Source organism: Gobio gobio (genome assembly GCF_949357685.1).
Source record: "Gobio gobio genome assembly, chromosome: 5".
NCBI lineage: Eukaryota > Metazoa > Chordata > Actinopteri > Cypriniformes > Gobionidae > Gobio > Gobio gobio.
In genome coordinates this window covers 8,184,001-8,249,609 of record NC_137101.1, presented here as the reverse complement: position 1 = coordinate 8,249,609, position 65,609 = coordinate 8,184,001, and the positions used below count along the sequence as shown (strand labels likewise).

At 38.3% G+C, this 65,609-nt stretch overlaps 4 protein-coding genes across 11 annotated transcripts in view; 1 reads left to right on the top strand and 3 right to left on the bottom strand.

The window, feature by feature from the left end:
- The window catches only part of chst11 (carbohydrate (chondroitin 4) sulfotransferase 11), a 68,844-nt gene extending 68,449 nt beyond the window's left edge, over window positions 1-395 (bottom strand). For 2 of the 4 annotated variants that reach the window (XR_013816520.1, XM_079817247.1), the window contains exon 1: window positions 144-395. Coding sequence is in view for 2 of the 4 variants with exons in the window: in XM_079817247.1 (XP_079673373.1) it covers window positions 144-261 (118 nt within the window). In the remaining 2 variants the exon portion in view is untranslated. The remainder of the gene's footprint in view (window positions 1-143) is intronic. The other 2 variants (XR_013816521.1, XM_079817248.1) reach the window with 1 other exon arrangement.
- A 2,970-nt stretch (window positions 396-3,365) lies between these two features.
- On the top strand, window positions 3,366-10,853 carry nfyba (nuclear transcription factor Y, beta a). 2 transcript variants are annotated; one of them, XM_079818009.1, is made up of 7 exons: window positions 3,366-3,390; window positions 4,175-4,268; window positions 4,379-4,512; window positions 5,933-6,130; window positions 9,932-10,010; window positions 10,192-10,271; window positions 10,359-10,853. In XM_079818009.1, the coding sequence occupies exons 2-7, from the start codon at window positions 4,175-4,177 to the stop codon at window positions 10,389-10,391; spliced, it is 618 nt and encodes a 205-aa protein (XP_079674135.1). In that variant the 5' UTR covers window positions 3,366-3,390; the 3' UTR covers window positions 10,392-10,853. The 2 variants fall into 2 exon arrangements, with proteins under 2 accessions (XP_079674135.1, XP_079674136.1); XM_079818010.1 differs by having other exon boundaries at window positions 3,371-3,548.
- A 67-nt stretch (window positions 10,854-10,920) lies between these two features.
- hcfc2 (host cell factor C2) lies at window positions 10,921-23,996 on the bottom strand. Of its 4 annotated transcripts, none has more exons than XM_079818005.1 (17): window positions 23,721-23,996; window positions 23,311-23,459; window positions 21,142-21,302; window positions 20,845-21,053; window positions 20,664-20,748; window positions 20,207-20,313; window positions 19,888-20,115; window positions 19,607-19,810; window positions 18,757-18,813; window positions 16,988-17,043; window positions 16,835-16,901; window positions 16,624-16,701; window positions 16,510-16,541; window positions 16,274-16,408; window positions 16,001-16,186; window positions 15,635-15,926; window positions 10,921-13,498 (listed from the first exon to the last, which is right to left on the bottom strand). In XM_079818005.1, exons 1-17 carry the CDS (start codon window positions 23,878-23,880, stop codon window positions 13,419-13,421), a joined length of 2,286 nt encoding a protein of 761 aa, XP_079674131.1. In that variant the 5' UTR covers window positions 23,881-23,996; the 3' UTR covers window positions 10,921-13,418. The 4 variants fall into 4 exon arrangements, with proteins under 4 accessions (XP_079674131.1, XP_079674130.1, XP_079674132.1 ...); XM_079818004.1 differs by having other exon boundaries at window positions 16,811-16,901; window positions 23,721-23,981; XM_079818006.1 differs by lacking the exon at window positions 18,757-18,813 and having other exon boundaries at window positions 16,811-16,901; window positions 23,721-23,993.
- Window positions 23,997-36,419: 12,423 nt separating this feature from the next.
- Window positions 36,420-43,003, bottom strand: avpr1ab (arginine vasopressin receptor 1Ab). Its single transcript, XM_079817305.1, has 2 exons — window positions 41,841-43,003; window positions 36,420-37,439 (listed from the first exon to the last, which is right to left on the bottom strand). The coding sequence occupies exons 1-2, from the start codon at window positions 42,706-42,708 to the stop codon at window positions 37,024-37,026; spliced, it is 1,284 nt and encodes a 427-aa protein (XP_079673431.1). The 5' UTR covers window positions 42,709-43,003; the 3' UTR covers window positions 36,420-37,023.
- Window positions 43,004-65,609: the final 22,606 nt, after the last annotated feature.

The following is a 65,609-nucleotide window of genomic DNA, read 5'->3' as shown; positions in this document are numbered from 1 at the left end:
CTGCTGCTGATCGATGCGCTCCTTTAAACTGCTCATTGATTATGAATGCCATTCTTTCACACTAAATCACCAAGTCGGGGGCTACAAAGGGGGAAAGGGAGCATCTTAAAAACCTTTAGAATGAAACCAACACGAAGTCCTACCTGGTTGGAACATACTTTGGAAATAGAAGATGACCAGAATAAAAGATCCCAAACAAGTGGCCAGCACCATCCGGCAGATCCTACTCATCCTCATGAGGTCCAGTAGCGTCTGTTTCATGGCTGGGCACGGAGAGACGGAGGGACGGAGGGAGGCTGCCGAGCCCCGTACAGCGGGTCTGTGTTTGATGCTGATGCTCTCGCTGCTGCCGCCTGCCTGCGTCCGTGTCTCAAAGACCTCCGCGCAGCTCCCTGAAGTGCGCTACCTTCCTCCGCACACTAGACTACAGTGGCGAAGCCCCGCCCCCTCTCGGCGCGCGCGGTTAATGAGCGCGCCCACGCTTTCATCTCTGTTTCCATTTGACTTCTCGCAATCACTCCTCGCTTTTTATGAGTTTTCACAGTTGAAACTTGATTTTAGTCATCAGCAATTAAATAAAGACTTCAAAGGATGTATATTGCTTTAAATATTTAGGCAGCATTGCAATTAAACTTAGCCTAAGGATTGTATCAAGTGGTTTGACATTTGTACAGTAGCCTATTACATATTTATATTCACTGTATAGGCCCTGTATATCTCCACAACTGAAGTCTGTCACAGAATGGCATGGTTATTAAATATGTGAATGAGTGAAAAAGTGCCTACTTGTGGTTGCAATAATATTTATTTATTTGTGTGTTTATTTTTGTTGTGAAGGTCATGGCATTTTCAGATATGGTAGCTTTTTTAAAGGTTTTATTATAATAATTATTAATAATAATAATAATATTATTACAAATAAGTAATTAATTGTACTTTGTATAGCTATAATACAAATGCTGGGCTGTTTCAACACAAATTTGGGTCAATAGGGACAAACCCAGCTGTTTAATTGTTAACCCAACAGTTGGGTTTGTCCATATTTGACCCAAATTTGGGTTAAAACAACCAGCATTTTTTTTTTAGAATGCATTATTATTATTAGAAGTCTAACAATATATCGTGTCACAATATATCACAAAACAAAAACTGCAATAATATGTATCGTGGATAGTGACAATCTGTATTGTGCATAGTTGTGTATAATTACTGTGTTGTGAGAGTTGAGTGTCAGTAATACATTAAACTACTATATATATATATATATATATATATATATATATATATATATATATATATATATATATATATATATATATATATATATATATATATATATATATATATATATATATATATATATATATATATATATATATATATAATGTATAATAATGCAATGGGGGAATATTTGTGGGTCCTGATAATGCCATATGTTGCAGTAAAAAGATTACCTGATTATTGTAAATATATCTAGTCCGTCAGTCTAGTATTCATCTACATTTTTATTTAAATATTTTCAGCTTCAGAATCATTAATATTTATATTCTGGTGTCACCATTGTCCTGTGCATTGTGTTTCCAGCACCAATGTAATAAATTTAGCATTTTAATCAACAGTTTAATCAACCTTTTAGTATCGCAATAATATTGTATCGTGAGTTCAGTATCGCGATATGTATCGAATCGTGACAGGAGGGTATTTTTACGCCCCTAATTATTATTATTAATAGCCTAAAAAAATGCTGTACATTGTATTTTAGATATAACTACATGTATATATATATATATAAAATTGTAATAAAATGACAAGAAATGAAAAATAAACAGAAAATTATAAAACATTGCTAAAGTTAAAACTCATCAGGTCAAAAGGCATAGTAATGAAGTGATTTTATAAATGTATAATTATAACTTGTATAAACAGTGGAGTTAGATTGATGTCACTGATATGAACTGCGGCTGTACATTAACCTACTGAACTCATTGTGCAGTCATCAGTGTGAGAGACGTATTTACAAGAGCAAGTTCATCAGAGCGGGGATCCCAATGACATTACGAGACTGTGGTCAAGTCGGTGGGATTTTTATCAGTATGTGCTGGTAAATAATGCAGAAGCTGGAAAGACCAGAGAAAAAACAAGTAGCCCAATACATATATGCCACCAGACACCATAAATCAACACACACTACATAGATAAATAAAATGGAAACCTACAAAAAACAGAAAACCCACAGAGCTAATTGAATTTTAACCTGCTACACACCAGTTGGATTACAGCCTCAGGCAAACAGTGCTCAGTCGATGCCCCCCTGTGCCGAAGCGTGGATACAACACAAAGCCAATCACAATGGCAGAAATGACTTTTGAGAGATTTAGAGAGGAAACTAATCAATGGTAAGAACTGGGAGCCTAATGCAATATTAATGATTTCATTAATGACATTATTTCATGCATAAATGTTCCCAAGTTTCTTGGGTGGGTGCAGAAGAGTTTGTGGCAAAGTCCAAATTGAAAATGAATTCATATAAACTGCCTCAACATTTCCTCCTCAGTAAGCAGTCGCTAATAGCATTATGCATTCACGGTCCACACTGCATTCAGTGCTGAGTGAAGCAGAAACGTTTAAAATTCATGAGTGATTTTGCATTCTGGACCTGCTGATTAGAGGCGGTTTCTGAGGTGTCCATTCCCAAGAGGGATTTAGGCCAGAATTACAAGGTCATATGCTGCTGATGTCCTCTGCACAGCTAAAAACTACAACACAAAACGTATGGAAACGCAGATATTTGTGGCCAGCCTGTGACTTTTTGTGTTTATTTATCTAACTTTTTCATTCGCTTCTCTGAGCATGGCACTTTTAAAGCTACCATTGGTGCATCATTCAGTTATGATGACAGAAGTAAACATATGAAGCAATTCAATGTAGAAAAAAGGAAAGTTTTCACAGTTGGTGATGATAAACAAAGACTGCGTTGGAATTTGAAATTCACCTCATTCGGTTCCTTTGTCAAATTGAGCTCTAGCTTTACCTGAGACCTGCAAAAGGGGACTGGGTGGGAAATTTGAGCATGTAGGAGGGAAGTAGCCTATGTAGGCTATACTATTTTTATCTGTTTACATACAATTCATTTAAATTATAACCCACCACATGTGCGAGTCTAATCATATCATCAAACCAAATGAAGAGAAAATAACGATTTTAAGATTAAGGCCATTTGAAAGCCATTTGCTCAAGAAAGAAATGCACTGGATTCTGTCGTTTTAATTCACATTCTCTCCTCAGCGCGCCCCCTGGTGAACGACATCCACGCGTGCACACGCGCGGGCACAAACTGTCTCGCGCAGCCCCATTTCCGTCCAATCAAGTTGCAGCGCGAGCGCGAGTCAGGTTTGTATTTGTGGCTCCGGTCAAATGATTCGCTTCAGCGATAATTCTCGTGTTTAACGGATAGAAAGGAATGTTACCGCCAGGCGTTTACAAATTTTACCGGGCCGAAGGAGCAGTTAAATGCAGGAAGTGTTGAAAGAATGAATGTTTGAGGATGGGTAAGGGATTATTTGAGTGGAGAGATGGAGGCTACATGCACGCGAGGGCCCGAAGCCGCATTTAAACCGCATTTAATCAACAGCAAGTTTGTTTATAAAAGAAGACTGTTAGTTTCTGGTTAAAGTATCCATATATTTGATTAATGTCTTCCTGTTAAATGCGTATAATTAGTTAGCTTGAGCTGCTGTGATGCTAACCTGCTAGCTGACTATCAAAACAAAGGGCTGCTGTTAGAGATACATACAAATAATTATATAACCATTTATTCACTGTATTAATAACATATCCAGAGCCACGTTGTACACATTTATTACGTATTTATTGTATTATGTTATATTGTGTGTGTGTGTATATATATATATATATATATATATATATATATATATATATATATATATATATATATATATATATATGTATGTGTTTGTAAATATTTAACATGCTATAAATCTTTAACCCTATGTGTGCTGTTCATTATTATTATTTTTTGAATAATAATAATTGTTCATTATACTCTGGAGCGTTATTTAGTTGTCTTTTCTTGGGCCATGTGTGTATTCTGGCACATTGTAAAGGTGTAATTGAAATAAATGCTTTAACACAACCTTCATATTTGTGTGTTCAGATGGACGGAGACGGCAGTACCACAGATACCACTCAGTTAGGAATAACTGGAGAGTATATGACCGGGGGGACGTATGTCTTACAGACCCAGGATGGTAAGGACATGACGTCAACCTTAAATAAACCATCTGTGTTAGAGCTAATTAAGACAATATTTATTATGAGATGAGAAGCAGCTTTTTTATTGGACGTTGTTTGTGTGCAGATGACGGGGATGAAAGTTTTAACGACCATGAGGATGGCAACGGAAGCAAAGACAATTTCCGAGAGCAAGACATTTACCTTCCCATCGCTAATGTCGCCCGTATCATGAAGAATGCCATCCCGCAGACTGGAAAGGTGATTCTGTAATTTGTGAATTTTGCATCTTACAATGTTCCCATGGTCTTGGGAAAACCTAGAAATATCAGGGAGTTTTAACTCCTGAATAAAACCTTAAAATTAGTGATCACGGATCATGATATTACATAGCCGATTCCGATAACGATTTTTATTTTTCAAGAAAACTGGCTGATTTCGATCAATAAAAGAATGAAAGTATACATGAACAAGATGTTTATTTGGTATTTAACAGGCTAATTTGGCTTTTGGCTAACGAAAACAAGTCCGCAATCTGAAATTAACGGGAAATTGAATTGGAAATTAAAAGGCTGAAAGGTGAAATTAAAAGCAACAACTTCTTATTCTGCAATCCAAGCAAAGATGTTACTTAAATCAGCATTTGTTTTCTACTTCAGTGTAAAGAAAAAAAGTCTTTACCAGTGAAATTAAATAAAACCAAAGTATTAAATTGTTCCAAAATGTTAAATCAAATAGTGTTTAGTGCAACGAAAAAAACTTGGATGCTACAGCAGGTGCTTTTTAAATCAAATTAAGTTAATGTTATTTTAAGGTAAAATAAAAAATGATCATCCTATAGGCTTCAGAACTGATCGTATTTAATTTCAAAAGTGCATGCATGTTCTTCTTTAGGCTACAAAAAGAAGTATTTCGGCTTTGTCACAAGTTGGTCTGTTTCGTTGTCATCCGATCCAACACGTGAGAAGCTGAGCTGAACAAACGCTCACTATCTACGCTTGTGCAGGGCGCGGAGAGGTAAGCTCGCGCAGGAAAGCGGCTCTTCATTCCCTTCAGCGTATCTCGTCTCTTCCCTCAGTTCTCCAGTTTCCGTTTGTTACACACAAGTTACATGTTCGCGAATGATTGCAATAAAGGCGTATGCTCATGTCACTTCCGGAAAAATCGGCAGAAAAATACAAAGAAACACTTTTTTTTTTTCTTCGATTTTTGGCTGGTCAACCGGTGCATCCCTACTTAAAATGTTATGGACTTGTTACGGCATGAAACGGAAGTTGCAATGTTTTTTTTTTCTTCCCTATCGTGACATATATTCAAGAGAAATGGCGTCTCGAACAAGAACAAAATGTAGGACAGGACTTGATTTTGCTCAGTGGGAATTGATTGGTTGGTTGTGGTTTGCTGTCGCTGTGATGTCATGTGAGCGACAGGTTGCCCTGTCCTCGTGGCACTAAAAACGTCATCAGAGAAGTCACTGCAAGAGGGAGGACTCGTAAATTAAAAAAACACAAATTATGCACAAATAAATAATTTATAATAAATACTGCCATATTCCATAAATAAGAATTTAGATTTCAACATTTTTTACTAGCTAGAAATTGTCTTTTTGAGTGCAAGCTCTTTGAAATCCTGAAGTTATTTACAAGTAAAGATCTTTTGTCGACTCTCTTTTTAATCGCAGATAGCGAAGGATGCAAAAGAGTGTGTGCAGGAGTGTGTGAGCGAGTTCATCAGCTTCATCACATCTGAGGCCAGTGAGAGATGCCATCAAGAGAAACGCAAGACCATAAACGGAGAGGACATCCTGTTTGCCATGTCCACTCTGGGCTTTGACATGTACGTGGAGCCGCTTAAACTCTACCTGCAGAAGTTCAGAGAGGTATTATTCACTCACTCACATACGCACACACCAGTTTAACCAGATCATGGTCTAAAAACTGGTCCATTGTCTCATTAGCCCCTTTCGCACATACAGTCTTTACTGGGAAATTACCGGTAACAGATCATGTGTGAACAGGACCAAAATATGGTTCCGGCAATTTACCAGTAAGGGAAGTTGTAACATTACCAGTAAAATACCGGTGATGTGCTCTGTGTGAACACGGAATTAATATTACCGGTATATTCACGCATGTCAAAACACACTGGCGTAAGGCGTCTGCTTTGGGCCAATCATAAGTTCTTAGGAGATGCCGTGATTACTCTGAGATGTTCACACAAAGCTTTTTTAATAGTGTTTCTATTTAAATATGCGCTAAATGATCAACTTAGACCGTTGCGTCATGTCTCGCAGCTTTTTCAACGTGTCACACTCGAGACCCAGCTTTCTTTTCCATTTATCAGCACTGCGGTTCTACAGTTGGAGACTATTATGCGTGTCTCTTGTATTTAAGAGCAAACACGCTTTCTGTTTGATCATCCGTTATGCCCATCACTCAGACATCAAAATATGTTGTCAAATTGAACATAGTGAAACCTAAAGCGCTTCTTCTCATGCGGGCGAATGAAGACAAGACTGTGGAAGATGACTGACATCACAGAATTTACTGGTATTTTGCTGCTGATGTGTGAACCGTCTCTTACCGGTAAAAAGCCAGAACGCCATTGCTTGTGTGAACAGCATATTTTTGTATTTACTAGGGGTGTAAGGGTACACAAAACTGACGGTTCTGTACGTACCTCGGTTTTGAAGTCACAGTTCGGTACAGCAGTTTTACAAAATTGCTTTTTATTTATTTTTATTAAACAGTGGTTTACTGAAAAAAATTGTCAGTCTTTCATTTTAACTAAAAGTTTATGCTGTAAACTATATAGGGAGCCCTTGCACATTCATATTAAAGGGATAGTTCACCCAAAAAAGAAAATGTGATGTTTTTCTGCTTACCCCTAAGGCATCCAAGATGTAGGTGTCTTCGTTTCTTCAGTAAAACACAAATGAAGTTTTTAACTCCTAACCGTTGCTGTGTGTCACTCATATAATGCTTGTCAATGGGGTCGAATTCTATTTGAGTAAAAAAAACATGGACAGACAACTTCAAATTAAACCCCGCAGCTCGTGACGACACATTGATGTCTTAAGACACAAAACGATCGGTTTCTGAGAGAAACCCAACGGTATTTATGCAATTAATTTCACCTCATATCAGACGAACGCTTCAGCTCTGCAGACTGCCATCACTTCCCGTGAGTGAGGTCAAATAGCAGCCGGGTCATAGATATATACATAGATTCCTCATTAGTGCCTGCGTGGATCATGGTGTGGATCGCTCGAATGAGGAATCTACGTATACATATCTATGACCTGGCCGGAATTTTGACCTTTACACACGGGAAGTGATGGCAGTCTGGAAAGCTGAAGCGTTCGTCTGATATGAGGTGATATATTTGCATAAATACCGTTGGGTTTCTCTCAGAAACCGATTGTTTCGTGTCTTAAGACATCAATGTGTCGTCACGAGCCGCGGGGTTTAATTTGAAGTTGTCTGTCCATGTTTTTTTTTCCTCTAATAGAATTCGACCCCATTGACAAGCATTATATGAGTGACACACAGCAACGGTTGGAGTTAAAAATCTTAATTTGTGTTCTACTGAAGAAACGAAGACACCTACATCTTGGATGCCTTAGGGGTAAGCAGAAAAACATCACATTTTCGTTTTTGGGTGAACTATCCCTTTAAAGGTTAACAACAGGGCCCAAACTATTAGCCTAAATTACGTTGCTATTTATTTTTTAGATATAATAATCAACACTTAAATAACATATTGTATGCAAACATGTAAACTTCACATAAGGCAGTTTTTGCAATAACTTCTAAATCTAATCATACAATTTTTTATTTATTTATCCAATTCGTTGTTGAAATATAATCATTTATACAGTGTGTCATTTTCATGACAGATTTATTTAATTTGTTAACCCGCATCGGATCGTGGGCGGGGTGGTTGACGTGAGTGGGCGTGTGTGTACTTTTATTTACTTTTGTTTTATACAAAATATTCAATCAACTATCACAAACTATGCATCATTTGAAAGCTAAAACACTCAAGATTCATGTTCTGAACTTGTTTTTGCAATAAATACACCAGAGAGGAAAGGGTTAAATGAAACGCTAAAGGACCGGCCATGTAAACATTAGCATAATATCAGCGATACTCATCTTTCATCTCCTGTCGTTCAGATCAGATCGGACGAATCCAATAAACACCCGCATACATCTGTGTAAGAGTCCACTCTTCAAAATGCCTCCCACTTTTTAATCCAAAACAACGAAAAAATAGGGAAAAAACTAAAAATCCTCCGTTGTTTGCAAGAGAGTTTTGAGTTAGCGTAATCAATCATGTCCATTTTCAATGAAATATCGATTCTAATCCGTTTCTGGCAAACTCCCCCTGCTAGAATAGTCTCTCCCACTTGAAATGGATCAACCCTCGTCTCTCTCCTTCAATCAGAGACTCTCCTGTGATGCATCATATAGAGGAAGCGCCTTACAGGCTTGGTGAGCTGTCAATCATTGCGCCCATGGTTTTTGTTGGATAAAGGCACTCGGTGCCCAGCCAATGCCTTTCCAACAAAGGTTTGATTGATGGACTTAGTAACCAATCAAAAGGCATTATATTGCGCAGTTAACGTAAGTAGGCTTTGGTGAATACTGTTTGTGCGCTGTCGGCGCGCTCTCTATGGCAGAAACTGCAGTGGAGCGCGCAGACTCTTACTGACACTTATTATCAGCTAAATTAGTTTTTTACACTTTGTAATCTCTGTAAATAGTTGCTTTAGTTTTTCAGTAACTGTTTATCCATTATAATTAGTAGTTTATTGCAGCTTATTGCAGATTTATTTGAATGGAAAAACTACTCTTTACAATAGCAAATGTTCTGAAATAAATGGCCTTTTTGAAAGGACGCCTAGACTTTTCTTGACATAAAAGCTCACAGAAGCTACATTACTGAGAGAATCATCCTCACATTTGAATCATGACATGATTAGACATTCAGTTTTATATTTAAGTTATTTTCAGGCTCTTAACATTAAATTATAATATTTTTTTCCCTAAGTGAAAAAAAAAAAAAAAAACGTGAGTCACTTACATGTATATTACTCTGTTCCCATATTACTTTGAGTTATTATGACTCTTGGGTAGCAACATTTCAAGTGTCTAGTTTAAAATAAGACCAGGTTTATGAATATAGACCATAGGGTTTAAGAGCTGCAGACATTTTCATTTGGGTATATCGTTTTCAAAGAATTCTCAAAACGTCATTTATCGTTTGAATTTGATGATAAAATGGACTGAATACTATATTCGTGTGGGAACTCTGATTGAAGTGTGTTCCGCACTTAAAACAAGCCGACTGTTAACTGTTAAAGATTGCATTTGGATACACCGTTCGATACACACATACAAATACATGTACCGTTACACCACTAGTATTTACCGGTTCAGTCATTCTGGTAATTTTCCAGCAGTTTACCGGGATTTCTGTGTGAAAGGGGCTATTGACTGTCCATCCATATAAAGGATTGTAGAGAACATATTTTTAAAGGAAAAAAAGATATGAAATGAAATATTGCAGGGTGTCATTTGTACAAAAGAAATACCTACCTGCGTGTGTCATCATAAATGTCAAATTTAGAGCACAAATGGTTGGAAGTTACAAGTAACATGTTCATGTTTCCAAGGCAATGAAGGGTGAGAAAGGCATCACTCCGGTAACAGTCAGCGAAGGCCTTGGTGAAGAACTAACAGATGAAACCTTCAGTAAGTGCAAACTCATGTCATTTAGCTTATTTTATGCATATGGCTGCATTTCCCTTCAGAAATAAAATGAGACTTATCCAAACTCTTTAGCATCATCAAATTATCATCGCATTGTGCTTATTTCTAGCTATGAGGGTTTCCATGATGAAATAATATGAAGTGTTTCGCTTTAAACTTGCAGCCGGTCAGTTGCCTGCAGGACTGATCACTGCAGATGGCCAGCAACAGAACGTGATGGTGTACACCACCTCATACCAGCAGGTTAGTGTGTAAACCAACCCATATCAACCCACAGATAGACAGACTGTCATGCTCTTTATCTAAACTGTCTTTTTTCTACTCCTTTAGATCCCTGGCGTTCAGCAGATACAATTCTCATGACTGAAGAACAGGCCAGACTAAATCTAGTGGCCTGTCCAGTTTCCAGACAGACTTATCTCTTGCCTTGCAAAGTTTTCAGGTCAGTGCTGGAAGACCAAGAGATGCCTGGTTACCAGAGCAGGAACAAAAGTGCCTGTTGCCAGGAGGCTGATTTGATCTTAAGTGATGTCTTGTGATTCATTCAGTATTATATTTAGGCCAGTGTGTTTCGATTGGTCTGCTTGGTACAGGCCACACCAAATTATGTTTTTTTTGTTGTTGTTGTTTGTTTGTTCCTATTTGGTATTTAATAATTTTTAAAGTTTGGGATGGGGAAAACAAGAAGGCCATATTGACCATTTACATTCCCACAATTAAGGGGATTCTAATTTGATATAACATTTGCTCTTAATTAACCTCATGTACTGACATTGATACGCTGATTCTTTGAATAAAAATGTGATCTGTCTTTGTTTGAATGAATGTTAGTCAGCATGTCTTTAAAAAAAGTCACCCATGAATATTTCAAAACTTTTATAGAAAATAAAATAAAAATGGTCGATCAAAATTAATTTGAATGAATGTATGGATTTTATTGCGATACCCTTTTTTTTTTGTGGTAAATTTTAGCCTGTATACAAAAAGACTATTGGGAATGTGGGGCAAAAAATTAGCTATATTTGACTATAATGTAAAACAAATATAAAGCAAAAAGTTAAATTCAATTAAAAAGGTCAAATACTTTCTTAAATGTTTATTTTGCCATTAAGAAAGGGCACTAGGTGTTCCTGAGAATGCACAAATAGGAAGTGAATATGTCCATGTCTATAAATGAAGACATAAAAATGTTTTTAAGAGCTTGGTTTGAAATGATAATAATACTCTTTGTGGTTTTCTAGGTTAGTGAAATGCTAATGGAACATTAATACAGATATAATCTCTAATGTACTGCATAAGCAATTGTATAATGGGATATTTAAAAGCTCCCAGCAGACTGATTATACTAATTGCACTTAGTAAATTAAGTTGATGTATTACTATGTATAATTAATTAATGCACTGACTATTTATATACCCAAATTGGCAATTTTTGGGGGCAAAATGTAGGTTTGACATGTCTTAGTACCTGTTTTTGTTCAAAAGTAACATTCGCCAGCCTTCTTTCAAAATGTGTTTTTGTCTTACCCTGATTTACTATGGTAAGCCTATTATAAGTGATATTTTAGATCCGTCTGGTTTTTGTGGGAAATTGCGTACATGTGTCACTCGCCTGTGCGTGTCTCGTCATATCCGTAAATAGAGTAAAGTTGCTTCAGCTGCTTTGAAGCGTGTGTGATGTAAGAGTGGCAGAGGTTAGTTGACAAAACGAGTGACATGGAGCAGATAAATCTCCAATCTCTGGGGAATCACCCGTTTAAACAAACGCCAAACAGAGGCGAGTGCTGACAAAAAGAGAACGCGACAGAGCTCGTAATAAAACTAGAATCAACATTGGCTTGGCTTTTCGGATATGACGAGAACTGAGGGATTTAAAATGTTGTAAAAGAAAGGGATTTTAATGCACAGGCTCTCTAACAGAGTTCACTGTAAAGCATTATCTATTGTGAATGGGGTTATGGGTTAGCTGTAGTGCTGGGCTCAAATTTACTTTCAAGGCTACAGAAACGTCTTCATCTAGTCAGCTTGAGATCCTCTTCATCTAAATTGGCTATATCTCTTAAAGGTGCACTAAATAAATTTTTTTCAGTAAAATATCCAAAAACCACTAGGCCAGTGTTACATATTTTGTTAGGTTGAGTACTGACAATATCCCAAATGCTTCCAACTATTTGTAAATTGTGAGAAAATTGCTACTTTAACCAAGGAACCGGGACGTGTGAGGAGTCGCATGTCGATGTCGTTCCCCTCGGTACTCTCACTGCAGTGTGAACAAGTGTCATAGCAGCCACCGAGCGAACGTCACAGAGTAACGTCATAACATAATTTTCAACACACTCAGATGTATCTAATATCATAAACAGAGCTGCGTTACCTCATACTCATGACTGGAAAAGTGGAAATGGCGACTGTGGCATAATAAAAGTCCCACTGCTCGCGAGGCGTGTGTTGCGTTTATCTTATTATCAATCTCTCCTGCTTCATACTACAGTAACGTTAATATCGCATCCATGAACATGATTTCATGATTTTCCACCGGCTGTGAGGTGGAGACCACATGTCCCAAGATTCTGCGCTCAAACTTGGCGTCATCAAACTACGCCTTTGTTTTGAATAGGCGACCTCTAGTGAACGGAAAAGTTACATAGTGCAGCTTTAAGCCTAGTAGTGATTGTTTTATTATCAGTATGATAACCATATTCATCCGCACTCACGTAGAGCCGAAGCACAACCAAAACAATGTTCTTCCACAAAATGCATGCAGTTTTGTTACTGCTAGAGGGCCAGAAGTTACATAGTGTGCCTTTAAATTGCCCTGTATTTATGTATAGTGATAAAGCAAGGGGAAAGTTTCTTCCAGTTATGCAATAAAATTCTGTTAAGAATAAGAATTCGATGGCTTTTTATAATAAAAAGGAGGGGAAAAACAGCTCTGGTGGAGCCGTTTATGTTCAAACTACTAGTAATTATGCAGTTCTTCTTAAACACACGGGCCTATTTTAAGAAATGTACAAAATGCCTTTTAATATATGTCCCCATTTTGTACGCTTTCTAAAATTGCCCCGTGTGGCTCATCTTCCACTAAGGGGTGATCAAATCTCACCAAACCAGATTAGGTATTTGTAGAGGCAAAAAAAAAAAAAGTGTTGCCTGTGGCTACAACAATTTAATAAAACTATATTTATGAACTCAGTATAAAAAGTGTTAAAATAAAATGTACATGACTTTACAGTGATAATGACCCAGTAGGGGTTTAGTTATACTAAAGCCTAAATCTTACAGTGTAAACGATTCCATGACTTTCAGTCTTCAAATGGGCTATATTAAAATGCCTTTGTGTGATGATGAGTAAAATGCAGTCCTGAAGTATTAGAGCTTTGGGGTGAGAGTTCATCTGCAGGTGGTGTCGGGCTCTGCTGCTGGAGCACTGGAGTCTGCCTGCGTCGCTGAGGATTTCAGTTTACTCGCATCTGTAGGATGACACATTCAGCTGTTAGGACTGTACTGTATGTTGATATTAGGGGTGTAACGGTACACAAAACTGACGGTTCGGTACGTACATCGGTTTTGAAGTCACGGTTCGGTACGGGTTCGGTACAGCAGTTTTACAAAATTGCTTTGTATTTATTTTAATTAAACAGTGGTTTACTGAAAAAAAATGTGTCTGTCCTTAAATAAATTAAATTATAACTAAAAGTTTCTTAAAGATAATGCTGTAAACTACAGAGGGAGCCCTTACTTGTACATTACTATAATATTAAAGGACAGGGCCAAAACTATTAACCCAAATTCAGTTGCTATTTATTTTTAGATATAATAATAAACACTCAAATAACAGTAGCCTACCCAAACATGTCAACTTCACATAAGGCAGTTTTTGCATTAACTTCTAAATCTAATTATAAAATACTTTTTTTTTTCCAATTCGTTGTTGAAATATAATAATTTGTACACAGTGGCTGTCATTTTCACAAACATACACTAAATAATCAAGACTTCAGTAACAGGTTCAGAGTAGAATATAATGAATATATAGGCTAATGTAGGTCATATATATAGCGAAAGAGTTTATTTCTCTAGTTAACTCAGCTGTGGACACAGAATGACTTCTGAGGTAACATTAAATGTGAAGCTGCGTGACATTGTTCTCAAGCTGTTTTAATATTGACGTCTTTCTGCTGTTGAAACACTGATTGAGCGATTACCCCACATATGATGCGTTTCAGTAAGTTGTAATGTATCTTTAACATACCTTAAGATATTGATTCATGTTTATTCTTTAGGAAGGGATGTTCAGAGATGATTGCGTTCACGCGCAATGCATTAAAAAAAATGCTCTTCTTATTTAGTTGAAATTTGTACTTTTCTAGTAAATGCATCTTGATTTAAGAATGTTTAAATATATACACTAGAAACAAGACAAAAATTACTAAGAGCATTTTTTCTAAAAAATTTTGTTTTTGAAAGTAATCTAATGCTAAAAAATGTAATAATTAAAATTAAGATACAATTTATACAAAACGAAATTCACAGTAAAGAAAGCAATTAACTTTCTACAAAACAAAAAGAAATTCACTTTCTACAAATCCAAACTCCAAAATCATTTATTTAGAATGTAGTCAACAAAGGCCTATTATATTTTAAATGATCAAAAGATTTGCCTACACTTAAAAAAATGCTCTTCTTATTTAGTTAGACTGTACTTATCTAGTAAATGCATCTTGATTTAAGAATGTTTAAATATTTACACTAGAAACAAGACAAAAAATACTAATAGCATTTTTTCTACATTTTTTGTTTTTGAAAGTAGTCTCATGCTAAAACATTTAATAATAAATATTTAAAATTAAGATACAATTTATACAAAACAAAATTCACTTTAAAGCTACACTGTGTAACTTTTTTAGTTTATTCTTAGCTAAAAACACTTAGTTCTTTCAAAAATATATGTGCTCATTAATGTATATTTACATCTTTCAAGTAATAAAGTATTCTCGTAAGTTTATAAGATGCCATTGAAAATACATACGGTAATGGGTTCGAATGCGGGTCGCCATGTTGCCCCTCCATCTTGAAAGTACATTATCCAAAGAGGGACATACCAGTAAATTCAAGCTTCGCCTTTCGCGTTTTAACACTCGATGGCACCGTGTCGAATGTGGACGAGGTCGAACTGGAAGCCATGTTAATCTTGGACTAAATCGGCCACTGTAGGAGTTAAAACGAAATCGGAATTGAGAGGAACAGAAACTAATATTCACTGGATGGTCATATACCTTTTCACCGCTAGATGGGGGAAAATATCACACAGTGTAGCTTTAAAGAAAGCAATTGCGGCCGTTTAAACTGACGCGCCTATTCAGTCACGTCACATTAGAGCATCGAAACGGAATTTATCATTTGAAATTCGTGATAAAATGGACTGAATACTTAATATGTTCGTGTGGGAACTCGGATTGAAGTGTGTTCCGCGCTTAAAACAAGCCGACTGTTAACTGTTAAAGACTGCACTCGGAAACCGTTCGATACGAATACGTGTACCGTTACACCCCTAATTGATATTATATTAATACTCGTGAGTCACAGCTTCAGAAGCTCTTGCCCACCTTGCAGCCAGCGGATCTGAGTGGCCGGACCGTAGCCCTGGTCGTTCTTGGCAGCGATTCGGAAGACGACGGCGGGCCGTGCCGAGCAGTCGATGTGCGCGTTGCCCAGCTGGGCTTCGCTGACTGTGCATGAAGTCTTGGTGCCGCGGTAGATTCGGATGAAAGCCAGCTCGCCGGGTCGCTCCACGCTGTTCCCTCGACTCTTCCTCACAGCAAGATACATTGAATACTCCAATATCTTCCCGGACAGAGAGGTGGGAGGCTCCCAGGTGATGTGCACAGAGTCAGTATCCTGAAAATATGACATAGCATCTAAATAACTTTGAACACAAATGTAGTTGTCATCACTGAGAAGAATGATTGTACCTTGGTGATTTTCACAGCAGACGGTGCCCCGGGAAATCCAGGCTGGCAGGTTTTAAACTCGCTGACGGGACTGAAGTCGCCCAGGCCACGGCTGTTCATTCCCGCCACCCTGAACTTGTATGTGACTCCTGATGCTAATTCCTGCTTCTCGCGACCCGCAAAACTATGAGGACCCGGCAACTTCCACTGTCAGACAGAAAATGCCGGTGACGTAAAACACACTGACACAAAACTGGAAAGCGTTACATTTAGGTGTGAGTACGGCAGACAAACCTCACTGTCAGATCGGGCAGACAGGATCGATGCCAGGTCACCATTCTCAGAAGGCAGGAAGTAGTGTGTAACCTCACAATAAAGTGTTTTAAACACACCCACATCAAACCACACAGCCTCCTTTGTGATATCAGACTGTCAGGGAACAGGAAGGACATGTGTGAATGTGTTTTTAGGAGCTTTATACGCGTTATATGCTCAACAAGTACAGAAACACACCACCTGTAACACACTACCTGTTGGAATGGCGTGGAGGAGATTTCTCGTTCTGTGAATGACAATATAAACAGTAAGAGAGGAAACGTAGTTACAGCTTACCAAAACAGTGAGTGTGTGTGCAGCGCACTTACCTTTCTGACACTGAGACGCACTATTCAGCTTACCAGCCTTATTCACGTCTGATGACGTCACGGAAACGCCGTCTTGATCTTTGATTAGGCATATTAAAAATACATCGTCAGGTATATGTACTTGACTTAAAACAGTGCAACACACAATGGCCAACATGCAAGATTGTAAAAGACATGCATATTATACCAGAAGCAGTTTTCGCTTTTCTACCTTTGTCCCCTGTTGCACGAATGTCTGCCCCATCCTCACTCGTTCCTTTTGGCCTCAAAAGGCTTTCCTGAAATGAGAAAGGCCCTCAGATTTAAAAATATAAACTCTATAATGTCTTCATATATATATTCTACTAAACTGCAGAAGTCTGACCTGTGATAAAGATTCTCGCTCTCCTTTAGCTTTGACATCTGCACTTGGCTGGGAGTCTAGACAGATGAAAAAAAGAAAAGATAATTAATATACATAAAATAAATAATATACACAGGGTTCTTGCACCTTTTGCAAATTCAAGCACTTTTTGAGCATTTCCAGCACCTTACAGCTGTGGTAAATGACTTATTTGCATACATATACATACTTCTTCACATTAAATCAGATGTTGCATATGCAGAACTCCATAGCATTGTTCAGATATTTTCTTTTAAAATATACTTTGTAGTATTAATTACTAATTCAATTATATTTTAAACAATTTAATAGAATATAAAGTAGTGTTGTCAAAAAACCAGCATTTTCCTCTAGCATTTTGAGTGCTTTTGAATGGATTCATAAACATCTCTGATTGGTCATTGTGTTCACGCGCTCAACATATATATCTGTGATTGACCACAATGATCAACGCTCTTCACCAAGTGCTTACACAGATACTCATGGGAGTGTTTGAAAGCAGGCGGCTATCCAATGAAGGATGCCTGCTTTCAAACACTCCCATGAGTATCTGTGTAAGCCAAGGCCGTAACCGTGTCTTAAACATTGGGGGGGACTAAAGTTTTTTGTATGGGGAAGGGATATTGGTTTTATTGGTTTATTTAAAGGAATTAAAGGATTAAAAGGGATTTAAGGAAATAAAGAAAAAGAAAAAAGAATGGTAAAAGTTACAGTTCTATTGTAGTTATGAGGTAAACTATTTTAAAAAAAAAGTTTTTGTTTAAATATGCACAGATTCACTGTCGCACTAACAGTAAGCCCCGCCTTCTTTGATTTGATTGGCCATCTCACTTATTCTGACAGTGACGAGTGCTGTTAGACCGCTGAGGCAGACCAACCTAAAAATTTAACAGTTTACTTTTGTCATCCTAGCAACAAACAGTGCGGTGTGTAATGGAGTACAGCAGAGCAGCATCAAGAATATCAAATTTTGGGGGGGACAATTTGGCCATTTCTAATTATTCGGGGGGACTTGTCCCCCTCAATGTCTATGGTGGTTACGACCCTGGTGCAAGCGCTTAGGTACCGAAATCGGTACTTTTGAAAACACTAATATAAAGTATTCTTTCTTTACAGTTATATTATGTACGCTTCTTAATTGTAAAGGTGTCATTTTTTATATTTTATATATCATTATGTATATATGTATGTATATATACACACTCACCTAAAGGATTATTAGGAATACCTGTTCAATTTCTCATTAATGCAATTATCTAATCAACCAATCACATAGCAGTTGCTTCGATGCATTTAGGGGTGTGGTCCTGGTCAAGACAATCTCCTGAACTCCAAACTGAATGTCAGAATGGGAAAGAAAGGGGATTTAAGCAATTTTGAGCGTATCATGGTTGTTGGTGCCAGACGGGCCGGTCTGAGTATTTCACAATCTGCTCAATTACTGGGATTTTCACGCACAACCATTTCTAGGGTTTACAAAGAATGGTGTGAAAAGGGAAAAACATTCAGTATGCGGCAGTCCTGTTGGCAAAAATGCCTTGTTGATGCTAGTGGTCAGAGGAGAATGGGCCGACTGATTCAAGCTGATAGAAGAGCAACTTTGACTGAAATAACCACTCGTTACAACCGAGGTATGCAGCAAAGAATTTGTGAAGCCATGGCGGATGGGCTACAACAGCAGAAGACCCCACCGGGTACCACTCATCTCCACTACAAATAGGAAAAAGAGGCTACAATTTGCACGAGCTCACCAAAATTGGACAGTTGAAGACTGGAAAAATGTTGCCTGGTCTGATGAGTCTCGATTTCTGTTGAGACATTCAGATGGTAGAGTCAGAATTTGGCGTAAACAGAATGAGAACATGGATCCATCATGCCTTGTTACCACTGTGCAGGCTGGTGGTGGTGGTGTAATGGTGTGGGGGATGTTTTCTTGGTACACTTTAGGCCCCTTAGTGCCAATTGGGCATTGTTTAAATGCCAGGGCCTACCTGAGCATTGGTTCTGACCATGTCCATCTCTTTATGACCACCATGTACCCATCCTCTGATGGCTACTTCCAGCAGGATAATGCACCATGTCACAAAGCTCGAATCATTTCAAATTGGTTTCTTGAACATGACAATGAGTTCACTGGACTTAAAATGGCCCCCACAGTCACCAGATCTCAACCCAATAGAGCATCTTTGGGATGTGGTGGAACGGGAGCTTCGTGCCCTGGATGTGCATCCCACAAATCTCCATCAACTGCAAGATGCTATCCTATCAATATGGGCCAACATTTCTAAAGAATGCTTTCAGCACCTTGTTGAATCAATGCCACGTAGAATTAAGGCAGTTCTGAAGGCGAAAGGGGGTCAAACACAGTATTAGTATGGTGTTCCTAATAATCCTTTAGGTGAGTGTATATATATATATATATCAATTAAAAAATTGTTTTGGCAGGATATTTTTTTCACAAGTGTACTTTTTTTTTTCATCAACATAATTGACAACACCTCAGTCACTGTATGTCAACCAGCAAGCTAATATTAACTTGGTGAATTTGCACAACAAAAATGTTCAAAACATCCCAGAATACCGAATGTTTAAGTTTGATACCTTTTTGTATAGGTTCCTTTCTGTCTCCTGGGCCTGATGGAGGAGTTGGTGTGGACTGCGGTTCAACCGAAGCAGAATGAGGAGACGTGACAGGCTGCACTTGAAGCAAGTAACACTCGGCTGCAGGCAGGGGCCGCCAGGCGACATGGAGCATACTGATTGTGGACTTCACAAGAAACACCGCACCAGGAGTGGAAGGCCTCTCTACACACACAAATGTTCATTGAAATGTTCAAACGTGTACTTTGTTACTTTAATGACTGCTAGGTTTTATTTCTCACCTGTTTCCAGGTACCACAGATCTTTGCAGCAGACCTGGTAGTTATTGAACTTTTTGTATCCATCTCGCCCGCTCCAAACATATAAGCGAGTGCCGACGGTTACTGCGCAGTGCCCGGCTCGAGCTTTCGGCCAGTGTGCACTGCCCTCTTCCTGTTCGACCGACTGTACGCCTAAAGCCAATCCCTGCTGGTCTTCTTCCAACGTCAGGTTATGCCATGTCAGTGTGTCTACAGTAAGCAAACCATACCAAGTGCTTATTATTGAGGCAATTTCTGGGATTATCTAGCTGCAGGATCACTGTAATATTCTTGATCATACCAAGGTTTAGTATGGAAAGGGAGTTGGTGCAGATCCACTTGACTCCGTCAGCAGAGAGCGCCTCTTCTGCCTCTCCGACGGGAACCCATCCTCCAAACACATATAACCTACAATGAAGAAACAAGATAAAGGACTTGAGGAAAAATGGAGACAGCGGGAGGTAAAATAATATAGAAGCTGTTCATTTACCAAATCTAGACATTGGCATAGCCGTTGTGACTGTAGAACCATCTCTGAACATCTTGACTTTGTTGAAAAGTGAATTTGAGAGAGGAACGGGCAATAGAGCTGTTCAGTCATGACGCCAATATCTAGGCTAACCCAGGAGGCTAATGGGCTAAGTTTTGTTAACATTACTAGAAGAGCCTTGCATTTTGCCCTACAATAGTCATATCTCAAATGCGAATTTTGAAACCATTGAGCAAATCTAAGCAAAAAGAGCCGGCTGTCCCATTACTTGTTTCCAATCACATTGGAGGTGTGCAGACTCCTGGGTAGTGGCGGTTCCCCTCTGGTTGGAGGCAATGACCAAGTCATAGTCTCTGGAATAATTAAGACATCAGCTTGAACCAAATGAACTAATATATTAAGAGATACAGGTCATATTCATTATTTCGTTAATATGAATAAGGCCTTACCTATGTCTAGCTGCCATAAATCATTCAGTCTGTGCCCACACATGCCCCCAAATATGTAGAGTTTTGGGGCACTGCCACCCTTGCCACAATACACTACAGAACTATGGGATTCCCTGGCCGACGGGCCTCCACCTTTGGTTTCAGGAATGCTCCAGCCTTTAACCCCGGATTGGGCCTGCAGCTCCAGCTCATAGAAGTCATCTAAATACCTGCATAGAGACAAAAATACACATCATCCATCAAAGTATGCATGTGTTTTTGGGTATGACACGAATATTTGCTTATAAATATGCACACCGTGGTATATTTCCATTTGGGTCTTCGCTGTCATTGGCCATTCCACCCAAAAGGTAGCACTTATTGGCATGAAGAGTGAAGCTGTGGCCAATTCGTGGGCATGGAGGTGATGCGTTCCTCGGTGGGCGGGGCTTCAGTTTCTTCCACAGCCATCGACTGGCCTGAGAGAACAGATTTGACATCAGGGCCCTCCTAAAACTATGTACTACCAGCATAATCTATTAATGCTTTAAAGGTGCAGTAAAGTGATGTCTGAGAAACGCTGTTGAAAGTGGAGCACTGAAACACTTGTAGCCAATCAGTAGTAAGGGGCGTGTCCACTCATTAGGGGGGAGGTGCCTGTGTTCGACATGGGCTGCGGCTGGATGTAACCGAACGCGTGCGGGGAGGAGCTGAAAACGGAGACATAAAGTCTGACACTTTCTGCTTCCCGTAGTGATACTCACGCTGTGTTTGCATTATTAATCACAGATGAAGTGAAATAAATGCAATATTTGTCAAAACACGGATGTTTCAGAGACATTATTGTGATGTAGTACTTTATGTACTGCATCTGTTTGTACAAAGAAAAAGTTCAACATAAGCCTATACTATCAATGAAGTGGAGTCTACATTTTTTTATCAGTTTTATTTTGATAAACATGACACAATATAACATGAAAAGAGCTTTTACTGTTATAAAAAAACTGATTTGCGAGCATTAGTGGAACCGAAGGTGTCCGAGTAAACACGAAACACACACATACTCGTTGTCATGTGGTGAATCCGGCCAATCGTGGAACAGCTGTGTCATCATTGGAGCTCGCGCAGCCGCTCTGGAGAAACTGCGCAGAATGAACCAGCCGGCTGCTCTCGAATCGCTCTCGTGTCACAGTAGGGGTGGGAATCTTAAGGCACTTAATGATCCGATTCCGATTCTGGGAGTAACAATCCGATTCCCAAAACGATTCTTAACATACTTTTTCGATAACTAATTATCTTGCTGTTCAAATACATGAACTTTACATTTTACCCAAAATTGGAGTTACTATGCTTTTTGTTTACAGTTAGAATATCTGTTTGACAGTATTGCCATATTATAAATGATTATGAAGATTTCTTTCCATATTTTTATTTTATTAACAAAGTTATATTCAGGATTAACAAGCTCTGAACGAAACACGGTAAGCCATACAATTGCAAAGAACAATCATTAAGAATAAACAGTTCTCAATTTACAACTAAGTGTGACTATTTTTCAGTTTCTTTAGAACATTTTAACAAAAAAAAGTTTCAAAAAGCAACGGAGAAACGGCAGGTAAGCAGGTCGTAGTTTGTCCATTTTATGCCGCGATCTGACCAATCACATTGCCGAATCCGCCGGTTTGTCTGACAAAGCAGTCAGGAGAGTTAGTACGTTTCAACATTTCTTTTAGTGTTCATTCATGTTTAGTTGATGCTTATCAATGAACTAGAAGGAAGAGATGATCGGTTCACGAGCAGCTTTAACTGAGGCGCTACAGCGATCACGACACATTAAAGAGCCACAAAACGCTATTTGTTGTTTACATTTCTTTAAAAAAAGGACAACATTTTAAAGTTGAGGCATTGTTTCATATCAAAAGGAACTTGCTCAGTCCTGTCTGTTGGCGTGTTGTCAGTGTCCTCTTTGCTCCGCGATGTGTTTTCTCTACGTGAGAACGTGTATGTGGCGTGTCGGACATAGCAACAGTAACTAAAGGGGTGGGGCTTTGCGAACGGTCAGCATACGAAAGTTTGTCTATCAACGGGTTTTTCTGTTTGGCCAGTGACCGCGCGCACACAGTGGTGAAGTGGCAGTTTGAATTGAACACAGAATCGATTCTGAATTTTTGAGAATAGATTCTGAATCGTTAGATAACGAATCGCGATGCATCAACCTTTTTCTCCCATGTCACGTGACGTCTGCGCTGTCTCAAGTCGGACAAAATTTCTAACCGGAATGCACTTCTTCAAGTCCGCCGCCGATCGGTCTGTGCAGTGCTGTATGAAGTCGAACAAGCCTTTTGTGAATTTGTGGGCGGAGCTATCAAGATAGGGGTGTGATGCTTGTTTGTTTTGGTGATCTCAAATATCAACAGCTTTTCTCAGAAATCACTCACTGCACCTTTAATTTAGGCATGGCTACATTACGATGGCACACGTGCTCACCTGCAGTTCATAGAGACTGTTGGTATACTGGCCAAATTCAACCATCCCTCCAAACACCAGGATCCGCGTGCCTTCACAAGCGAAGCCATGAGCGGCACAACCAGGTGGGATATCACCTCTCACTGCCGGTAGGAACCACTGCTTGGTGACTGAAATATATGGTTTATAACTTGCATTATAAGTTACATTATTGAATTTATCAGCATTACAAATCAGTTTTATGGCATTTCTAACTCTTTTAAAGTACATTAACCAACATTTGGTTACAGTAATCCAGTGCATTTCATGCTGGGAACTTCATGCAGTCTTAAGTCTATTTGGGAATATGCAAGCATTTCGTTGTTTTTATTAACAATGCATTGACTGTACTATGTAATATTCATGCAGTTGGTGTTTCTCTAGTGTCCTACCCGAGTTATAAACATGCAGATTGGTCGCTATTCCCTCGTTTCCACCTCCAAACACAACCACCAGCTCTCGTATGGCCACGGCCCGGTGCCCGTGCCTCGCTCTCGGAACCGGTCCAGCGTAAGACCGCACTCTTTTCCATAGGGGACCCTTGTTAATCATAATGGTTTGTCGGTATTTTGCATATAGGTTTTAATTTTGCACAATTGCATTGCACTAAAGGCTGACTACATGCAAACAGTTCGTAGCACTTCCCCGTGCGTGAAAAACGTGCCTGCGATTGGCTAGACGTAAGTCACGTGATCTAAAGGCGGCGGACTCTTGACCAATCAGAGCAGTTTGTGGCTCGTAGGCTCCTCCCGTTTTTAACACAAAAATAAACCCCGGGGACAGTAAAATTACAGTAAAATAATAATAGTTTTAAGACGACAGACGCATTTCATGAGAAAATATTATTTTAATTTTTATAAATGAATACAGTTAATGCATTTGAAATAATCTACTGTGATAGACGCATACAATGAATATCTCTCCATAATAAGTACTGTTTATATATATATATATATATATATATATATATATATATATATATATATATATATATATATATATATATATATATATATATATATATATATATATATATATATATATATATATATATATATATAATATTATAGTGAATGCGCAAACAGGTAGGGTTGAATTTGTAAATCTGACTGTCCACTGTCCTTCTAAGAAGTTTTATAGTGTTCATGAACTGTGTTTAAGCTGTAATATCTTGGGTGAACCCTAGAGGTCAGTAAAAGTTTATATGAGGTTTTGGGGTTTTCAGAGGCATAGCAAATGAGGAATGAGACATACCATAAACGCTAGACGTTACGGATTATAATAGACGATATGGATTGCCCAAGGAAAATTTGACTGAATTCTGTTGTGTTTATGTGCAAGTTTAAGTCAGTTTATGTTTAAAGTTCTCCTACCCAAATAATTTTCTCTGGGACATTCAATAACACATTTGAGGCCCTTTAAACAGTGTTTTACATTTACATGGTGGTGCAAGACAACTGTTCCATGATCTGATAGACTTACTTATATTAATATTTTATGAGAAATATGAAATATACAACATTTTATAGGCTAGAATCTAGAATAAGGACTGAGTTTGAAGTGATATTCTGATCATATATGGTTTGCCTATCACCATTAAAAAGCTTCATGCTGTGTCGACATGAAAAATGAAATAGAAAAAGAACAGTGGATTGGTGTGGTAATTAGCCGTCTATAGACAGCTCTTCTCAGAAGTGATGACAGCTTTCCTGCACTGATTTTAGAAAGATGAAGAGAGATATAACAAGCTGGTTACATATGAATTTCTTGAATGAAATATAGGAGAGCCATATACAGAAGTTTATGTGAATGACAGTGAAGTGAAGGAACAGATATAAAGTAAGTGTAGCATGTAAACTGTTATTGAATAATAATGAAATCACATGCTCTTTCGAATGTGTCTGCAATATTCCGGAGAGGGTTGGGAGTCTGTGGAAAAATAAACAACGAGATGGCATTCCTATTTTAAAAGTAGGAGAAAGCATGATGTCACTTGCGAGGGGTTGCCGGAGAGAGAAAGGAATGGAGCGAGGGATGCCGGAAGAGAGGAATTGCTGAAGAAGAGTTTAAACGCCTAGTTTGTTCTTGTCCGCTGATTTCAAGCACTGGGAAGTTTCACTGTTTTTGTCACTCCACTTCTCAGTATTCACGACATGGAATTTGTATAGTTGACGACATTGTAACTCAATCATTTTCATGGCAGAGCAAAAAATTAACAATTGGATGACCATATTCAAGCGTGCCGCACTTGTGTTAAAAACTGAAGCCAAAGCGTTCGCCCCCAGGTGGTTGGTCCCAGTACAGCTCATAAGCCCCGCCCCTCCATGTTTTCTAATCTAATGGACGCGAGACAAACCAAACAATCAAATTACACTTCAAATAACTTTTTCCCAAAGATGATTTCTGTCATTTTAGGCTTTTTTTAATCACGCTGATTTCATTTCAAGTCACTGAGGCCCCAACAGACTTTTTTCTGGACTTTCGGGAGATCGGAGCTTTAGCTTTGATTTCTACATTTCCATAATTGTTTATTTCACACCGACATAATGAATTGTTCTGAATCTGCGAGAGTGTGGGCGGGCTTTTGATATCGGGTCTCTACTTCCTGCTTTCTACTGCGCAGACTCTGTCCCAAATCTGCGCGAGATGTTAGCGCCATATTCGGACATTGGCGGCTTCATTTTTCTTCAGTGGAAGGTAGTGTTGCTTCTCGAAAAAATGACCTAAGGGAAGACGTAGCCTACCTGGGGCTCGTCGGTTACTTTTATGTTTTTCTGTGCTGGCATGTCATGGCAATGGCGGCTTTCCCTTGACTACTAACGTCCACTTCACAGCGACACAGTGTGCTTTTTGATATAAATTTGTGCTCTTTTGTCCATTCCGGATTAAATGAGGTCTGAGCGTCTGACATTTAGGCATGTTAACGTTATGATATAACGTAGCCAGCACATCGTGGAGGCTTGTTTCCGTTTTTAACCAATTATATATCAGATATTTATTTGGCACCGCTTTCAGCCAATCATTTGTTTGACCAGAGATCTGAGATCAGCGTCCCAATAAAGATTCTAGAGCGGGTTTTTATACGCCGATTCAGCGCAACTCCTAAAAGGAGGACTAATGAGTGTCCAGCTTGAGGCAGCGCCGGACAGGGAGCTTAAAATTCGGACTGTCCAGCCAAAATCCGGACGTATGGCAACCCTAATGTAACTACACCCTTTGCTTCAGTAGGCAGAACCATTAATATGCAAATTAGCCCCGCCTCCACTCACTCGCTCAACTTTTGCTCAAGTTACTATGCGCACAAGGTAGTTACAACGTTGGACACATAACAGTAGTTAATATGATTAGCCTTGACTACTGATAATAATAATATAAGATAATAATGTGTTGCTAATGTAATACAAACCATGTTCCCGTTCGTCATCTCAGTCTGCCTTCTAAAAATCAGCATCCTTGGAAATGCTTTGAACATCATAAAGGGATAGTTCATCATAACATTATAATATAAACAATTCACCCACTACATTGCGAAATGTACACAATGTTTCCATTTCAACAGAAAAAATATGTTGGTATGGCTTCTCTTGAGACTGAGCTGTTATAGTTAATGATATGCTAAAGCCCGCCCACACATTGATGAGATTGGATACAAGATAGTTTGTGACGTCAGAAACACCAGCGATTTTAAACAGCATTTTTGAGACTGTCTTTGGTTCACTGGACTTTTAAGGAGAAAATACTCCGACCGCAATGGTGCAGTTGACTGATGAATTTGCACATGGTTTGTGTTAAAGCATATTACAAACACCACATAGACATAAACAACATTAAAAACTTGATTTTCACCACAGGGGGTCTTTAACATCCTTTGCACAAAAGGTATGGTTCTTTAGATTAGTGTTTCCCAATCGGGCGAGAGCAGGGGTGCCGTGTAAAAGTCCTTCAAATATATATACACTCAACTAAAGGATTATCAGGAACACCATATTAATACTGTGTTTGACCCCGTTTCGCCTTCAGAACTGCCTTAATTCTACGTGTCATTGATTCAACAAGGTGCTGAAAGCATTCTTTAGAAATGTTGGCCCATATTGATTGGATAGCATCTTGCAGTTGATGGAGATTTGTGGGATGCATATCCAGGACACGAAGCTCCCGTTCCACCACATCCCAAAGATGCTCTATTGGGTTGAGATCTGGTGACTGTGGGGGCCATTTTAGTCCAGTGAACTCATTACTCATAAACTCATAAAGGGATGGACATGGTCAGAAACAATGCTCAGGTAGGCCGTGGCATTTAAACGATGCCCAATTGGCACTAAGGGGCCTAAAGTGTGCCAAGAAAACATCCCCCACACCATTACACCACCACCACCAGCCTGCACAGTGGTAACAAGGCATGATGGATCCATGTTCTCATTCTGTTTACGCCAAATTCTGACTCTACCATCTGAATGTCTCAACAGAAATCGAGACTCATCAGACCAGGCAACATTTTTCCAGTCTTCAACTGTCCAATTTTGGTGAGCTTGTGCAAATTGTAGCCTCCTTTTCCTATTTGTAGTGGAGATGAGTGGTACCCGGTGGGGTCTTCTGCTGTTGTAGCCCATCCGCCTCAAGGTTGTGCGTGTTGTGGCTTCACAAATGCTTTGCTGCAAACCTCGGTTGTAACGAGTGGTTATTTCAGTCAAAGTTGCTCTTCTATCAGCTTGAATCAGTCGGCCCATTCTCCTCTGACCTCTAGCTTCAACAAGGCATTTTCGCCCACAGGACTGCCGCATACTGGATATATATATATATAAAAATGTATTTTATTTTTTCTCAAATTTTTCAAATAATTCTGTCTTTTTAAACTTTGTTCAATGCATGCGAGTGCTGCCGTATGTTCGAATATGACCAGTTATTTTCGCCGTCATCAACCGGGTGTAGTGCCAGAAGACGCGAATGAGAAGCCGCGCGCGCTGTGAGAAAATTTGTCTCTGTGCACTCATCCGACATCCACACATGTCTCACAGCGCACAAATATTGAGTTCTCTTTCAAGTATTGCTCTTGAACGGACCAACTCACGCAAAAAGTATGTCAACATGTCCATCTTGATGAGTATTCTTGCAGACATGGTCTGTATATGCCTTAAGTAAACTTATACAGTCGAAAAAGATGACGCATATCAGAGCATTAGGTCTTAAAGGGGCAGTAGCCTTTACTGCTGTCTGTTTAATGTCAAACAACAAAAGACAAGGACATCACTCACTGCTCTTGATTGAATAGCTTTTGTAAGTTTAATAGGATTCATCTTTAATTTATACAGTCAAATATGCAATGCTATTTTACATTTGATCGATTTCTGTACCTGAAAACTAATGTTAGACGTACCTGAAAAACCTGAAAAGCATAGTTTATTTTATTAGTAGGCCTATCTTTGCTCAATAGTATTTATTTTTGCTGCTGCTTGTATTTAAATTATTTGTAATTATTATTTACTTTATTTTTATTTGACTGTAGTCCTTTTTCCCTGAACATAGCAAATACTGAACCGGACCGAAACGGTGAACCTAAAACCGTGATACAAATCGAACCGTGAGCAATCTGTACCGTTACACCCCTAGCGTAACGTATGCGAGGGGGTGCCACAAAATGGAGAACATTTTCAAAGGGTGCCATGACTGAAAAAAGGTTGGGAAACACTGCTTTAGATCATTAAAATGTTCTTCAAAAATGGTTATTTTAAGATCCGTGATTCTTTGCAGAACCCTGAATGGCTCTTCTATGGCATTGCTGCAAATAACCCCTTTATTTTTAAGAGTGCACTGTTGTGTTGTGGCTGAATTGTAGCATTTCATTAAAAATAATGAGGGGAAACATGTTGGATGGGAGCGATATGGAGATGCGAGGTGAAGAAGTCGCAGGCAGCTGGAGAGAATGGCGTTTGAGAATTACAGATATGTAGAGTAGACATTGAACGCGGCAGGAAGTCGTCACTCTGCTTAATGAAAGTTGTTCTATTTCGGATTCTCCCCCCATTAACTGTAAGGTAAACTTCCTGTCTCAAACAATGCACTTTCCTTCCTGGCAATTGTTTGAGCCATCTATATAACAATGAGTTCATGCAATCTGATTGTGTTTAAAAGGAATAGTTCTTTGATGTCCTAATTTAGCGGTGTTTGTGTCTATGGGACAATGTTTCACCATTGTAAATGAAGTGCTGAACATGTTGGTGTTTATTTTTATCAAGTAACAGATGGGTATACATTTTCTGTGTTCATTTACAGCATGTCAGAGACGCTTAAACACAAATATTCCTTTAAACCAAAGCCCCGATGCTTGATAAAATGTGCATATGAATAGATCTGGAATCAATGTGAAGAGAGAAAGTTACATCTTTCACCTGAACTAACCTTTATTTGGCTTTCAGGAGCATGTGAGGACAAGGTAGACGCTGCGAACCCAATTACACACTGACAGACCTGGTAACGTCGGACAAGTAGAGTGAGTGTTTGAAGAGAAGGTGACACATTAATGAAATTCTCCATAAAAAGGCCTCCTTCCCTTTATAATTAAAGGTGACAGGAACATTCAAAGAGGTGTTTACAATGATTTTTGGTTCCTCAAAGAACCTTGCCGTCAAAAGAACCCTTTTAAAAACCTATTAAAGGCTTGTGCCAATAATGACCCATTAACTTTCCGATTGTGGGCTGGGGCGTCGGACTGGGGGTTAAACCAGGACTGATTACCAGGGCCCCAAGGGGAGAGAGAGCCCTTGAAAAATCTGGAATATATTTTCTATAACTAGGTTGAAGAATATGGGGGCCCATCAGGACTACCTATGCATTGGGCCTGGGATCTTGTGCTACGCCTCTGATTATGGGTCATGGAGTTTAAGAGTCTAGAAGATGAGCCGTGGGTCTAGAACCTTCTGAATCTAATTCAGAGAGAACCTCCAGATTGTCTGAGGAGACTAGTGCACTGAAATTTACAGTAAAAAGCGTCATGTCAGAACGTTATGGGGAAAACTATGGTAACAACATTTAAGGTTTTACAGATTCTCCTGATTTCCAGTTTACACTTATTGGCTTTGGGGTCCGTACGGACTCTACACCATTACCTTTCATATGAAATGTTTCATTTTTATGAAAAAAAAAACGTATAAACTAAATATAAGCTGTTTCTGGATATTGATATAGGTGTCATCTGCTGGTTAGGAAAAAAATTTGATGACCATATGTCCAGCAGAGGCCCATTTTTCTGGAAGTGGCCAAATGCTCTATACCTAACTTTTGTTGTATTTTTGAGAATATATATATTTAAAAATATACAAAATACATTAAAATGAGTGTTTTGACAAAGTGTGTAATTTATTGTAAGTCTTTTGAACAGTCTTTTTTGCAGTAAAAAGCATATGTTGCATAAATGTGCAAAAATGCCATATAAGTTGCCACCAAAAGACAAGACTTGATTTTGTGTGTGTGTGTGTGTGTGTGTGTGTGAGTGTGTGAGAAAATTGCTTTTATGGTGTAATACCCAGCCTTAATTTCTGTGTAATTTTTTATAGATTTATGTGGGATTTATTGATTTTATTGAAAAATGAAACATAAAAAAACTCTTATTTCAATGGGGTCCGTCTGGACCCCAAAGACCATGAGTGTGACTTTTTTTTTTTTTTGCATACCTTCAGAACAACCGAATAAAACCCAGGTGTGTGTGTGTGTGTGTGTGTGTGTGTGTGTGTGTAGACAGATAATGCAACAAAAGTCACAAAATTGCATGACACTGAGATAAAGGAAACAGTGTTTTTTAATGGGGGAACATCCGAACGGACCCCAAAGACAAAATGAGGGTTCTTTTTTTTGTTGTTGTTATATTTCATTAATTAATATATTGTTAATATACCAACCTACTGAAGTACTGAAATATCTGTTGTACAATAATGTACTGACAACCACCATAAAAACAAAGCTGAGGTAAATACTGTGTCATGTAGACAAATACAAAACATTATCATGATAAATATTCATTTAGCAACATAAGATGTAACACGAAACCTTAATGTATACATAACTGACAACAAAAAAATAAGAAGGAACAATTAATTCAATGAAAACACTCATGTGAATTTGATACATTTTTCAATTTATGTCAATATACGGTTTTAAATTTAATAGTGTTTTTTGTATTGTCCTGTTAGATTTATTAGTTATCCACCATATATAAGTTAGGAAAATGTTACGGTAAAATACTTTTTTACAGTGTGAATTTAATGTACACTCACCTAAAGGATTATTAGGAACACCTGTTCAATTTCTCATTAATGCAATTATCTAATCAACCAATCACATGGCAGTTGCTTCAATGCATTTAGGGGTGTGGTCCTGGTCAAGACAATCTCCTGAACTCCAAACTGAATGTCAGAATGGGAAAGAAAGGTGATTTAAGCAATTTTGAGCGTGGCGTGGTTGTTGGTGCCAGACGGGCCGGTCTGAGTATTTCACAATCTGCTCAGTTACTGGTATTTTTACGCACAACCATTTCTAGGGTTTACAAAGAAAACATCCAGTATGCGGCAGTCCTGTGGGCGAAAATGCCTTGTTGAAGCTAGAGGTCAGAGGAGAATGGTGATAGAAGAGCAACTTTGACTGAAATAACCACTCGTTACAACCGAGGTTTGCAGCAAAGCATTTGTGAAGCCACAACACGCACAACCTTGAGGTGGATGGGCTACAACAGCAGAAGACCCCACTGGGTACCACTCATCTCCACTACAAATAGATAAAAGAGGCTACAATTTGCACAAGCTCACCAAAATTGGACAGTTGAAGACTGGAAAAATGTTGCCTGGTCTGATGAGTCTCGATTTCTGTTGAGACATTCAGATGGTAGAGTCAGAATTTGGCGTAAACAGAATGAGAACATGGATCCATCATGCCTTGTTACCACTGTGCAGGCTGGTGGTGGTGGTGTAATGGTGTGGGGGATGTTTTCTTGGCACACTTTAGGCCCCTTAGTGCCAATTGGGCATCGTTTAAATGCCACGGCCTACCTGAGCATTGTTTCTGACCATGTCCATCTCTTTATGACCACCATGTACCCATCCTCTGATGGCTACTTCCAGCAGGATAATGCACCATGTCACAAAGCTCGAATCATTTCAAATTGGTTTCTTAAACATGACAATGAGTTCACTGGACTAAAATGGCCCCCACAGTCACCAGATCTCAACCCAATAGAGCATCTTTGGGATGTGGTGGAACGGGAGCTTCGTGTCCTGGATGTGCATCCCACAAATCTCCATCAACTGCAAGATGCTATACTATCAATATAGGCCAACATTTCTAAAGAATGCTTTCAGCACCTTGTTGAATCAATGCCACGTAGAATTAAGGCAGTTCTGAAGGCGAAAGGGGGTCAAACACAGTATTAGTATGGTGTTCCTAATAATCCTATAGGTGAGTGTATATTCTGGTGTGTCTTATTTGTATATGCGTGTGTGTGTGTGTGTGTGTGTGTGTGTGTGTGTGTGTGTGTGTGTGTGCACCAATAGAACCTCCTCACTCTTTTTATATTTTGAATGTCTTACAAACTCCACATGGCCCTTGCCGTTATTAGATTTTCTGCCTAAAAACCAACAAACCTTTCCTGTTTGACTCATTGACAAAGCAGGCCTTACCCGTCAGCAACGTTTAGTTTAAAAGATGAGCCTGACATTACCTGTCAAGCGGGCTAGAATCCTATAATAAAACGCTGATTGCTTGCCAGTGGTTTTCAGATCTGAAGATGAATCCGGCATTATGTGACTAGATCGTTCGAATCCCGGCTTTGCCAGAACGTACCTGTTGATAAAACTCGGATTGGGAGATCGGAGCCACTGAGGTTTTCATTTTAAGCAGATAAGGGAAAGCTGTGGAAGATGATGGGAGTTTAAATGTGAACCTCACTGAAATTGAAGCAGATGTAAAGGATCACCCTTTCACATGCAGAGTGGTGCGTTATACCAGATTTTCTCAGACTCGCAAATCAGTGGCCGCAAAATATTTAGACATCTGAAACGCACTTAAAATGTCATTGCATTTGATAATATCAATCCAAGTGATATTTATTTTAAATAAAGATATAGCACGAGCACATTTTTCATTTACATGTAATCATTTAGCAGATGCTTTTAACCACATTCGAATAAAGTATGATGCACATCACATGCAATTTATTAAGCAAAACACTTCATAAAAAAGACTTTTGTTAAGTCTATATGATAAAACAGTAGATTAGTGAAACTTTAATGTAACAAGTTCATAGTAAATGTGATAAACTCCGCTAAGGGTATAGAAGATGCTGTAGAAGAACCATTTTTCGTTCAATGAAAAATTAAACATGTTTTTCTATCCCGGTGGGGACTTCAACCTGAATGCACACAGACTCATGGGGACTCATATGAGGACCTAAATTGGGTACAAAAGCTTATAAATCATTCAGAATGAGTTCTTTTAAAGATGTTAAAATGCAGAAAGTTTTGTGTGATGGGTAGGTTTAGGTCTACACTCAAAAAAATGCTAGGTTAAAAACAACCCAAGTTGGGTTGAAAATGGACTAACCCAGCAATTGGGTTGTTTTAACCCAGTGAATGGGTCGTTTTAACCCAGCGGTTGGGTTAAATGTTTGCTTAAAACAACCCAATCGCTGGGTTAGTCCATTTTAAACCCAACTTGGGTTGTTTTTAACCCAGCATTTTTTAGAGTGTAATTACTATAAATTGTACATAAATACATGTAACTAACTCTAAACCACACCCTAATGCTAACCTTAACCCTATAGTAACCCAGACAGCAACATGATGTCGGCCCAGATCCGGCCCACATCTGGTACATGTGGAATTCACATATGTGGGCCGGATCTGGGCCGACACGATACGGCTGTCTGGGAAGTAGTTATTATTACCAAAGTCCCTTTAAGACAAGTAATTTCACTCGGCGGCCATCTTTGAAACGCCTTTCGGGCATTTACTCACTTCCGGCGGTTGCTGTATCCCTTCTAGCCACAACCCATCTGCAGTGCTGCGATGACTTAACTAATCAACGATTGGCTCTTTAATTTAGAAGGCGGGACTTATTCGCCATATTGGGCGTCGCACTTTCTCCCATTCATAAGTAATCGGAGTCCACCATCTTCCTATATGTAAAGCCTTTGTTATTACTCGGTATTTACACTGTAACACGGACACTAAAATAAAGTGTAACCCAGACTTGTTTGCTTAACACAACCATAATCCTTGTAATAGACAGGCTCAAAAAATGCTTGATTGACAGGTCTCCTCCAGATTCAGACGAACTAATGACACTAAGATCAAAGAAGGATGGAATATAAACCTAATTAAGTTACTTGTACAGTCCCGGTGAGCTGTGGGAGTAATTTTCCACAGTGGGAACCATTGTCTGCAATCTCTCTCAGTCTACACTCTCTTATTACACACTCACAGATATTACGCAGAGTGACTCTTTCGCCCTTAATTACGCTGCATAACTCAATAACGTCTAATGTATCACATTTTATTGCATTACATAACCAAATAATCAAACCAAATGGCATCTGAAACCAAATGTTGCTACAGAGTGCATTAGTGCCCATCCACCTTTTCAGCGGCGCTGGTTCAGGATGGTTTTTTTTTTTTACATTCATTTCTTTAATAGGGATTTTAGAAAAGTTTTAAAATCCCTTTTAAGGACTTTTTTTTTAACCCCTTTTAAGTGGTTTAAGCCACGGACAAAGCCAATCAGATACGAGGTGAATGTATGGCTTTAGTGAGGGAAAGAACTACAATCCCATGAAGCATAGTGAACTACATAATCGAATTTAAAACGATGGAAAAATATAAAACTACAAAAATCAAATATTGATTTTATTTAAAAAAAATTAAATATAAGATAAAAAAAATATAATAAAATATGCACAGCTCGTTTGGTGCGTTTTGCTTGTTTTGACTTTGATGGAATTTTCTGTATGGCATCATGGGTAATGTAGTTTTCATCATGAATGTTAAACATGATTATTTTAAGAAAAAGTTTAAATAAACGTGGTCTTCAACAGAAACAAATACCACCGATTAACAACCTTGTAGCTCATAGTAAGTCTGTCTTTAAAGGTTTATAAATTGTCGTTATAATCAATTTCCTTTTTAAAAAAAAGCGTTTTTACTTCTGGAACCCGACATTTACTTTCCTGAGCCATTATTGCACTGATTTATTTTTCTTGGATGTATAAAGTCAGTTACTGTAAAGTTCTCTCTCTCACACACACACACACACACACACACACACACACACACACACACACACACACACACTTGTCTGGTGTGCTATCTTTGTGGGGACTCTCCGTAGACGTAATGGTTTTTATACTTTACAAACTGTATATTCTCTCCCCTTACACTAACCCTACACTCTAAAAAATGCTGGGTTAAAAATGGACTAACCCAGCAATTGGGTTGTTTTAACCCAGCAATTGGGTTGTTTTAACCCAGCTATTGGGTTGTTTTAACCCAGCTATTGGGTTGTTTTAAGCAAACATTTAACCCAACCGATGCGTTAAAACAACCCAAATGCTGGGTTAAAACAACCCAATTGCTGGGTTAGTCCATTTTTAACCCAGCATTTTTTAGAGTGTAGTAATAACTATAAATTATGCATAATTACATGCACCTAACCCTACTCTATAGAATGTAGCCTACATGTAGTTTTTTTAATACACTCTAAAAAATACTGGGTTAAAAATAACCCAAGTTGGGTTGAAAATGGACGAACCCAGCAATTGGGTTGTTTTAACCCAGCTATTGGGTTGTTTTAAGCAAACATTTAACCCAACCGATGGGTTAAAACAACCCAAATGCTGGGTTAAAACAACCCAATTACTGGGTTAGTCCATTTTCCACCCAACTTGGGTTGTTTTTAACCCAGCATTTTTTAGAGTGTATTACTAAGTATTAAATGTATAACTACAGTGTAACAAAGACACCTTAAAATAAAGTGTAACCATAAAGTATTACTCAAGTCTGTTTAGCTTTAGGCATTGAAACTTGTGCACACACACACACGCACACACACTCATAGACAGTTTGTAATTGTCAATTTTTATTTGCTCTTGTTGAGATTTTTATATATTTACATGACTTTACATGTTTTTTGACACAACAAAATTCTTTATATGTGCATAAATAGTTCGCCAAACATCAGACAAGCTCATATTTTGCTCAGTTAACAAGATAGAGCTCAAGTTACACACCAGTGCTAATATTACATTTTATTTAGTCAGTCATAACACTGACACGTACACACACTCACGATACACTCTTTTGCTCCCACCCAATCAAAAAGAGCTGCATGTTATCGATGTAAACAAATAAGACGCACGTCAGCCTAAGAAATGAAGCCCAAGTTCTCACCAATATTAAACACAAACCTGAAGTCACAGACTTTAGCCATAAAGGAAAGTGCAACGCGACATAATGTGCTGTAAAATAAATGCATCATTTATGAGAATGAACACAACATTCCTCTGAAGATTCTCATTCATGGTAGATTATGAGATTATTCTCTCTTCCACCATGCATATTTAATATTTTTAAGTAAGGACAATGCAGAAAATGACATAATGAGATAAATAAATCTCATTATGTGTGATGAAACTAGGTATTACTTGATAAACTCTTTTATTTATACAGTTATTTTCATGTCTTTTTTATACATCCCCATCCCATCAGGCTCCTGGGACGCCACAGGCACACTCTGACTGGATTTACACGAACAGTCAAACTGCAAACACTGACTGGATTTGCGGGAACAGTCTAACCCTATAGACTGACTGGACTTTCGGGAGTTGCACGGGTCTTTCAAAGAGTCCAACCCGTCTTTGTTCCGGGCAGCAGTCAGCTTGGTCAGGAGGGTGTTCCTCCGGATGCTGCTGTCCGAGTCCTCTTTGTGGAACTTGTTTTGGGGTTTGCTCCAGCAGGGGAAACAGCCTAAGAAGTCGTAGAGGAGGTGACCGCTGAAGAGCATGTAGATCCACGGGTTACAGCAGCTGTTGAGACTCGCCAGCAGGGCAGAGAGGGTCACTGCTGCGTTTTCAGAATCTGAAAAGAGAGCCAAAGATTTGATATGACAACTGGAAGGTTGCAGGTTCAAACCTTGCAAAAGTTGATACATCTGCATTCAGTTTCAGGAAGTGTTCAAAGGGTCTGGGCAAAAATGATTGCAGGTTGAACTACTGTGGCTAATGATGTTTCTTAAGCCGCGTTTCCACCGAAATTACCCAGAACAATTTGTCCCAGGAACTTTTTTTCCCCCAGACCTGTTGCTGTGTGCGTTTCCATCGCGGCCTAAAGTACCGCGAAGATTAGGCAAATTAGTCCGGTGACCTAGGACTGTGCGCAACTTTCTGCTGGATTTCGTCCTCGGCATATAAGCTTAATAAAGCCAGATCCTCTTTGTCTGTCCATCATTCGTATTTTTTAAACTCGACCTTGACACTGAAGCAAACAACTCTTACTGGATGCACCACTTGGGGCCAGATTTACTAACAGTCTGCGCCAGCGCAAAACCCTCTTTTGCTGACAGCTAGCGCTGAAAAGGTGTGGACTGCGTTATTTTTGAGGCTGTCCTTATTGCATACGCATTTGTAGGAGTCTCCCTTTCAGACACAAAATTCATGGGAGGAGAGTATTTAAATGAATCATGCAAGGTGATTTACTAAGGTTTGCGCTCGTTATTTTACTGGTGTTTGGGTCATTATTTACCGCCCAAAAAGGCACGTCTTAAACCAGATGCTAACTGGTAGATTGTGTTGGTCATTATGGAAATAATCGGCCGCATCTGCGTTCTTTAATTTGTGCGTCGTCAGTAGATCACGCACAGAACCTTCCACTCCCATTGACGCTTTTTTGGAATTGCGTTCTCACGCTAATTTGGCCTGTTCAGTAAATCTGGCCCTTGGTGGTTGAAATAAAATGCTGCGTGAACTCAACCAATCGCTCAAGTCCCACCCCCAAAAGTTCCTAAACTTTGAAAAAGTACTACCTCGTGAGCAGGGACTTTCTGAGGGGGATATTTTTCCCCGGACCTTAATTTAGACCCTGGTCCATGCGGTCGAAACACACATGCTGTATTCGAAATCTCCCCCTATACACTCTAAAAAAAAAAGGGTGCTATATGGTCAAGCGGCAACCTCCCGCAGTTTCTCTTGAAGCCCATACGGAAGTGACTTAAACTGCAATTCATCGACTGGCCGTTAGGGACAGGCTCCAGAAGGGAGCAGAATCTCATTTAGCCTCATGTTAAAATGCCCAACTTTACAGCAGAAAAAAACATGTTTGCAGTCTGGTACAAATTGTGGTTTTGGTCTATATGGCTAATTTTGCCCTTCATGATAACTGTGAGGGGGGTGAATTTTTTTATAACTCATTCGTTTACATTATATAAAGCATTAAAATTCTGCATAATTAAGGGTGTGGCCACTTTGAGTGACAGGTGGATAGACATTTATCTGCTGTCTGTTAGTCATCGTGTCACTTCAGCTCCGCCCACGTCCCGCCTTTTTGCCCATTTTCTGTTATCGGGAAGTGACATGCTGCCAAGATGGCAACGGCCATCTTGTCCATACTTTGCACTTCAAAACTGCTCAACAGAATCCTATGGGTAACGTCACGGACACTACGTCCATATTTTTTTACAATCTATGTATATAGCACTAAAAGTGGTTCTTTGCTCATAATCATAGGGGAACCATTTTAAGTGCTGTATAGCACCATATCTTAACAGGTTCTGTATATGGTAGCGGTGCTATATAGCACCTCAGTCCTCCCAAAGAACCGCTGAAGAACCACTGAAGCACTATACAGCACTTTAAGTGGTTCCCCTACAATTACGAGCCAAAAAAACACTTTTAGTGCCATATAGCACCATTTATTTAGAGCTTACCCTCATTCACTATTCCCTACATTACTCCACTAATCTAGTCCACTTGAAGGAGTGAATGAAAACGAGAGAGTGAATTCGGACACTGAGTGCACTGAAAGGGCTTGCAGTTTAATAATAATTTAAAATCTAGAAAACTGGCAGCTCCAGTAGTAATGAAAAGATGTATCTTGAACTCTGTCATGGAACAATTCTCTAGCTGTTGAGCATACATCGGCTGTACACTCGTTATTGCGGTGCATTGTGGGATTGAATGAGTGCACTCGGTAATGTCCACTATGGTTTCGGACACAACTACAAACGGCTGTCTCCTCAAATAATGCCCTATTCGAGGGTATAAGGGGCGATTTCAGACACAGCCACAGAGTACCATGGGGAAAGTTCCTGCGGTGGAAATGCATTAAAATGTATTTAATTTACTCTCTAGGTGAAGCAATAACATATTTAGGGCCGGATTTACTAAACAGGGCAAATTAGCATGAGAGCACAATCCTATAAAAGCACCAATGGGAGTGGAAAGTTCTGCTGATCTACTGACAAATTAAAGATCGCAGATGCAGCCGGATCATTTCCATAATGACCAACACAATCTACCAGTTAGCGTCTGGTTTAAGGCGTGCTTTTTTGGGGTGGTAAATAATGGCGCAAACACCAGTAAAATGATGAGTGCAAACCTTAGTAAATCACCTTACATGATTAATTTAGATACTCTCCTCTCATTAGTTTTTTTTGTGGCTGAGAGGGAAACTCCTACAAATGCATATGCAACAAGATCAGCCACAAAAATAACCCTGTCCTTGCCTTTTCAGCGCTAGCTTTTCTCTGTATGTCTTTAGTAAACCCCGACAGTCGTTTTTTAACGCCAAAAGAGGGTTTACAGTGGAGCAAGCTGTTAGTAAATCTGGCCCTAAAACTAAAATCAGTTTTGACTCATATAATAATAATCTTTGCACTGCAGTTTTGTGCAATCTGATTATGCACAGTTCTCCTGTTCCTCAAGCTTGAATGAATACATAGTTGCTAGATCAATATGCCCTCTCAGACTTATGAACAAAATATTAGGTTATATCATTTTTTCCTTCCATTGTGCACAAGTATGTCTATGAAAGATGCACTTCCAATAAAACAATATTAGATTTAAATAAGAGCTTTATGTAATGGTAACGTATATAAACACTGATATTAATGAAAAAACAGTAATACAAGCTCCTGTATCCTTTAATTCCAAAGGAATGCAAAAAAGGAACCCTCTGAGAGCCAGAAAAGATCTTCCTGGATAAACTGGAATTCTGAAAAATACACTGAAGCATAATGCAGTATGATCTTATTTATTTTGTTTGGGCTTATTTGGAGTGCTTAATATCTATAGAAATCCCATAGCATTCCCATTAGTAAGGACAACATGTATGCAGTTATTTTTGTTACACCTGGTTCGTTTTATGCCAGAATTATGCTTTGAAAACCCAATTACACTTGAAAGGAAAATAAATGATGGGCTTGAAACCCCTCAAATTGAAATCAAAGAAAAAGATAAGTGTGTCTTAAGGTGATCACTACCGGCAAAAACACTGTGTTTTCATGCATTTTTCAATTTTGGCCTTATTGGCTTTTCATGAAGTGTTTTGTCAGGAAAGCATCCAAAATAGACTTTTAAGTGTAGCTTTTATAGCACTTTATCTATGCGTCTGTAGGTTTTTAATTACAGTACATATCTTTTTAAAGGCTGTTTTCTCAGAATGAGTTTTTTCAGATATCTTCACTTCAGCAGCACTTACAAACTTTACAGTTTTATTCATATCTATAGTCTTATGGTTTTTACTATAATTTGCCTAATTTTATACAACATTTTATTCCTAAAAAAATGGTAACATTCGATTTATTTCTGGCTGTTGACAGTATTTTTTTTATTTATGAGTGCTAAAAAGAGATATCCAAAATCCACTCAGTAAAAACCTTTGACTCTAATAAAAAAATTATAGAAGAATTTTGAACCAGACTTCATCCTAGAAGTGTTTAAATATGCAAATGAGGCATTATCTAATTAGATATGCACTAATTTGCATATTTAAACAGAAAACTTGTAATAGAGAAGATGTTTGCAATTCTTAATATAATCAATCGACTGGGGAAGTATTGGGATATCTATTAGTAGCCTATTTTTACCCTGGGGTGTCTCGCCTTAAAATTATTTAGTTTTTTTTACATATTTGCGTTTCAACAAAAATGTGTGACTACAACAGAGTGCGCAAAATAAGACAACTATAATTGCTTTTTCGCAAGTACGTAACCATAGCAACAGATCGCCATACGTTAGCCTACGCCGAAAAAAACAAAGTTTGTGACTATTTATTATGTTTTTATAGAATTAAACAGCACATTTATGATTGAAAATAATGAATGTTTTGTTTAAATATCTTTAAAACGTCGCTGTGACGCCAAAATACGAACCTTAAACGCTCGCGTCCAGACGACATTCTTCGACCACCTGAAAGTCTTCGAATAAATTTTTACACTTTAAATGTATATTTAGATGTAATGTGTGTACCCCCATGGCAACTTACCGTCCCAGGAGAAGTTCTCATCCCAGACCGACCACATTTGCACGGTGAAGAACGGAGCCCAGCACACTATGTACGCCAAAACAATCACGAATGTCATCTTCACCGTTCGTAGTTTGGCTCTCGAGATGACGGTGACGCTACTGACAGACGCCTTTCCAATCATCCCGTTCTTAGTGCCGTGTGGGGAGTTTCTCTTGGTCTTGCACTTGAGGTTCTTCCAGATGCTGTGGCATATGAACCCGTAGCAGATCATGAGGATGGTCACAGGGATGAGGAAGATGCCCACGGTGATCCAGGTGATGTAGGCTCGGATGCCCCACGGCTCGATGAAGTGTCCCCAGCAGTCGTACACATCCGAGCCGTTCTGGATCTCGCTCAGGGAGAAGATGAAGTACTGAGGGGTGCTGAGCAACAGGCTGCAGAGCCAAGTGGACCCGATCATGATGTACGCGCGCTGCGTGGGCTGCTGGAGGGTTTTGAGAGGGTGGCAAATGGCGATGTAGCGGTCCAGTGTCATCATTACCATCATATAAGTGGACGCGAACATCCCCAGGACCTGGAGGTGCTTGACTATCCGGCAGAGGAAGTCAGGTCCGTAAAACCTGAAGGTGATCTCCCAGCAGAGCTGTGGAAGAACCTGGAAGAAAGCCACCACCAGGTCCGCGAGACTCAGGTGCTTGATGAACAGGTGCATGCGCGAGCTCTTCTTCTTGGTGTTGTGCATGGCCAGCAGCACGCACAGATTTCCGATGACCGCCACGAGGAAGGTGACGCTCAAAACCGTGATCTCCATTTTGGCCACGGCCTCATTCCTGCCGAACGGGTCGGTGTCGTTGCTCGCCGTGATTTGGTGCGACGTGTTGCCCATGGTTGGGTTTGGAAACGAGCTGCGATTCTCGTGCGTAAAAGCGCGCACGCTCTCTCGGGTATGTGGAGAAGCGCGCGCTACCCCATGGGCTCCGTTGCGCACTGACCCCCGTGCGTAAAAGGCAGCCGATCGGGAGTCCCCAAGTGAGCAAACTTAGTCTTGGAAGGACCGATGCATTTAAGTTTCAGAGACACGGATCATATTCTGATAGTCCACATAACGGTGCCTCAATTGTGGTGATCTGGCTCACAAATGTCATGAAGATCGTCTGATAAGTGTTGCATTCCTTAAATCCAGCCCCCACCGAAGAGGCTGACAAGCTCGAGAGCCCCTCCTCTCTGTCCTCAACTGCACGCCCCTAACCAACATGAAAAACAACCTTTAGTGTCAGTAGAAGTAGGTACGCGCGACGCGCGCACTACTTGGAACGGACCGAGTGCGCTACGTTTAATTTATGATATAATAAAAAGCCTTTGTAAAGACTGATTATTAGTAAGTTTTCTTTTAGTAGCACGATCTGTAGTAATTAGCTGTATATAAAACAGTACATGGTTTGCCATTTGTGAAATATAGTCTTGTTTATCACTTGTCGGACACACTCACATCTGTTGCACAGGGACTTGTAGGCTATAGTCAGATTTATTCTAAGACCGATTTGTGCATGCATGATGAGAAAGGATCAATAGTTGTTGGCATTTTGGCAACATTGATGTCTTGCATTTATGAATAACTGTCCATGAAAACAGTGAGAAACTACACAGCTCAGTCCTCTTTTCGTGTACTGTAGCGGTACCTCCAAACCGTACGTGAAAGGAAATAAGGAATATATGAATTCTGCACAGATTATGTACTGCACAGTATGTACTGTATACAGCCTACTGCATACGATAAAAGTATGTGATTGTGAAATAGGCGACTATAAATTACGCTTACTGTGTCACATGATCTCACTGCGGCAACAGGCGTCCATTATCATCAATGAAATGTATTGCAAGAAAAAGTATGCAGAATCTGTCAAAATGTAAATAATTTTAACAAAATAAGAGGGATCATACAAAATGCATGTTATTTTTCTTATTTAGTACTGTCTGTCCTGAATAAGATATTTTACATAAAACGTTTTTTTCCCCCATATAGTCCACAAGACACAAAAATAGCTGAATTTATTAAAATTACCCCATTCAAAAGTTTATGAACCATTAATTCTCAATACCATGTGTCGTTCCCTGGATGATCCACGGCTGTTTTTTGTGATGGTTGTTCACAAGTCCCTTGTTTGTCCTGAGCTGTTAAACTGCCCGATGTTCTTCAGAAAAATCCTCCAGGTCCTGCACATTCTTCAGTTTTCCAGCATCTTTTACACATTTGAACCCTCTCCAGCAGGGACTGTGTGATTTTGAGATCCATCTTTTCACACTGAGGACGATTGAGGGAATGTTCAAACATTCACTGATGCCCTTCGAAAGCAACACAAGATACTTGTATGTTTCCCGGAAGACAAATGAAGTACAATTTACCTCTTCAAATTCAAAAAGTTTTCACCCCCCGGCTCTTAATGCGTTGAGTTTCCTTCTGGAGCATCAGTGAATGTTTCAACCTTTTTTAATAGTTGTGTTTGAGTCCCTCAATCGTCCTCAGTGTGAAAAGATGGATCTCAAAATCACACAGTCACTGCTCGAGAGGGTTCAAATGTGCAAAAGATGCTGGGAAACTGAAGAATGTGCAGGACCTGGAGGATTTTTCTGAAGAAGGTTGGGGAGTTTAACTGCTTGTGGACTGCTTTCTTGTTTATTTTGTCGCTGACCTTTGGGACCACAGCTGAGTGTCATATCTAGCCTGAGCATGTGTGTGTGTGTGTGTGTGTGTGTGTGTGTGTGTGTGTGTGTGTGTGTCTGAGAGACGATGTGCAGTTGTGTGTGAGCACGAGAAACGGAGGAAATAGAGAGCAAGCTGGGGTAAGTATTCAAACTGTAAAATGCTCTCTGATGTTGGTGATACATACTTACAATAATTGCACATTAAACAAAAATCCAAATCAAATTTTGCAGATTGTATAATCCATGTTATTTCAGCTGCAATGTTTTCAACAATAATGAAGTAACCACCGGTTTTCAGGAGCCGAATGTGGTCACTGAGAACCAGAGATGCCAACAAAGGTTTGTACACAATACTTAAATCTCTCTTGTTATACTTTATGGAACTTTTTTTTATTTTATTTGAATTACATTTGAATTTACTTCACAGCCGTTTTATATAGTATAAATGTAGTATGAAAGAAATTGGGACATACTACATCCGCCATGTTGCGTCGCTTCACTGCCCTTCATAAATCCTCTCCCATGGCCTCATGGGATAGTAAAGTGTCCATCAAACGCACACTTCAGAATATCGGCGGAAGTTGTAGGTAATTCGGGGAGTTTTCGCCTACTGTTTTTTGAATACTGCGTATTCGGACATACTACTGTTTTGCTGTACTGTTTTTCGCATACTGGGAAGTATTTGATTTCAGACGCAGCACATGATGATGATGATGATGACCCTGATGTCAGAATATCTCCAGCTGAAGTCTTGAGTGCAGTTCATGAGGAGCAGGTGCCTCATTACCCATAATTCACACAGCTCCTTATGCGTACAATTATGAAGGATGTTTGCTTGAAGCACAAATTAATTTATGATTTGAGCGAGGCTCGGATGTCAAATCTGCATTTGTAAAAGTAATTATCACATGGCTTATTTGATTACATTTAAAAACATCTGTTGCTTTTAGTGTGTGTGTGTTAGCTTGCTGTAGCCATTTTAGCAGATACACTGGAAAAAATGGTGTTGGATTTACTCATTTAGAAAGACTCCAATAATCTTTGTTTTATTTACAACGTATATGCACTTAAAGCCACAATATGTAATTTTTCGCCGCTAGAGGTCGCTTATTCAAAACAAAGGTGTAGCTTGATGACGTCTGGATTTCACAGAGCTTCTATTTTGCCACAGACGAGTGCTTCCGCTTCTTCCGCTCTTGCTTATGTGGGGTAACGCAGCGCTGTTTTATCATATTACATACATTCAAGTGTGTTGAAAGTTGTGTTAGGGGAGCACGGGACACAACCTAACGCGGAGTTAGTTGTAACACGCATGTTTTAACCCTTTCCACACAAGCCAGGATGACGAAACTTAGTGTATTTACTAGTTGCCATATCAACATTATTTAGAGAAAAAATTGCATTACAATGAGCCATTATATATTAGAAATATGCCATTATATTCTATACTTTTATGAATTCTTTTGAGAAACCATGAGAAAAGGGTGAATAATGACTGAGAGTTAATGTTTCAGAAATTATTAATTATTATTATGTTTTGAACTATGCTGTATAGCTGTATTTAACGATGTGTTTGTAGTCAAACTCAAAAATGCTAATATTTTTAACAATTAAAAAATGCCATTATTTTATTTTAAAAAGTTAATAATTGTATTTTGTTGACAAAATATTTTAGTTTGTCTTGGATATTTTTTTGATTATATCAGGTAACATTTTAAGCTGTCATTTGGTCATGTTACATTGTGCCCCACCACATGTTACAATGTACCCCACCTACGGGGCATGTTGTCACATTTCACTTCCATTCCTTTGGGGTAAATCAAGAAAAAAGTATACACTGTATTAATGAAACAAAACCGCATCATTGTACTAGACATGTGTGCAATTAATGTGGGAAACAATAAATACTCTGAACCCCAAGTGGATTTACACAAACTGAGAAAGTCAAAACGCGTTAGGTTGTGCCCCGCTCTCCCCTAGTATGTGCGTTCGCTCATCTGCTACTATAGCCCCGTTTCCACCAAAATTACCCAGAACAATTTGTCCCAGGAACTCTTTTTCCCTCAGACCTGCTGCTGTCTGCGTTTCCATCGCAGCCTTAAAGCCACACTGTGTAACTTTTTTTGTTTATTCTTAGATAAAAACACTTAGTTCTTTCAAAAATATGTGCTCATTAATGTATATTTACTTCTTTCAAGTAATAAAGTATTCTTGTAAGTTTATAAGATGCCATTGAAAATACATACGGGTGAGGGGTTCGAATGCGGGTCGCCATGTTGCCCCTCCATCTTGAAAGTACATCAGCCAAAGATGGACATACCCGTAAATTCAAGCTTCGCCTTTCGCGTTTTAACACTCGATAGCACCATGTCGAATGTGGACGAGGTCGAACTGGAAGCCATGTTAATCTTGGACTAAATCGTAGGAGTTAAAACGAAATTGGAATTGAGAGGAACAGAAACTAATATTCACTGGATGGTCATATACCTTTTCACCGCTAGATGGGGGAAAATATCACACAGTGTAGCTTTAAGTACCGAGAAGATTAGTCTGGTGACGTAGGGTTGCGCACGACTTTCCAGAGCCCACTGGATTTCGTCCTCCACAAATAAACTTAATAAAGCCTGAACCTCGTCGTCGGGTACATTGGTCGTATTTTTTAAACTCCACTGTTGATTCGAATAACAAACAACTCTTACTGCACGCACCGCAACAGACTTTTAGGTTGAAATAAAAAGCTGCGTGAGCTCAACCAATCAGCATGTTCAGCGCCCAAGTCCCACAGTTCCTGAACTTTGAAAAAGTACTGCCTAGCAAGCAGGGCCGTTTTGAGGGGGAAATCTTTACCTGGAACTTTATTTAGACCCCGGTTCCTGCGGTCGAAACACACCGAGTACCACCCCAAAGTCCTAGCTCCTGGGGAAAGTTCCCACGGTGGAAACGCGGCTTTTGAGACACTTGTTCACACTACAGTAAGCTAGATGGATATTAGGCATGGTAAAACATGGTGCTCGCGGCAAATCAAGAAAACGAGATTTAAACAATAAGACTGTGTTGAGCTGTATAACAATGATTCGTTTTCTGCCAATGAATGTCTCCAAACAGTTGCTCACCTATAAAACGCATAATATTAAAGCAGCTTTGGTGTTTCCATGGTTTCGGAAATCGAGGGTAATACGGGTATGATGTCACTGATAGGCGACGCACGGACACGGTCCATGTCCTGGTTAAATTGCTTATTTCTCTGGATTTAAACATTCTTTGAAACATTTGGATAATGTAAGTACACAAGTCAGCAAAATATATAACACTAGCCGCGTTTCCATTACCCTTCAAATTGCGCAAATTGAAATTGCGAATGGAAAATACTCCCAATGGAAACGCGTCAATTTCGCAAAAACTCCCATAAATCGCAAAAAAGTTTTTACGCTCGCGTGAGGTGGTGTTTCAGGCAATTCGAAAAAGGAAATTTTCGCAAAACTGCAATGGTTTTTTCGCATTTACAGGTCACCTGGTACGGTTACGCATTGCTCTCACATAGGGCCTACATATAATTTTTTTTCCACTCAAGTATGTACGAGATCTTATGTCGTTAAAACGACATATATTTTCTCCTAATAAGGAAAGTGGCGTAACTTTATAATGACGGACCCCGGTGCAACCACAAATATCATAACTATCTATAGGCCTACTGTAATTATGACATATATTCAAGAAATTTATTAAAACAGAAAGACGCTATAGTTTCAGCCTTGCTCAAAGACTAGGTCAATCCCCGACGATCTTGGTTTGCTTCTTATTTATTAAATATAGCCTACAGCTAAATAGTTGATTAAACATTGATCAAAACTAAAATACAATTTATACAAAACAAAATTAATTTTAAAGAAAGACTTTCTAGAAAACACAATTCAATTGTGCTCAAAATCCATGTCTCCAGACATATGCGCATCTCATTATGTAGCCTTACTCATGCTGCTCACTTTTCATAATCAACATATGAAATTAAAAGATTATAATATAGACATAGCCTAACTATATGAAACTAAATAGGCTACGTTTTTTTTAACCTTTCTTTAACCCTCTTTCCGACGAAGTCGTTGTTGCCTTTTGATGAATTTTTTCCTTATTCCAGCGGAAACTTAAAATTCTCCGTTATTTTTAGCCATACAGATAAGTGCGAGACATAATTATAAACTATAAACTGTCTACTTTTATTTGTGTACACTCACGATAACAGCAAAGGCCGTGGACTCAGGGAACAGATTATTTTGCACTCCACTCCAAACGTTGCCTTCATTTCAAAAATATATTTTGTTTATTAAACGCAAAGTTTTTTTCATTTCAAAAGCATTTCTAAATTCAGTTTATATTTCCAAAAAACGAAATTCCGAGCCAAAATAACGAAGTTGTAAAAAAAACGTTGAGTTACCACCATGCAAATTCAAACTTTTCGCTCGTCTCTGGCAATGCGTCACAATAACCTGGCGTATGTAAAAGTCGATCAATCTTTACAGATGATGGTATGTTTGGACAGAAGACGAGTTCTTTATTAAACTCATATATAAAAAAACAATAGAATATAAAATGCCAGAATTTATCATAACACCTCATATGTGCCGCTCAAGTATAAGGTGCTTTCCTTTCCATCAGTGGTATAACACGCACGTCTCTTTCCATTAAAAATAATGGCGTGCGGTGGCTGGGATATACATAAACCTAACAACATACGTAGCATGATTTTTGGAATGATTTATCACGAGAGGAAAAAAATTTTTTTAGTCGCATAACATCAGTTAATGGAAACGCTGTCATTTCGCAAATTTTTTTTGTCGACTTTTAAAAAATATCGCAAAAGTTTTGCGCAAATCTGTAATGGAAACGCGGCTACAGTTCTAGTGGTTTTTGGATATTTTAATCCAAAAATCTTACATATAGTGCCTTTTAAATGTATAGGTTTTCCTATCGGAAAAATGAAACAAAAATATTGATTACTCATCACATACTCACACATTATTGACCAATCAAATGCTCTCTGGAATGAGACTGTCCCTCCCACTAATAAAAACTGACCAGCAAGTTATGTTTCAAAAAGACATAACATAATATTGGATACTCACTGTCCAGAACTTACTGTTTCAATAGGAAAGAAAACATTTCATTGGGAATTTTTTTTATCATTGCTAAGTAGATATGAAAACATTCTGAAATACGTCGTGTCCTCTTTTTCTGCAGATCACTACCCATGGAGGTGTGGTGGGAAAAATTGGGCAGTCAAAAGAAATGCAAAATTACTGCAGAGTGGTTACATTTGTAAAAAGGCAGATTGACTGAAAGGTTTCTGCAGTTTTATGGCCTGGGGTAAGTGTCTTGAGCACTTGGCGGCAATACAAATTGTGTTGCTCAGAGGGTGTTTCCAGATAGGACAGGGATTGGAGTTGTGTGGGAGTAAGTGTTTGTCTGTCTCAATGGTGATGTTCTTTAGTCCCCTTTCCCTGATGAGCCTTCATTATGGACAGACACAATCAATATTTCTGCATGACGCATCCATTGACTGCAATCAGCACTGGTGTGTGCTTAGGTTTCACCCTTAAAAGAGGCACATTTTCATTTACATTTCTTCAATATAGGTGATGCTTTTACTCAAAGCTGCCTACAAATGAGGAATACAGCAGAGCAGGTCTCAGCGAGGAAGTAACATACGTAGTGCTGTAATAGAAAGTTCAAAGATTGCGAATACAGAATTAAGACTGGTTTACACAGAACATGTTTGCTGTTAAAAACACGAGTGCAACGAAAGAGAATAAAGTAAGGAATAGTGAAATATACAGAATTAATATACAGTGTCCAAATACTAAACGTTTTTGGACACTTGAGTCACACTTAAAAATGTCTGAATTACCTTGAATTAGATACTAAATATAACATGCGGTAATAGAAAGTTCAAAGATTATTCCGAGGAATACATATTCGAATAGATTAAAGTAAGAAATTGTGAAATATACAGAATTAATATACACACTGTAAAAAAATCCCAGTAAAATGTACAGTAAAAAAACGGCAGCTGTGGTTGCCAGAACTTTACCGTAAAAACATGGTAGCAACATTTTAGGTTTTACAGATTTAAGTTACATTTACAGTAAATAACCGTATTTCATTAACTGAAATATCTGTTATGTACCTTTGATATGTACTGACAACCACCAATCACAGTGGTGATGAGAGTCACATGATGAATCAAAGCTCATGAGGAGGACAATACTAATACAGAAGGTGCACAGTGTCATTCACAAAAACACTAACACCATGGTAACACATGAAATTAAAAAAATGCAATAAACATTAATTTACCAACATTAAATGTAACATAAAACCCTAATGTACATAACTGATTAGAAAAAACTAAGAGGAAACATAGTTATTTCAACGAAAATACCTCAAATGGGAAGAGTCACGCAGGGAATTCTGGAAATGTCAGTTTACGGTTTTTCACTGTAAATTACACAACGACTTGTTCTTTTTCACTTCCAAAAACTGTAAACTGTAAATAAAAAAAATACTGTAAAATACATTATCTATTACAGTCATTAACCGTATATATATTACGGAAACATTCTATTAACCAGTTAACTGTTTTTTTTTACCGTAGCATTTTTACAGTATTTTACCGTTAAAATCACAAACATTTTTTGTGGCCAAATACAAAAGGCTTCAAAATATTTTAACTGAAAAGTAAAACAAATTCTATACTTCTCAGTAAAAGAATAAAATAAAAAATGCTATATTTCTGTAAATGGCACTTCTGGGTAAATAGTTTTAATATTTTGTAATGTAATGTAAATATTTATGAATGTTTAATTGTGTATATAATACATATATGTAATCAGAATTACTGTCCTCCCAAAAGTAATAAGTACTTATTATTTCACATAAATTAAAACAATGGGGACTATACAAATCTGCTCAAGAATGTTTTTTTTTTCTTTATCAGTACTCATCTGGCCGGATCTGTCTGCTGATTTTGACACCGGTAACCACCAGATCCTCCTGTCAACCCTCATGACAAAGGGCATCAGGACCTGCTCTCCAGTGGTTCAAGTCTTGCCTCTCAGGTAGGTCCTCCAGGGTGTCTTGAGGTGTCTAAGTCGCAACATCTGGCTACTGGGGTACCTCAGGGCTCAGCGCTTGGACCATTTATCTTCACCATCTACATGTCATCACTAGGATCTGCCATTCAGAAATATGTATTTTCCTATCACTGCTATGCTGATGGCACACAACTGTATTTCTAATTCCAGCCAGATGATTCAACGGTAGCTGCTTGCAATCAGACATTTCTCCCTGGATGAAGGACCACCACCTTCAACTCAAACTTGCAAAGACAGAACTGCTGCTTCTCCATTCAGCTAGGTTTGTCAACCATAACTCCTTGCTCCTTCTACTTAAAAAATAAATAAAAATAAAACCTTGCTATGTGTACTGTGCTAGACTAACTGGGACTTGTCACAGCACTTACATATTGTTGCCCTTTTGCTGATTTGATTGCTTCTATTGTTCTACTCATTTGTAAGTCGCTTTGGATGAAAGCAAATTATTAAATGTGAATGTCATGAATATCTAGTTAAATTAGTAGATTTAATGCAATTAAAATATTTAAACCCACAAGCCTAACACTGGCAAACGCCTGTGGTTAGTTTTTTAGTTACGTAAAGCCAGCCAATCAGATTGGAGAATGGGATCAGCAAGTTCTTGCCATTTTGTGCATCTGGTGGTCAGTGAAACGACTGCGGGCAATCTGTGTGTGGGTGCTTTCAGAGGCTTTTTTATTGTAATGTTGGTAATGCCATTGGTGGGATTGGACTGCGCAGGTCATTAGATCTGAGGCGAGCAGGTCCATGGTTGTGTACACAAATTGCATTAGTCATTTTAACAATGTGTTCACTGATATTCAGATGTAAGTTTATAGTTGTTCAGGGATTAATTATTTGCAGATGAAGTGTTGGATAGGGAGAATGTGGGCAGTACTGCAGTGTGCACCAACAGATGAAAAGACATGTGTCTCCTTATTTGAGAACTTGAAGGGCAATCTCGAGGCAAGAACAGATCTAAAGATCATACATCCCTCATCTCTGTCTGTATCTCCCAGCCCACATTTCCGTTAACCTTGTTACCGTGGCTTGGCTTGTGCCTTCCCACAAAACAACAGCTGTGAAGCCCATTTGCTGTTTATTGTATTGAAAGAGATGTGATGTGTGCGAGAGGGTAAATAAACAAGAATTTTAATTTCTGTCCCTGTTCACAGTTTCCTAATGTTTTTAATGTCCAATTTAGATGCATAAAGCTGCAGGCTACAGACATTCCGCCTTTGCTGAAGTTGGTTTACATTTGGGGTTAATGCCATAGTTTTTGTATTTTAACAGTGACAGATGTGATGCATTTGTTTGGGTACATGAGCCCACAAGGATTAATGATCATAGAATAGCAATCATTCATCAAAATGGGCTTTTTTCCCTCATATACTGTATATGGGGATGCAATCTGTGTGTTTGAGCGTATAAGCCTTTTAAGGAAAGCAAGCATGCACTTCAAAGTATAAATAAAACTGTATGTGTAATGTATGTGTTCTGTTACTGTGTTTGTGCAGTTGAAACCGCCTTGTATGAACTATATAATTAATTTGAAATTTATAATTGCACCATTTGTGCTACGAACATGAATGATAAAGTCAGAATTGTGAGATATAAAGTCAGAATTACTAGTTATAAAGTCAGAATTGCGAGATATAAAGTCAGAATTATGAGCTATGAAGTCAGAATTGCGAGTTATGAAGTCAGAATTACGAAGTCAGAATTACGAGTTATGAAGTCAGAATTACTAGTTATGAAGTCATTATTACGAGTTATAAAGTCAGAATTATGAGTTATAAAGTCAAAATTACGAGATATAAAAATTCAGAGTTACAAGTTATGAAGTCAGAATTGCGAGATATAAAGTCAGAATTACGAGATATAAAGTCAGAATTAAAAGTTATGAAGTCACGAGATAAAAGTCAGAATTGCGAGTTATAAAGTCAGAATTACGAAGTCAGAATTACGAGTTATGAAGTCAGAATTACTAGTTATGAAGTCATTATTACGAGTTATAAAGTCAGAATTACGAGTTATAAAGTCAAAATTACGAGATATAAAAATTCAGAGTTACAAGTTATGAAGTCAGAATTACGAGTTATGAAGTCAGAATTGCGAGATATAAAGTCAGAATTACGAGATATAAAGTCAGAATTAAAAGTTATGAAGTCACGAGATAAAAGTCAGAATTACGAGATATAAAGTCAGAATTACGAGATATAAAGTCAGAATTAAAAGTTATGAAGTCACGAGATAAAAGTCAGAATTACGAGATATAAAGTCAGAATTACGAGATATAAAGTCAGAATTACAAGTTATGAAGTCACGAGATAAAGTCAGAATTACGAGTTATAAAGTCAGAATTACAAGTTATGAAGTCACGAGATATAAAGTCAGAATTGCGAGATATAAAGTCAGAATTACGAGTTATAAAGTCAGAATTTTGAGATATAAAGTCAGAATTGCGAGATATAAAGTCAGAATTACAAGTTATGAAGTCACGAGATATAAAGTCAGAATTATGAGTTATAAAGTCAGAATTGTGAGTTATGAAGTCAGAATTATGAGTTATAAAGTCAGAATTACGAGATATAAAGTCAGAATTGTGAGTTATGAAGTCAGAATTACGAGTTATGAAGTCAGAATTACGAGTTGTAAAGTCAGAATTACGAGTTATGAAGTCAGAATTACGAGTTATAAAGTCAGAATTTCGAGATATAAAGTCAGAATTGTGAGTTATGAAGTCAGAATTACGAGTTATGAAGTCAGAATTACGAGTTGTAAAGTCAGAATTACAAGTTATGAAGTCACGAGATATAAAGTCAGAATTGCGAGATATAAAGTCAGAATTACGAGTTATAAAGTCAGAATTTTGAGATATAAAGTCAGAATTGCGAGATATAAAGTCAGAATTATGAGTTATGAAGTCAGAATTACGAGTTATGAAGTCAGAATTACGAGTTATGAAGTCAGAATTACGAGTTATAAAGTCAGAATTTCGAGATATAAAGTCAGAATTGTGAGTTATGAAGTCAGAATTACGAGTTATGAAGTCAGAATTACGAGTTGTAAAGTCAGAATTACGAGTTATGAAGTCAGAATTACGAGTTATGAAGTCAGAATTGCGAGATATAAAACCAGAATTACGAGTTATGAAGTCAGAATTACGAGTTATAAAGTCAGAATTGTGAGTAAGGAAGTCAGGATTGCGAGTTATGAAGTCAGAATTGCGAGATATAAAACCAGAATTACGAGTTATAAAGTCAGAATTACGAGATATGAAGTCAGAATGACGAGTTATAAAGTCAGAATTTGTGAGTTATGAAGTCATGATTGCGAGTTATGAAGTCAGAATTGTGAGTTATGAAGTCATGATTGCGAGTTATGAAGTCAGAATTGTGAGTTATGAAGTCAGAATTGTGAGTTATGAAGTCAGAATTTTGAGTTATGAAGTCAGGATTGCGAGTTATGAAGTGTGATAGAAATATTTTAAGTATTGGCCTCAGAAGTGGTCAAAAGGGTATCTTCAATATGAAATGTACATAAAATGCAGACTAAGGATGTTCAGGTCAAAGACCATATAGACTTACCCAAAAAGTGCTTAACACAGTAGAACTAACAGTCATATGACTAGCCTAAATCATTACAAACCGATCCCCAGAACAAATCACAGTGAAGTAGACTTTGGTTTTACTCAACTGTAAGATTTAACTGTACATTTTTCTACAAACATTATCGGAGAAGTCAGATTAGTAGGTATTGAGAATTTCCACGACAGAAGTCAGAATTGCGAGTTTTGAAGTCAGAATTGCCTTTTTATTTTTTGGTGGAAACAAACTTCCACATATTAGCACATTTGTTTGAGGCTTAATGTGGGTTTGTTTCTCCAGAAGTAGACAAGCAAGTGTAGCTGAACCTTGCAGTCACAGGGGAAGCGTTTGCTCTGAGCGATAAGACAATAAGCAGTTCCACGGCTGTAATGTTAGCTGAGAGCATTCTGATGCACTTCATTATGCGAACAAGACTCTAAAACAAAGAATATGGTCATGGCCACATTTAATTCAATGCTAACAAAAACTGGTCTTGTGGGATATATCTCAATATGATTTACCCAATAACGGTTCAGACTGTAGATTTATCTGTTATAGACTTTTTCAGTTCATATCAAATGAAAAACGCTTCTTCAACCGAGGCATCTTTATCATCTTTTGGTTATTTTCCTTCCATTTTCCTCTCTTTTTTTTCTTTCTGAGAAGTATAAGGTTTGTTTCCACCATGGAATAAAACGTAAATAGGTAATTCTGATACATGCAATGACTATCCCTCATGACATGTAGGCCTTTTTATCTTTATGTACACAATAATAATCTTTTACATTGTAATCGTTTTATTTTTCATATTTGGCATGTTTGTATGCTGCGGTGTGTGTGTAATAAGCAGAGTGTATGTGTGTTGTGCACCCGCCTAGGCACATATTACTAACGCACCCTTTAAAGGGGTGATGAACTGAGAAATCAACTTTCCTTTGAGCTTTTGGTATATAAAAGTTCATTGTGATATAAGAATATCCTGTAAGTTTCAGAGCTTAAAACGTCCTTGTTAGTCAAAGAAAAGCTTTTATAGACACCAGGCGCAGAAAACGAGAGATCTCAGAATATGTCGACCATTGACGTATTAGGACGCAGAAACACTGCCTCAAGCCCGCCCACTGACTCGTGGAGATAAACGATTCCGAATCGATTGTAAACAAGATACAGGTTGAGACTGGATAAGCAGACATATTGAGATTAACCCTCTGGTGCTCTTCGGTCATTTCTGACCGGAAAATGTTCTGTTTTGAAATGTTAAAAATCACAGCTTCATCGGAATGATATGAAACTTGGTGACTTGCTGCATTAGGTATGTAAACACACACAAAAATTGGGGTCATGATTCGAGCATGCTAATTGGTCGTAGAAGTAGCGTTCATTGTCTTCGGTCATAAATGACCGACCATAGGAAATGAATGGGAAATCGGCAAAAACACAAAAATTCACCAAATATTTGCGTGTACAATCTACAAATCGGCCACAATGCTGAAAAAAAAGTACACAGCAGTAAAAGGGTAACACTCTAAAACATCAAGAGTGTGATATTGACACATCCACTCACACACGCACACACACACGTGTGAGTGTGTGTATATGGTTCGCGGTTATATTCACTGATGTTCGGGCGAAATTATACAGAAATAACATTCCAATCAATCGTGGGTGGATGAGAAATGAATCATTGTGTTTGTTTGATAAAGACATTTTGCGAGCCCTAGCTGTGGGCTGGGCGATTCATTCCGGTTGCCGTTTGCCACATGCTTTCACTGACAGGGGGACCAGAAGCTCATTAAATATGCAAATCTTATCCAATCCTAGCCGTGGGCGTTTACTTCCAAGTCTTCAGTGCGGCACGCCCATTAAAACCGACTGTTTTTCAGAGAGCCTTAAAACCAAGGCAGAAAGTAGCCTATTACTTATTCATTATGATGTTTTTGAATGTAAAAACCACGCAAACGTCATAAGTTGACCCCAGACAACAGTATAAAATGTTTTAAAAAGCCAGTTCATGACGCCTTTAAATAACACAAAAAATACTGGGCCATTGACTTTAGACCAGGTTTATGTTGGTCAATGGCGCAGTCGTTTTCAGTTCCTCAAAATAGCAACAATGGTCCTGAACACATTTCGTTTCCAGACCAGCACGCCCATGGGCGAACAGATGAGCGCGAATGCATTTACTATTTAAAGGCCCCCTGAAATCAATCAATTAGTATGACTATGTTAGCCTTAAAGGGTAACTTCAGTGATTTAGCATTAAGCTTTGTATTTAAACTGGGTCATTTATGCAGTAGAAATCTGAAATTATTTTTTAATTTGGTGCCTTCTAGACTGAGAAAAGACAAAAAATGTATTTTTGTCTCATGTGGATGAAAGACAACAACTCCCAGAATGCACTTGCTTCGCTGCCCTACGAGGCCACTCCGTACACCGTCGTTTTGATCTTCATAGTAATACAATCATTTTGTTCAGTTAGAGAATAAACACTACAATTAAAAACTGAACGTGAAAGTGTGAGTGAGCCGAACGAAAGTCACAGACGCAGCAGGAGTCAGATTTCATTCATCACGAAGAGCTGAGCAGAGGTGAGGTAACGTTAAGTGCCAGTCTGGCACGTTTTCAGATCGCAAATGGAAGCTAAACTATCAGGAATTTAGTGAAAAGTTGAAAAACTCACTTTACTCTGCACTGCTCCGTTATTATGATTGTCCGTGCGGTTGTCTGTGTCTTTACATTCTGTGCGTGAGATCTCTCCCCTATGGGCGGGTTGATAACATGCGGAACAGCTCCATCTAGTGGCTGTAGTCTTTAGCCTCTGGCCCAAAGATTTTTTCCAGAAATAAATTGCATAATTCTCTCGTCTCAGGGGGATATGAGGGGGCAAAGTACCAAAATTTGAATACACTACCGGGTTTCTACTGATACAAAGCCTGATGCTAAACCACTGAAGTGACCCTTTAAGGTTAGGAATAAGCTGGTGTGTTCCAAAACAATGACAAAATTCGCATCTAGGAGCTATAATCATTCAAAACATACAGTCTCTCACTTCCGTTAAAATGAATCACAGATTTTGATGACATAAATTGACTTCATCTTCTCATCACATCTTCTGTTCAATCAAATGCTCTCTAGAATCTGAAGCGTCCCACCCCCTACACTTTAAATAGACGTTGAAGCTGCGTCTGAAATCAGTCAGTTGTTTTTTTTCACAAATTTTCTACATGGTGAAAGGCACATAGCGCACTATACATGCGATAGGAAACAATTCAGACATAAAGCTTTCAGTTGAGGCAAATGAAGTCTGGTTTCACGTTAGTTTCACGCGCACTGCCGCAGCACACACACACACACACACACACACCAACGCCTCTGGTCTAAAGTTACTAGAGACACGAGAGCGCAGCGCGGATCATATGCGCGAGTCGGCGCAGACAACAAAACATATCGGACCCATTTAAATTCTGCACAGAGTGCTGTATTTCAAAGCAATATGGAGGAGATTATGATGATAAACAGTTAAAGATTAGGATGAAACTGTGGCTTTACCAAACAGAAAGGTTCTAATCAAACTGTGATATTAACGAAACGCTATTGGCTGTTTCAAAAAATGGGAGGAGCTGCTAATAGCTTGAGCCGTTTCAGGGGATATTACGTCAACACATTGAATAATGCTGCGCGTTTCAAGGCACTTCAGTGGGCCTTTAAACAATGTGGCGCAGGATGTGAAAATGATAACTGCGTCGGGCTGAAACTAGCAAAAAACACTTGCATCACGCCTGGTGCCACATTGCGCAAGGTCATACACCTGTAAGTGTATGTAAGTTTTGTATGTAAGTGTTTATTTGTTTGTAAGTGTATGTAAGACTGTAAGTTTTAAATGCTTATATCTCCTATAATGCAAATTTTGTCGTTGTTATAGGGCTCTATATCTCACAATTCTGAGGAATAAAGTTAGAATTACAAGATCTAAACTCTGAATTGCGAGTTTATATCTCGCAATTCTGACTTTATAAAACAGGAATTGTGAGATAAAAAAGTCACAATTACCTTTTTTATTTTTTATTCCATGGCGAAAACAAACTTAAAGGACAATTTTACGAGACATTTCGAGAGACCAACAAGATGGCTGAACCTGTAAATAATGGGTTGTGATTCTGAACATTTGTGTGTAATTCACCAGGGATCCAAAAGGAAAAAGCCAATAATGACATGGCATGTAATGCTTTCAGTTGAGGCAAATTAAGTCTGGTTTCAGTTTCCCGCGCACCACCACAGCACACACACACACACACGCACGCCAATGGCTCTGGTCTAAAGTTACTAGTAGAGACACGAGAGCGCAGCACGGATCATATGTGCGAGTCGGCGCAGACAACAGTACATATCGTACCCATTTCAATTCTGCACAGAGTGCTGTATTTCAAAGCGATATGGAGGAGATTATGATGATAAACGGTTAGAGATTAGGAGAAAACTGTGGCTTTACCAAACACAAAGGCTCTAGTCAAACTGTGGTATTAACGAAACGCTATTGGCTGTTTCAAAAAAGGGGAGGAGCTGCTTACAGCTCAACACATTGAATAATGCTGCCCATTTCAAGGCACTTCATTGGGGCTTTAAACCGCGTGGCGCTGGACGTGAAAATGATAACTGCGTCGGGCTGAAACTAGTAAAAAACATTGCCGCATTGCAACAGGTGTATGATAAGGCTCTATATCTCACAATAATGAGGAATAAAGTTAGAACTGCGAGATATAAAAAGTCTGAATTCTGAGTTTATATCTCGCAATTCTGACTTTATAAAACAGGAATTGTGAGATAAAAAGTCGCAATTACCTAATATTCCATGGCGAAATCAAACTTAAAGCACAATTTTACGAGACATTTCGAGAGACCAACAAGATGGCTGAACCTGTAAATAATGGGTTGTGATTCTTAACATTTGTGTGTAATTCACCAGGGATCCAAAAGGAAAAGGCCAATAACGACATACCAGTTTTCATAGTAACCAGAACACACACAAACACACACACACACACACTTGTTCTCTGATTTTTCACAACTTGTTTGTTTTTGAGGTTTTCTTATCAGCATTAGGCCTACTTGGCTGAGTGACAGGAAGACATTTAGCACAACACTTCACCAGAGGTGCTTTGTGAGTTTCATTTTGCATATCTCGGAAGCTGCTATTTTCCTAAAGGATTTAAAGGGATATTTTACCTTGAAAATGGAAATTCTGTCATTACTCATCCTCGTGTCGCTTCAAACCGCTTTGACTTTCTTTCTTCTGTAGAACAGAAACAGAAATGTTGATGCTGCTGTATTTTATATAAGTGAAAGGTCAAGAGTTTTTCAGAAGAATATAGTGCACAAGTCATTACAATGCTTAGATGGTGGACTATTCATTGGACAGAGTGCCTTTACTTGAACCCTGTTTAATAATTAATCCTTGACTGTTTTGATTTTTGAGTTACGACTTTGCGGCATGTATATAGGTTCATGTACGGAAGTTCTTCCTGCTATAATATTTAGTATTTCACTTTTTCCATCTTTCATAAATGAAAGCCAATACATAATTAAACCCAAGCCAATTCACTCTGTTTCATATTAGGTCTGTTCATACTGCCTGTTCAGATAAATGAATCTGATCAGAGAACCCCAGCACGCCGGAGGACTTTCATTCTAACAACACACTTTATTTATTACCCTTTTTATGACAGAATGCTTTGTGACGGTCAGTTTTAATGGAATGAAATTGCACTCAAAAAAATGATTCTTTAAACTTACTTAATTTAATTATGGACAGTGGTTCCACACAAGCAAATTGCTTTTTATTAACATTAATGGAATTTTTCTAATCTATGTAAACTCCTTGTGTTGGGACAACACAACTGAATGGGGAAGAATCTATGTGAAATAGTAATGTTGAACTAAATCAGTGGAATTGCTTCCCTGTAACTTAAATCGATTAAGTTAAATGAACATGCACACTCAAAAAAATAACTCATTGGACAAACTCAATTTACCTGAGGGCAGGTTTTCCATCCAATAAATATGTGTAACCCCAACTCATAAAAAACTAATTCATACAATGAAATGTAATTGAGTTGGTCCAACTCAATTTTATCTAATAGCTTAATTGATATTTATATACGTATAACATTACTTTTTTTTCTTGTCAAACTTAAATTAAAAAATGTAATTGGAAAAATCAATTATAAGCAGTTTCATTCATCATCATACACTCTAAAAAAAAAGGTTCTTTATTGCACCAAAAATGGTTCTTGGCTCGTAATCATAGGGGAACCTTTTTTAGTGCTATATAGCACCAATTTTGGTGCTTCAGTGGTTCTTCAGCGGTTCTTCAGAGGTTCTTCAGCGGTTCTTCAGAGGTTCTTCACCGGTTCTTTGACTAAGGTGCTATATAGCACCTCTGAAGAACAGCTGAAGAACCACTGAAGCACCAAAATTGGTGCTATATAGCACTAAAAAAGGTTCCATATGATTACGAGCCTTTTTTTTTTAGAGTGTACACAATGTATATAATGAATATATAAGAAAAGAGGTTTGACATTAGCATAGATCACTGAGTGCCATCTTCAGAATAACGGTAACCACAAACTTAAAAAAACATTACAGAAACCTCTCTAAATGTCCAACATAACTGAACATTAAACACTAACATTACAACATCATTCCCTACAGAAAAACATATAAATAACACTCTAATCCCTATACTCTCCTAATGGAGTCCCTTGCAAAGCATGCTGGGAACTGCCCAGTTAGTTATGTCAACACAAATATTTAATGTAGTTTTAACACAACTGAATTAAGTAAACTTCAGTTTTAAAAATATTAGGTTGATTGAACACAATTAAATTAAGTTGTGACAAAATTAGATATGTTTAAGTAAAGTGAACAGAATTTAAATGTGTCACATCTATGAAGGGCTTGAATCATTTTTTTGAGTGGGCAAATTTACTCATTGTAAAATGCACAATTTCCCTTTTTCTCTCTCTTTCCCCCGACCCTTTCTCTCTCCCTCTCTATTTCCCACTGAAATGACCTGTCTTGTTTGAAATTGAAGGTTTGGTGCTGGAACTATTCCCGGAATCAAAAACGTCTCTCAGTGGAGGTTTTTGTGATGGAGATGTACAGAAGGCTTTTTTTCTGACTTCTCCTTTTTCCGTGTAATGACTTCTCGCAATATGGTAGACTTTAGTGACCTATATTTAAAGCAGTAAAACAAATCCCATGTGTTTGTTTTGTATATGTTAGATAAAACTATAGTTTTTACCTTCTTGGCTGTAGCCAACGATTTAAATTATAGAAAAAATTGACATATTTTTAAATAAGTTCAGTTCAATTCTTGCACCAAGTTGCCAATTTTGCCATTCATTTAATTTAATTTAATCTAATTGTTACTTATTTAATTTTATTATTTAATTGTATTATTTTATTTATTTATGTATTATTTTATTTTATTTTTATTCTTTTATGCTTCTTATAATTATTTAATGTTCACCGATTTTTTTTATGTTGTGTAAACTTTCTACCAGTTTTAATATTCTCATATTTTGGTAACAGAGTTACAAAAATTAAACATAAAATTGAAAGTAAAGAAAGTAAACTGGCTATAATATTTAGTCAACAACTGAAATTATAGAAAAAAACGGACATATTTTTACATAAGTTCAGTTCAGTTCATGCTCCCAAGTTAACCATTTTCGTAAATTGTATTTTATTTGTTAAACCAGAGTTTTAATATTCTCATATTTTGCAGGGTTGCAAAAAATGAAACATAAAATGGAGGATAAAGTAAGTAAACTAGCTATAATATTTAGTTTGACCTCCTGAGATTGACTCCACAAAGAAGCTCTTTGTTCCCTATTCATAGAAAGTGTCTTTAATAAAGAAGTGGTGCACTTCATCTCATCGCAAGTGCACCATATAATAGAGATTATATTTCATAAACACAGTTATCTCTGGTAGTTTTCCCAGATGGTGTTTGAGGACAGTGTTTAGGGCTCTGATGAGCTCTGTTGGAAGCTCTGGGTTTGCAGTGCAGTCAATTTCTTTTGACTCTGTGTGTTTTGTCTTTGTGTGTGGAAACTCTGCATGAAGTGGTTGATAAATGATCTATAACGCTTGAAGATCTTCATAATGGACCAGCTGTTTTGAATTCAAATCCTACAATAGCTTGGTGGATTATTGATTGATTGATTCAATTAGGAAGAACTGAAACAGTTCGAACTTAATCGTATTTGTTGGGAAATGGAAGAGATTGAATAGTATTACTCAGTCACAGTCGATCTCACTGCATTTTTAAAGGTTTGAAAGTGTGCGTTGTGTGATGTTGAGACTCTTCTCCTCATTGTTAGTGACTCTCTCCATTAATACATTTTCAGCACTCTCAGTGAAACCAAATTATGTTGTCCTCAGGGGAGTTGTGATTCATTTGTTTTTTGTTTCACACACCCACACTAAACAGATAAATACAGATAAATGTAAATTCAAGTGCAGGGAAAGATTTTTTTTTATGCTAGCCCAACATAATTTTATTATTGTAATAAATATAAAATGTTATTAATAAATAGAATATATGTATATTATATATAGTTAAAGAGCTCACAATAACATTATGACCTAATATTGTATTGGTCAGCTTTTTTCTCCCAAAACAGCCCTGACCCGTCAAGGCATGGACTCCACTAGACCCCTGAAGGTGAGCTGTGGTATCTGGCACCAAGATGTTAGCAGCAGATCCTTTAAGCCCTGTAAGTTTTTAGGTGGGGCATCCATGGATCGGACTTGTTTGTTCAGCACATCCCACAGATGCTCGATTGGATTGAGATCTGGGGAATTTGGAGGCCAAGTCAACACCTCAAACTCGTTGTTGTGGCCATCCACATAATATAAAAGAAAACGTGATTCATCAGACCAGGCAACCTTCTTCCATTGCTCCGCGGTCCAGTTCAGATGCTCATGTGCCACTGTTGGCGCTTTCGGCGGTGGACAGGGGTCAGCATGGGCACCCTGACTGGTCTATATATATACACTGTAAACATGAACAAGTTGGCAAAACGTTTTTTTGAGGTAATCAGTTACATCAAAACATTTTAATTTAAGAAATTAAAAGTTTAAGTAAGCAGAATTGGAAGATTTTTATATTGTACGTTAGAATTGCAACTTGAAATATTTGAGTAAGCTAATTCATTTAACTTAATAATATCATGTAATCTCATCTTAAATATGTTTAGTAGTGGAAACTTGGCTAGCTTTAACTAGCTAATTCAGCAAATGCTAACTTGCTAATTGGTAACAATGCTTTGATAGCATTAGCACTGCATGGCAATTTTAGCATTTCGAGTGTCATGGCAAAGCATGCTGGGAAATAGAAATCCCAGTTTCAGTTAAATTTAAGTTTGTCTAAATTAAAAGAAACAAGTTTATAAACCTCAAAACAATGAAACAATTCAGATTACTTAAAATGTGTCAGTTCTGTGCACTCAAAAGAAAGTTCTAAATACTCTAAATACCTATTCATTATTTTAGCATTATATTACATATTATATATTACATATACATTTATGTATAATTTATATATAACTTCCCGGTACTGAAGCTTCCAGTGCACACATACAACAACAACAACAAGAAACAGTAATAAACATTTAAGAATAAAATATAAATGTATAAAGACACAGTTTAGTCATAATACAAATTTAAAGATTATGAACATATTTGCAGTCATAATCAACTGAGTTTACAAAATATTGCTCTAAGCAGTGGGGCATTGCACGTACAGGCATATGCCTTTGGAGGCTTTTAACTGTTTAAGAGGGAAATGGCCTGTGGGAGGAAGCTGTTCCTGTGCCTATAGATGAGTGCCCAGTGATCTGAATCACCATCCAGACGGCAACAGTTCAAACAGGGTGAGTGGAGTCTGTGATGATTTTATCTGCCCTTATTCTCACTCTGGAAGAGTGCAGGCCCTGGAGGGTGGGTAGGTAGGGGAGCACCAATAATCCTCTCAGCAGTCCGGACTGTCCTTTGTAGACTCCTAATGTCTACAATAGCCGCGCTTCCACGGCAGGAACTTTCCCCAGGAACTAGGGACTTTGGGGTGGTACTCGGTGGGTTTCGACCACAGGGACCAGAGTCTAAATGAAGTTCTGGGTAAAAATTTCACTCTCAGAAAGTCCCTGCTCATGAGGTAGTACTTTTTCAAAGTTTAGGAACTTTTGGGGGTGGGACTTTGGCACTGAACACGAGTTACAGTAAGAGTTGTTTGCTATTCGAATCAACAATGGAGTTTAAAAAAAAACGACAGATGCACAGACGATGAGGTTCAGGCTTTATTGAGC

What these genes read in the sequence shown, in the direction of transcription:
- nfyba (XM_079818009.1), top strand. Translation starts at nt 4,175, where the DNA reads ATGGACGGAGACGGCAGTACCACAGATACCACTCAGTTAGGAATAACT. An exon ending in TGTCTTACAGACCCAGGATG is followed by an intron (nt 4,269 to 4,378) that starts GTAAGGACATGA and finishes GTTTGTGTGCAG; the next exon opens with ATGACGGGGATGAAAGTTTT. An exon ending in CCATCCCGCAGACTGGAAAG is followed by an intron (nt 4,513 to 5,932) that starts GTGATTCTGTAA and finishes TTTTAATCGCAG; the next exon opens with ATAGCGAAGGATGCAAAAGA.
- hcfc2 (XM_079818004.1), bottom strand. Translation starts at nt 23,880, where the DNA reads ATGATTAACAAGGGTCCCCTATGGAAAAGAGTGCGGTCTTACGCTGGA. An exon ending in TCTGTGGTACCTGGAAACAG is followed by an intron (nt 19,811 to 19,887) that starts GTGAGAAATAAA and finishes TTGTGTGTGTAG; the next exon opens with AGAGGCCTTCCACTCCTGGT. An exon ending in TGCGTCTCAGTGTCAGAAAG is followed by an intron (nt 16,542 to 16,623) that starts GTAAGTGCGCTG and finishes TGTCATTCACAG; the next exon opens with AACGAGAAATCTCCTCCACG.
- avpr1ab (XM_079817305.1), bottom strand. Translation starts at nt 42,708, where the DNA reads ATGGGCAACACGTCGCACCAAATCACGGCGAGCAACGACACCGACCCG. An exon ending in TGAGAACTTCTCCTGGGACG is followed by an intron (nt 37,440 to 41,840) that starts GTAAGTTGCCAT and finishes CTCTCTTTTCAG; the next exon opens with ATTCTGAAAACGCAGCAGTG.